General features: G+C 47.5%; 3 protein-coding genes and 1 long non-coding RNA gene across 7 annotated transcripts; 2 read left to right on the forward strand and 2 right to left on the reverse strand.

Annotated features, from left to right (window-relative positions):
• Positions 1-1,222: 1,222 nt before the first annotated feature.
• Positions 1,223-24,376, forward strand: CCDC61 (coiled-coil domain containing 61). Of its 3 annotated transcripts, XM_054466265.2 has the most exons (15): positions 1,235-1,272; positions 2,012-2,168; positions 8,755-8,913; positions 9,166-9,248; positions 12,265-12,422; positions 13,840-14,001; positions 20,732-20,942; positions 21,028-21,110; positions 21,766-21,935; positions 22,030-22,105; positions 22,421-22,560; positions 22,744-22,822; positions 23,000-23,057; positions 23,837-23,909; positions 24,050-24,376. In XM_054466265.2, exons 3-15 carry the CDS (start codon positions 8,766-8,768, stop codon positions 24,145-24,147), a joined length of 1,539 nt encoding a protein of 512 aa, XP_054322240.2. In that variant the 5' UTR covers positions 1,235-1,272; positions 2,012-2,168; positions 8,755-8,765; the 3' UTR covers positions 24,148-24,376. The 3 variants fall into 3 exon arrangements, with proteins under 3 accessions (XP_054322236.2, XP_054322240.2, XP_054322235.2); XM_054466261.2 differs by lacking the exon at positions 2,012-2,168 and having other exon boundaries at positions 1,223-1,272; XM_054466260.2 differs by lacking the exons at positions 1,235-1,272; positions 2,012-2,168 and adding an exon at positions 5,232-5,805.
• Positions 24,377-24,911: 535 nt separating this feature from the next.
• Positions 24,912-28,835, reverse strand: PGLYRP1 (peptidoglycan recognition protein 1). Its single transcript, XM_054466266.2, has 3 exons — positions 28,448-28,835; positions 25,285-25,406; positions 24,912-25,178 (listed from the first exon to the last, which is right to left on the reverse strand). The coding sequence occupies exons 1-3, from the start codon at positions 28,732-28,734 to the stop codon at positions 24,997-24,999; spliced, it is 591 nt and encodes a 196-aa protein (XP_054322241.2). The 5' UTR covers positions 28,735-28,835; the 3' UTR covers positions 24,912-24,996.
• A 314-nt stretch (positions 28,836-29,149) lies between these two features.
• LOC129021160 (uncharacterized) lies at positions 29,150-43,233 on the forward strand. Of its 2 annotated transcripts, XR_008495952.2 has the most exons (4): positions 29,150-32,243; positions 33,500-33,624; positions 33,728-33,839; positions 42,714-43,233. It is a non-coding gene; the product is annotated as an uncharacterized LOC129021160 (long non-coding RNA). The 2 variants fall into 2 exon arrangements; XR_008495951.2 differs by lacking the exon at positions 29,150-32,243 and having other exon boundaries at positions 33,201-33,624.
• Positions 43,234-43,306: 73 nt separating this feature from the next.
• On the reverse strand, positions 43,307-45,538 carry IGFL4 (IGF like family member 4). Its single transcript, XM_054466267.2, is given in 4 exon segments — positions 43,307-44,017; positions 44,235-44,494; positions 44,596-44,646; positions 45,021-45,538. Coding segments are annotated over 4 exon segments (375 nt in total). The 5' UTR covers positions 45,040-45,538; the 3' UTR covers positions 43,307-43,972.
• Positions 45,539-70,375: the final 24,837 nt, after the last annotated feature.

Below are 70,375 nucleotides of genomic sequence, written 5' to 3' on the forward strand. Positions count from 1 at the left end.
GGGATTACAGGCGTCCGCCACTGCGCCCAGCTAATTTTTTGTATTTTTAGTAGAGACAGGGTTTCACCAGGTTGGTCAGGCTGGTCTCGAACTCCTGACCTCGTGATTCACCTGCCTCGGCCTCCCAAAGTGCTGGGATTACAGGCGTGAGCCACCGCGCCTGGCCGGAAGTTTTTCTAGATTTCCAAGGTTTCGATAACATCACCAATACTGATTTGTGAAGCTGAAACTTGTTCTAAATTATAATGAATTTTTAAAAAGTTCCATCAACCACGCTAGAAGAAAGACAACTTACTTTTCTTTTCTCTTTGTAGACAAGGATATTGTGAAACATGCAGCTGAAAAAGTAGGAAACATCACAGAGGTGTGTCAGGCAGAACATTAATAAAAACATTACGTTATCCTTTGGGATTTTGCAATGTTTGTGGTATTTGGCTCTTTTAAACATGTAATTTGTTATTATTTCATAATCCAAGTAAACTTTCATGTTATAGTGTTTTTTTTTTTCTTTAAACTTTATTTTCCTTTCTTAAAGAGGTCCCTCCTCCCCTATCCCCGCGCTCAATTCCTTTAGCTGGATCCTTCCAGTTCATGACTGATTGTTTTAAAATACGGGTCGTTCAAAAGCCGTGTGATCCCGGGCTAGTGGCTATACCCCTCTGAGACTGTTTTCTTAGTGGTAAAATGGAAATCATAATAACTTTGCAGGGCTGTTATAAAGTTTAAATAAGCCAAGGCCTGCAAAATGGTTAGTGCAGGTTTGGAATGCACCGAGCGATGACAAATCTCAACCTGTCTTTATGCTGAGACCACTCCCCAGTTTCCGGAGCCGCGGCCACTATCTCCCCATGCGCATGCACACCCAGCTCTCCCTTCCAGGCCCTCCCCACCACGTGGGCGCGGCCTACTCTCCCGCAGGGGGTAATAGGTGGAGTCAAGGAGCTACTTCCGGGATTCTTTCCCTTCCACTCAGAGGAACAACCTTTTTGTATGACTGGCAGCAATATTAGCCAGTAGTGATTAGAGAAGAGCCCGACGTTAGGGGCTTCCCCCAACCCATTTGGGACCGCCTCTTCCGAGTCAGCCAATTGGAAGCTTTGGAGGGCGGGTTCTCCTCTGGGGGAGGGACAGAGTGATGGGCGTCTCTTTTGGCTAATGGAAACTTGGCTGCTGTTAAGCTGTGACCAATCGGAAGAGAGAACGCCGTATCCTGGGGCGGGGCTGGAGCTTCGTCAGTTGAACCGCTCGCGAGGAGGGTTGCCAGTGGAGAAGGTGAGAGGCCGCGGGAGTGGCGGGTGCGCGGGCCGTGGTGGAGGTCTTAGATAGAGGGGAGGGGGCTTCTCTCGGGGGAGAGTAGGCTGCGGTGGGCAGCTGACCTGGCCTTGTAGGAATCGGGAGGGAGGGTGCCCTTTAACAAGGGTAGGCGCTTGATTGAGGGGTTGTGAGGCTGAGCGCAGCATGTGAGTTGGGGGTGATCTGTATATCGCAGGAGGGTCTTCAATGGGGAAAGTTGTAAAGCAGGAGAAGCAGATGGTAAAATATAGAGATGTCCTTGGAATGCAGCGTGGCGATTTAGTAGGAGGTTTTAAGGCAGAGGGTCATTACAGCGCACTATGATTTACAAGCTTTGATTTGGGTGAAAGTCGTGGGAAGAAGCAATATTGAGGAGGGGAGGGAAGGAGACCTCCAGGGATGAGCATGTACTTTAAAGAGATGTGAAGCCCTATTATGCCTGTGGCGTTTACTATGTGCTGTGCACCTGCCAAGTGTTTTAGGTGAATTAACTCTTAAACTTACTTTACTGATGGTTAAGAATGTGGGCTCTGGCATCGGGTTGAATCCCGAATTTGAATCCTGGCTCTGCCACTGATCATTACTGTGGCTTTGAGCGAGTTGTTTAACCCTTCTGTGCCTCAGCTTCATCATCAGTAGAATGACATCATCTCTGTCTATACCATTGGCTAGCTTCACCCTCTTTATCTAATGAGAACTCCCGCGTGTGTATTTCCAGCCTGGATCTCTGCCCTGAACTCCAGACTCATATCGTGGCCGACTCTTCTCTCTTTGGAAGTTCATCTGACATTCAGACATAAACTTGTCCCAAACCAAACTTGCGATTTCTTCCTTTCAACCTCCAAACCCAGTTGATGGGATATTCATCCTGCCAGGTACTAAGATCCAGAAGCTTGGAGTGTTCTTTTTTTTTTTTTGAGACAGAGTTTCGCTCTTGTTGCCCAGGCTGGAGTGCAATGGCGCGATCTCGGCTCACTGAAACCTCTGCCTCCGAGATTCAAGGGAATTACAGGCGCCCGTCACCACACCCAGCTAATTGTTTGTATTTTTAGTAGAGAAGGGGTTTCACTATGTTGGCCAGGTTGGTCTCGAACTCCTGACCTCAGGTGATCCACCCGCCTCAGCCTCCCAAAGTGTTGGGATTACAGGCATGAGCCACCGTGCTCGGCTAGCTTGGAGTGTTCTTCACTTCTCCCTTTTGTCTTATATATGGTCTAGCAGATCGCATTAGCTCCGTCTTCAAAACACATCCAGAATCCAACCACGCCTCACCAGCTCCTTTGCTACCACTCTGGCCTCAGTTTGTCTCCTGTTCTTAACCTGGTTTGTTGCAGTGGTCTTCCAGGTGGGCTCTCTGCCTGTCACTGTTAGGGGGATACTAGTAGAACAGAAGTCAGGTCAGGTTGCTCCTCCTTTCAAACCCTCTCCTGGCTCCCACCTTACACTGCAAGTCTTCACCATATCCATGAGGCCCCAACCTACTGGGTTCCTCCTCCTCCCTCCCCTCAACTCCCATCACTTCTCTCCGTCCCCTGGCTCACTCTGCTGCAGCCACCCTGGCCTCCTCGCTGTCCTTTGAACATAGTGAACACATTGCCATCTCAGGGCCTTTGTACTCGCTGTCCCTGAACGCACTGCCACCTCAGGGCCTTTGTACTCGCTGTCCTGTCCTTCTGGATCAGGTCTTCTCAGGTGTCTGTGTGACTTCTTCCACACCTCTTTCAGGTCTCCGCTCAGATGTCAGCTTCACAACCAGGCACTTGCTAAAATACTACTCAAGCTAAAATAACTTCTGTCACCGTGTGGCCCCTCACTTGGCTTTATTTTTCTTCATAACACCACTACCTGATATAGATTATTATTATTATTATTTTTTGAGATGGACTCTTGCTCGGTCACCCAGGCTGGAGTGCAGTGGCGCGATCTCGGCTCACTGCAAGCTCCGCCTCCCGGGTTCGCACCATTCTCCTGCCTCAGCCTCCCCAGTAGCTGGGATTACAGGTGTATGCCAGCATGCCCAGCTAATTTTTACATTTTTAGTAGAGACGGGGTTTTGCCATGTTGGCCAGCGTGGTCTTGAACTCCTGACCTCAGGTGATCCACCCAGCTCAGCCTCCCAAAGTGCTGGGATTACAGGCGTGAGCCACTGTGCTGGGCCTATTATTATTTTTTGAGATGGAGTCTCGCTCTGTCACCCAGGCTGGAGTGCAGTGGCATCATCTCAGCTCACTACAATCTACGCCTCCCAAGTTCAAGTGATTCTCCTGTTTCAGCCTCCCAAGTAGCTGGAACTACAGGCATATGCCACCATGCCTGGCTAATTTTTGTAATTTTAGTAGAGATGGGGTTTCACCATCTTGGCCAGGCTGGTTTCGAACTCCTGACCTCAAGTGATCTGCCCACCTCAGCCTCCCAAAGTGCTGGGATTACAGGCATGAGTCACTGTGCCCGGCCCTCACATCAATTATTGTTGGTTTATATCCACTGGGCTTCTTGGACCTCCCCACTAGAGTGTTTGACTCCATGTGAATGTGGAACCCAGCACCTAGAAGAGCACATGGTGTTTAAAAAGTGTTGCTTCTCCTATACCATCCTCACCACCCTTCGGGGTCTCCCTGTGGTATGGGGCAGTGTTGCTGAACTAGGAAGGGTCATATGTGGGGTGGTGGGGTCAGAGATGGGGGAATAAACTGGGCAGATTGTGGCACCCAAGGGCAGAAGGAACCTTTAGTGTCTGAAGGAACTTGGAGGAAATGCAGATTCCTGGGCCCACCCCCAGAGTTTCTGCTTGTGTATAGCTGGGACCCGCCCTAGGAAGCTGCATTTTCATAAGCACTTGTGGTAAGGATTATGCCCCTTGGCCATCACTGTGAGAAACACTGTTAGGCTGGTTCAGAGTTTGCTGGGGCCACTGTGGAGATTGAGACAGCTCCTGACCCAGCCTGGGAGTCAGGGAGGGCTTCCTGTGGGAGAAGGGATTGGAGCTGAGACCTGGAGGATGACAGGGAATGAGCTGAGGGGAGAAAACCTTGGCTGTATCCCCAGTGTCTAGAACCCCATTCCCTGGCATCTCCCATTAAATTCACAAGCAGTCCCTGAAGATACAAGATTGATTAAAATGGCTCTGCCCTCACAGGCTCCTGGTCTGTCAAATAATCAACAGATCACACAGATGGTAACAGGGAGTGCCAGACACTGTTTGAAGCACCTTATATACATTAAATAGTTTAATTCAACAACAACCCTGTAAGGTAGGAGCTCTTATTATCCCACTTTACTGATGGGGGAAGGCCCAGAGAGGGCAAGTGCTTTGCCCAAGGATACACCAAGGATAAAGGCAGCTGGAATCTCAACCCAGAAGTACCCAGCCTGCAGCACATGCCATGCTTAAGGTGTGAGGCTGCATTTGGGAGGAAACAGGAGGTGGTCAGGGAAGTGCAGCTGGGTAAGGGGAAGGAGGACGAATGTTTCTGTCCTTCATAGTGGGATCCTAGACAAGCCTCAGTTTCATCCTCTGTATAATGGGGATGCTTATAATACCCACCAGAGAGCAGAATTTAGGGTGAGTCATTCGTTGTGTTAGTAAGTGTGCATGGTCCTTATCTAAGGCAAAATGCCTTTGAGAGACAGTGGGAGAGGGAGTCTGGATGCCCCAGGGGGAACTGGCCTGCCGCAGTGTGCACTGCAGAGATTTCATTGCTTGGTTCCCCAGAGGGCTTCTCTGCCTCTACATTCTATGGGAACAATGTGGAAGGCTTTGGTCTGTATTCTGGGGCAGTGAAGAGGGGGTTCTATCCAGCCTCAATTCACCCACCTGGTGGGGAGGTGAGGTCAGAATGGGGTCGGGAAGGGGATCATCCAGGCCAGGCCACGCGTGTGAATGTGGGGCGGAGGTCTGCTGCAGGAGAGAGCCCAGCTAGGGTATGGCTGGGCTGGAATATGTGTTGGTGGTGGTGGGGAGCTGCAGAGTGTGGGGAAACAGCCATCAGGTGTGGGCTGCCAAGGGCAGTGATTTGCCCATGTCTGGTATGGGAGGTAGTGATGTAGATTTGTCTTTGGTGAGCCCAGCTTGGAGAATTTTCAGCTCCGGCCCTGGGGTAAGAGCTGTGAAATCTGTGAGCTATCTGGGGAGAGCCATTTGGAAGGTGGAGCCAGGGGTGGTGATGTAACGCTGGAAAGGAAAGGGGTCATCCTAGTGAATGATGAGAGGGAGAGAGCTGGGGGCTGAAACACTGGGTGTAAGTGTGCCGGCGCCATGATGTCATGAGGCCCGAGAACTGGGTCAGGTGTGTGGGCCAGGATGGGGCCTGGGGGGCAGCCGCACAGTGCTTGCAGGGATGGGGTGGTGACGTCATGGGTTGGTGAGGGCGGGGCCTCGAAGGCACCGCTGGGATGCGTGAGGTCAGGAAGGAGACAGGCTGAGAAGAGGAGCTGGGAGAGGCTCAGGACTGAAATGAAATCAGCCACCAGGATGAGCCACTGGTCATTCCGAAGCAAGGATGGAGGATGCAGGTAGAGGGACAGGGTCAGTGGCGGGAGGGGAGCGGGGGCTCAGGGTCCGGGGAATCCTAGAAGCGGCGGTGGTGGTGGGGTCAGTGGGGAGGAAGGGTTGTTCAGAGAGGGCTCTCTAAAGGGAAGAGAGGTGGCAAATATGTGTGCGGGTGGAGTGGGGGTTGGGGGTGGGGTTACAAGCAATTTGGGAGGGAACAGAATCCAGGTGAAATATGGGAGTGATGGAATACAGGCTGAAAGTGGGGTGTGTGGAGCAGAACCTTGAGCAAATATGCGGGAAGAATGCAGGTGGAATAACGGGGTGCATTGAAGTTGAATATGCGGGAGCCCTAGGAGACCGTGGGTGGCTGGTGTGGGGAGGAGAGTGCGGCTGCCTCCCTGCCCCCAAATCTGGGAGAGCAGGATGGAATGAAGGGGCTTTGGACGGGAGAGACGGGGCTGGTTTCCGGGGAATGTAGCATGAGGGTTGGGCTGGAATATGTGGAGTGGGAGGTTCTGCAGAGAGGAGGGGAAGGGGAGCCCAGAATTCCGTGGCCATCTGGGGGACAAGTGACGGGCAGCTGGGGTCAGGGAGGCCGTGTGGAGCTGGCACGGGTGTGGGATTTATTCCATCAGCAGTTACTGAGCGCTTAGGACATGCCTAGAGGAGGGGCCGGGCAGCGGGTGAAGTTTGTGAAGGTGAGAGGGGTGTAAGTGTGCAAGAGGAGTTGAGTTTAGGCAGAGTATTCGGGGGTTCAGTGTCTGGGATGAGGGCGGGGTGGGGGCTAAGGACAAGGCAATGGGATGCCGAAAGGGGCTGCTCTTCGCGGGGTGGGTATGAGGGGTTTCTGCCGAGCAGCGGGGAAGGGGGAGTTGGCGGCGGGGATGCGGTGTGGCGGGCCCCCTTCCTCTGTGCGGTCTCCTCCCGGGAGTTGGGGACTACGAGTGGGGGCGGTGATGCTGTGCGGCTCCTCAGGTGTTCAGTTCCGTGAGTGCCTCCTACGCCTTGGTAACCCGGACGGAGTCGCCGCTGATAGGTTCTGGGAGCCGGAGGGGGTGGGGTTGATGGGCGGGGTTTAGAACACCCAGTGGGGCGGGGCCAGTGCTGCCACGCACTGCGTTGGGGTCAGGGGATGTGGGATATGCGGCAATTTGTTTGCAGCAAGATCGAGATTATTATTTTTTATTTATTTGTTTTTTCTGAGACAGAATCTTGCTCTGTTACCCAGGCTGGAGTGCAATGGCATGATCTTGGCTCACAGCAACCTCTGCCTCCCGGGTTCAAGCGATTCTCCTGTCTCAGCTTCCCGAGTAGCTGGGATTACAGGCGCCTGCCACCACGCCCAGCTAATTTTTGTATTTTTAGTAGAGAAGAGGTTTCACCATGTTGGCGAGGCCGGTCTCGAGCTGACCTCAAATGATCCTCCCGCCTCGGCCTCCCAAAGTGTTGGGATTACAGGCGTCAGCCACCACACACGGCCGAGATCGAGATTATTAACCTGGACTTATGAACCACTAGAGAATGAAAGCATAGTTGCCGGAGTGTGAATTTTCCAGGGGAAGGGGGTCCCCGAATTCATCAGCCCTTCCGAAGTACTCTTCTCTCAAATGAAGTTAAGAGCTGTGATCTAGAGAGAGGTGTCTGTCAGGATGTCTGGGGTGCAGGCCATTGCCCTTGGGCCTCTGAGAAAAGAGATCTGTGGATGGGCCTGCGGGGTGGTAATTTGGGAGCCCCTGAAATGAACTTGCAAAAGGTTGTGGGACTATTCATTTGTCTGCAGAAGGCTCAGAAATTTCATTAGATTCTCAAAGGCTCAGGGACTCTAAAAAGGTTAAAAAAATCCCTTACCTGGAGTTTCAAGGATCATCTTTTTTGCCTCACAATATTATATTTTCTGATGTTAGATTTTATTTTATTTTTTGAGATGGAGTCTCGCTCTGTCGCCAGGCTAGAGTACAGTGGCACGATCTCGGCTCACTGCAGCCTCTGCCTCCTGGCTTCAAGCAGTTCTCCTGCCTCAGCCTCCGGAGTAGCTGGGATTACAGGCACAGGGCACCACACCTGGCTAATTTTTTTATATTTTTAGTAGAGATGGGGTTTCACCATTGTTGGCCAGGCTGGTCTGGAACTCCTGACCTCATGATCCACCTGCCTCGCCTCCCAAAGTGCTGGGATTACAGGCATGAGCCACCGCACCTGGCCTGCTCTGACCCCCTTTTAAAAGCTCGGCTCATCCTACTCCAATACCCCCTGTCCTTCTTTCCAGCTTGACTTTTCTCCACAAATGTTTGCTGAATGAATGAATGAATAATAATAAATATATAATGAGTATGACTTAATAAATTAATACTAATATTAATCATGATTCTTTTGTTGGCCATCATGTATTTCTTTTCTTTCTTTTTTTTTTTTTAACTGAGTCAGGGTCTCACTCTATCACCCAGACTGGAGTGCAGTGGCAAGATCACAGCTCACTGCAAGCTCTGCCTCCAGCCTCCCGAGTAGCTGGGACTACAGGCATGCACCACCACACCTGGCAATTTTTTTGTATTTTTAGTAGAGATGGGGTTTCACCACATTGCCCAAGTTGGTCTTGAACTCTTGAACTCAAGCGATCCTCCTGTCTCAGCCTCCCAAAGTGCTGGGATAACAGTTGTCAGCCACCGTGCCTGGCTTGGCAATCATGAATTTCTAGTATCCAGCAAGTATTGGACACAGCAGCCTCCAGGTCACAGTACCAAGTACTTTTACACATATTGTCAAATATAATCCTCACAACAAGTCCACGAGGTTGGTGCCATTATTATACCCATTTTCCAGATGAGGAAACTAAGGCACAGAGAGGTGAACTCGCTTTCCCAGGATGCCACAGCTGGTAAATGATGGAGCCAGGATATGAGGCCTGGTCTTCCAAATCATGAGCCTGGGCTCTCAGCTCCCCTAGGTTTCTCTCTCATCTCCTTCTCCAGCAACCTTGGCCATGGACCAGCCGGCTGGCCTGCAGGTAGACTACGTCTTCCGGGGTGTGGAGCATGCCGTGCGGGTGATGGTTTCTGGGCAGGTGCTGGAGCTGGAGGTGGAGGACCGGATGACGGCTGACCAGTGGCGGGGCGAGTTTGATGCTGGCTGTGAGTGTGCCTGCCTGGGGTGGGCTCACCTTTCCTCTCCTGGGATTAGCTTCTTCCAGAATATCAGGCCACCCTGAATCCTGCCCACCTGCCTCTTCTTTGTCACCAGAAGCTCTCCAGTGTGGGGAGGGGTGTAGGTCTTGTTGCTCAAGCCAGAGACACTGGAGTCGGGTGGAATTGGAGAGCTTAGATGCATTACCCTGGGGCTGGGCAAGCGGTCAGACCTCAGGAGAGACTTTTCTCCCCACCCAGTCATTGAAGATTTGACTCACAAGACAGGGAACTTCAAACAGTTCAACATCTTCTGTCATATGCTGGAGTCAGCCCTCACTCAGGTAGGGCCTGGGTTGGTGGGTGGGGGTGGGAGGGGGGTTCTGTCTTCCAGCTTCCCGGGGGGTTGATGCCCATCTGATGTATGTAAGACCCTCTACCTTCTCTTTCATTGTGGGAAGAGGGCGATCATTTTCTTCTTTTGCCAAGTGTAAATGCTTCATTTTGAACTTAATGATAGTTATTCTCATGTAGAAAATTTAGGTCACAGAGAAATATAAAGAAGAAAGTAAAAATCACTCCATCCCTAATACTCGCTTCTGTTAATATTTTGGTGAAAATCACTCCGGTGAAAATCACTCCAGCCATTTCTCCATGTCTCTGTTTCCAAATACATGTGTGTGTATGTGCATTTGCAGATCTGTAATTATATATAGTTTATATATTTTCCAATGTACTCTGCAACCTGCTTTTTTTGTTTGTTTTTTTTTTTTTTTTTTTGAGACGGGGTCTCGCTCTGTCACCCAGGCTGGAGTGCAGTGGCGCCATCTCAGCTCACTGCAACCTCCGCCTCCCAGGTTCAAGCGATTCTCCTGCCTCAGCCTCCTGAGTAGCTGGGATTACAGGCACACGCCACCATGCCCGACTAATTTTTTGTATTTTTAGTAGAGATGGGGTTTCATCATGTTGACTAGGCTGGTGTGGAACTCCGGATATCAGGTGATCCACCCGCCTCGGCCTCCCAAAGTGCTGGGATTACAGGCGTGAACCACTGCGCCCGGCCTGCAACTTGATTTTAAAGGATTCAGCAATATTTCACAAAAATGTAGTCACATCAGTGAATATAGCCATTCATTCATTTCATTTGCTGAGCATTGACAGTGTTCCAGTCATTGTGGGGGACACTGGGGATACAGCAGTGAACAACAGACAAAACCCCTGTCCTCATGAGGCTGACATTTTGGAGAGACAGACAAATGAAAAAATACATAATGTCAGGTACTTAAAAGTTTTTGTTTGTTTGTTTGAAATGAAGTCTCACTCTGTCTCCCAGGCTGGAGTGCAGTGGCGTGATCTTAACTCACTGCAATCTCCGCCTCCTGGGTTCAAGCAATTCTGCCTCAGCCTCCTGAGTAGCTGGGACTACAGGCGTGTGCCGCCACACCTGGCTAATTTTTGTATTTTTAGTAGAGATGGGGTTTCACTGTGTTGGCCAGGCTGGTCTTGAACACCTGATCTCAAGTAATCCGCCCGTCTTGACTTCCCAAAGTGTTGCAATTACAGGCGTGAGCCACCGTGCCCAGCCTAAAAGTAATAATCGGGGGGAAAAAAGCAGGTTAGAACTTAGAGTGACAGGGATGGGTGGTATTTAGATATCTTTTTTTTTGAGACAAGAGTTTTGCTTGGTTGCCCAGGCCCAGTGGCATAGTCTCAGCTCACTGCAACCTCCGCGTCTTGGGTTCAAGTGATTCTCATGCCTCAGCCTCCCAATTAGCTGGGACTACAGGCCTGCCCACCATGCCTGGCTAATTTTTGTATTTATTTATTTATTTTTTGAGACACTGTCTCTGTAGCCCAGGCTGGAGTGCAGTGGCATGATATTGGCTCACTGCAACCTCTGCCTCCCGGGTTCAAGCAATTCTGTTTCAGCCTCCCGAGTAGCTGGAATTACAGGCATGTGCCATCATGCCCGGCTAATTTTGTATTTTTAGTAGAGACGGGGTTTTGCCATCTTGGCCAGGCTGGTCTTGAATTCCTGGCCTCAAGTGATCCACCTGCCTCGGCCTCCCAAAGTGCTGGGATTACAGGTGTGAGCCACCGCGCCTGGCCTGGACAAGCGATAGTTTCTTAAAGGTTAGTTACAATGTGGAATCTGCATCCTCATCAGTGAACTTTTTGTATTGTTACATTAAATTCCACTGACTTATCTTGCATTTTGCATGGATATTTTTTTACCTGTGGATGATTTTGTAACTTCATGCATTGGTCATTTGGAAAATATTGGTTCACTAAGTTGTGCGGATTTTCCAAATGTTGACACATTTCATTATATAATATCCAGAAGTCACATTTGTTAATATCCTCACCGATTTCCCCAGGAAATTCTGTGAACACCGAGAAGCTATCAGACACCCAGTGGAAGATACAAGTTTTCCAAAATTCTAATTTTAAGTGCAAAGCTTGAATTTTGTTATTGGCAAGACATCCTGTTAGCTGTTTTTCTTGAAGTGACAGGCTCACTTTGTTCATTTTTGAGAAAATGTCTGCCAGATAGCCCGAGTCTAAATAACCATAGTTTTGTCTGTCAGTCGTTTCTTTTTTTCAAGTAAAAAATAGTGTTCCATGAAAAGTGGCTAATTTAGCTCAAAACTCAGATGCAGAAGCGCTTTTTCCCAAGACCATCGTCATACTTTGGCGTGCACAGAAGTACTTGACGTGTACTTCCCATTTTCCTGCACAACATAATAAAGAGATGTGTCCCCTAGGGGCTGGATTCAATAAAATTAATAATTTTTACTGCTTCATCAAGAACATTCCGATGTTTCATTTCCTGTGTTTTATGGTTGATTTGCTTATTTACTTGTTTTGTTTATTTCTCTTCCCCAGCCCCCCACTGAGACTGGGAAGATACAATAACCTCCAGTACCATTCGGTGCCAGGGGCTTGATTTCTGCTAAGGCACCAGCAGTTTTTCCCACCATTGCTTTTGTACCATTCGCGCACATGTCAACACAGTGAAAAAGACAAATGACGTCTTTGTATTATTATGAAAGTAGCTTTGACCTCAGTGGAGATCCCTGAAAAGGTCTCGGGGACCCCCCAGGGATCTGGAGACAGCACTCGGAGACTCACAGGTCTAAGCTGTTCTCTGTGGTTGAGCATTTAGGTTCTTTCTGGTTTCTTCCTTCGATGAAGTCCTTGTGTCTGCCCTAGGACAGGGCCATGTTGATCACCAGCCTTCGCGTAGGAAAGCCTAGCCCGCCTGGAGAACGGGAAGGGCTGTGGCCCAGGTGTGTGCTAGGTGCCCTCAGTGTGGCAGTGGCGGGTGCAGTGGCAGCTCCTCCTGTCCTCTCCTGACAGAGTAGTGAGTCAGTCACCCTGGACCTGCTGACCTACACAGACCTGGAGTCCCTGCGGAACCGCAAGATGGGGGGCCGCCCAGGCTCCTTGGCCCCCAGATCGGCCCAGCTCAACTCCAAGCGCTACCTGATTCTCATCTACTCTGTGGAGTTTGACAGGTGGGGAGAAGGGGCTGGCTCCAGGGCCAGGCTGGTGGGCGGGTGGGAGAGGATGTGGGTAGGCCTTAGGAGCCCCTGGCACCCAGGCAAGGTGACATTGGTTAAGCCTTGCCTTGGGAATCTTCCCTGTTGGGGTTTGTATCATTTAGTATTATGTTTGGCTACAAGTAGCAGAATAACCATCACCAGTGCCCTAAACAAACAATACATCAAACAAACAATACATCACATAACAAGATGTCTAGGTAGGTGGTTGCCACCTGTTTAATAGTTCCACTAGGGACTCAAGCTCTTTCTTTTTAATTTTTTTCCCTTTACTGTCGTTAATGTGTTGGCTTTTTTTTTTGAGATGGAGTCTCACTGTGTCATCCAGGCTGGAGTGCAGTGGTGTGATCTTGGCTCACCGCAACCTCTGCCTCCCAGGTTCAAGCAATTCTTGTGCCTCAGCCTCCAGAGTAGCTGGGACTACAGGCACCCACAACCACGCCTGGCTAATTTTTGTATTTTTAGTAGAGACGGGGTTTTGTCATGTTGCCCAGGCTGGTCTCGAAGTCTTGGCCTCCAGTGATCCTCCCGCCTCAGCCTCTCAAAAGTACCGGGATTACAGGCATGAGCCACCGCACCCGGCTTGGCCTTTTGACTTCATCTTTATCTCTTCATGGTCACAAAATAGCTGCTGGATCCTCCAGACATTGCACCTATATCAAGGCAGGAAGAAGAGGGACAGGGCTGAGTTTGTTAATTGCATCTGCTGTTTTTATCAGGAAAAAAACAGTGTTCCCAGAAGACTCCCAACAGATTTCCTGTGATGTGTGGCCAGAAGTGGTCATATGCAAGGGATGCTGGGAAAATGAATATCTGGCTTTCTAGCCTTTATAGGGGGAGGCAGCAAGAGAGTTGGGAATGGCAGTTGTGTAGCTGGGTGACCGTGTCTGCCCCATGTGTTAGTAGCCACTGGATTTCTTAGTGGGAAGTTACCAATCCTCTGTGAATAGCATCTCATGGGGCCGTTAATCACAATAGCCCACCTTTCCCCAGCCAAGCCAGGGTCACCCAGGCCAGGCCAACCAGAATCCCCCGCTGTGGCATCTGAATTAGGATTGTGTTTGGCTGCAAGTAACATGATACCAGCGTTCCCTTCATCAGCAGTGTCCGCCAAGGAAGTTCCCCCAGACTACACCAGGGCTGCCAATCCCAGTAGTCCCCAAATTGTTATATAAGAGTCTTTCAGAGGTGGTGACTGGAACAAGGGGTCTGGGGACAGGGAGAGGCCTTAAGGATGTGCTCATAAGCCTCTAGGACGGTGCAGTTTTTGGAATTGTGTATTTTCGTACTCTGTGGCTCTCAGAGGCTGGTGTTTACCCTCAGGTGCATTCTTGGCCTCTGAGATGCCATGGTTCTAATCCTCCCTCCTCAGGATTCACTACCCGCTGCCCCTCCTATACCAGGGCAAGCCAGACCCCGTGGTTCTGCAGGGCATCATCCGGTCACTGAAGGAGGAACTGGGCCGCCTGCAAGGGCTGGATGGCCAGAACACTCGGGACACCCGGGAGAATGAGATCTGGCACCTGCGGGAGCAGTGAGTCTTGGAGGGGTGGGCAGCTGGGGTGGGTGGGGGCCTTCCCATCATGCACTGCGGGGCCCATGCTCGATCCTGTGGGGAGGATGACTGTCCTTCGCCCACCACATATTTATTCTTTTTTTTTTGAGACAGAGTCTCACTCTGTTGCCCAGGCTGGAGTGCAGTGGTGCGATCTTGGCTCACTGTAGCTTCCTCCTTCTGGGTTCAAGCAATTCTCCTGCCTCAGCCTCCCAAGTAGCTGAGATTACAGGCACGCGCCACCATGTCCGGCTAATTTTTCTATTTTTAGTAGAGAAGGGGTTTTGCCAGGTTGGCCAGGCTGATCTCAAACTCCTGGCCTCAAGTGATCTGCCCACGTTGGCCTCCCAAAGTGCTGGGATTACAGGCATGAGCCACTGTGCCCAGCCTCTGAGCCCCTCTTCTGTACCTTTGTGCTGGGTGGTGCTGGGGACATAGTGGTGACCAAGACTATCTTGGCACTGCCCTCCTGGGACTCAGTCCAGGGAGGGAGGCAGATGTGTTTGCAGACAGTGAAGGTACCTGACCCTGCCTGGTATGGGAGGGGTGTTCTCGGCAAAGGGAGCAGCATGTGCAAAGGTTGGGGGGAGGTCGAGCTCTATGTAGGTGAATCCACCTTCATGGGGTGCTCCTTTTGTGCTAGCCCCTCCCTGCCACTCACGTAGTGCCCAGCCCTGGGGGAGATGGGTGCTAAGTATATAACCACCTGAGTATATCATTACAGATGGAGATGGGTGGGGCAGGAAAAAGAGCCTGTGCTGTGGGAGGCTGTCACAGGACTCCACTGGGGTGTAGGGTGGGTCAGGCACAGGGGCTGGGGAAATGTTGTAGGCAGAGGGAACAGCCTGGGCAAAGCCCTTATGTTAGGTGGGAATGCGGTGAAAACAAGGGAATGAATGAAGTGAAAGAAGCAAAGGCCTTTGGCATATATATTCATGCCTGCCTTGTGCTTGGTTCTGTTGGGGAGACGAATCTGGGGCTTGATCGCTACCGGGAAGAGGCCTGGCTCATTGGGGAGGACTAATAATATTTTTAGTAATAATATTACCAGTAACTAATGTTTATTGAACATTTAACTGTATGCCAGGGCTGCTCTGTGCTTTATGATTAAATTCATTTTATCCTCACAGCCACCCTACAAGGTAGGCACTGCTATTATCACCATTTGACAGAGGCCCAGAGAAGTTAGGGCACTTGGCGCAGGTCACACAGTGGGTAATATGGCTAGGCTGGACCTTAGATCCACGCAGCCAGCGCCGAGCCTCTGTTGTTTCCCCAGCTGTTTGCACTGTTGGTGGCTGCAAGCCCAGGACAGAGCGCTAAGTGCTGACCCGGAGGCCCAGTCCTTATGGGAGCTCACCGGGCTGGGGAACCCCGCCGGTCTTCGGAGGATCTCGCCTGTGTACTGCTGGGCCGAGGAAGGCCGCAGTGGGGAGGCCAAAATTTATCCTCAGGATCTGCTCTCAGGCTGTGTGTGTGTATGTGTGTGTGTTTGTGTGTATGTGCGCTCTGTCTCAGGCTGTGTGTGTGTGTTTCTAGGTTTGTGTTTCTGGGTGTGTGTTTCCCAAGATGGCCACAAGGTGGCGCCCTCCACCCTTTGGAATCAACCACAGGAGCCTTGAGATCCCACCGCTGCTCAATGGCTTCTTATCTTCCTCTTCCCAGCCAGGAATTAGGAAGTTTGGGAAGGTTCTGAGATCTATTCATTCATTCAGCCAACATTTATGGAGTTCATACTGTGCCAGGCACACTGCCCGACGCTAGTTAATGTTTATTATGCTAGACATGGTCTAAGCACTGTGAATAGATTCTTACAGCCTAACAGGCGGGCATTCTTATTATCGTCCTTCTTCACAGATGAGAAAAGATGGCCTGAGGCTCAGAGATGTGAAGTGAAACTTCCCAGGGCCACCCAGCTTGTTAACAAGTGGAATAGAGTTGAATGCAGGGTGCCCGGCCATGCAGCCTGGGGTCCTGTGCAGTGAACCAGACAGGTGGAGGCTCTGCCCCCAGAAAGGTGGGATCCACATGGGAAACGGACACTCCTCTACATGCCAGGTCTGCTGGGGTTGGTGCTAGGACGGAAAGGTACAGAGGGCTGGGAGAGCGGAGAACATCAGGGGCAGGTAGGCTTCCCGGATGAGTGGAGTCGTTCTTGTCAGGAGAAGAAGGAGAGAAGGTTCTGGGAGGTGAGAACTGCATCTGGCTGGAGCCTGTGGGAGAGGGAGGCAGGAGGAGAGGAGGAGAGAAGTCAGAGGGGCAGAGGCTGAATAGAAAGGAAAGCTCCTTGTTGGAGAGTGTGGGGAACCACGGATTTTAAGAAGGATTTGTTAGGAAAAATTCCAGCACCACAAAAGTAAACAGTGGTATAATCTGCATGTACTTGTCCCCTAGCTTCAACAGTTACCCACGTTTGCCCATCTTGTTTGATGTACTGCCACCCCCTGCCCTGTAGCAAATCCCAGTCTTCGTATCTCCTCTGTAAAAGCTTCAGTGTGTATCTTTAACATATAAGGATATAAGTGCTGCTGTCACATCCAACAAAATTCACAAAAATTCCATCATGTCATCTGAAACCCACTGCGTATGCGTTCACACTTACACTACTCTGATCACCTCTCAAGTGTCTTTTTTGCAAGTGGTTTGAATTCGTCCTGTATCTAAATACGGCTGCACATTGCAGTTTGTCGAGGTCTTTCTTTTCTTTTCTTTCTTTCTTTTTTTTTTTTTTTTCAGTCTTGCTCTGTTGCCCAGGCTGGAGTGTGGTGGTACGATCTTGGCTCGCTGTGTCCTTGACCTCCTGGGCTCAAGCGATTCTCCCACCTCAGCCTCCTGAGTAGCTGGGACTACAGGCACATGCTATCATGCCCAGCCAATTTTCATATATTTTATAGAGACAGGGTTTGCCTGTGTTGCCCAGGCTGGTCTTGAACTCCTGAATCCAAGTCATCCACCTGCCTTGGCCCCCCAAAGTGCTGAGATTACAGGCACGAGCCACTGAGCTTGGCTGATGTATTTCTTAAATCTTTTTAAATTTATATCCCCCTCTCCACTTTTCATGCTACTTATTTATGGAAGAAATCAGGTTATTTGTCCTGTAGAGTTTTGCAGTCTAGATTTTGCTGAAATTTTCCCTAGCAAGCATACTCAGACGGAAAAATGAAAAATAGATTTTGCTGATTATATCGCCATGGTGTGTTTAATGTCCTCCTCTGTCCCCTGTACTTGCAATGAAGTGGTGGCTAACCCTATATAGGTTTAATCGCATGTGGGGTAGGTTTTGGCAAGATGCCTCCTTTGGTGGTGTTGAGACTGATGATTTCAGCTGTTGAGAGCTGGCTCCCTCTTTTATAAAGTTCTCTTCGGCTTTTCAACCAATGCAGTGTTTCACTCTGGATATGCACTCAAATTGCCTGGGAGCTTTGAAAAATCCCAGTGCCCTGGCTGCCCTGTACATTCACCATTTCTTTTTCTTTTTTTGAGACCGAGTCTCGCACTGTCACCCAGGCTGGAGTGCAATGGCGCGATCTCGGCTCACTGCAACCTCTGCCTCCTGGGTTCAAGCAATTCTCCTGCCTCAGCCTCCTGAGCAGCTGGGATTACAGGCGTGTGCTACCACACCCGGCTAATTTTTGCATTTTTAGTAGAGACGGGGTTTCACCGTGTTGGCCAGGCGGATCTCGAACTCCCGACCTGTCTCAAGTGATCCACCTGTCTCAGACTCCCAAAGTGTTGGAATTACAGGTGTGAGCCACCGCGCCTGGCCTATTTTTCTTTTTTTAAAAATTTTGTGAGCAGTGAGGAGTTCCAGGGCAGGCCCTGACTCCTCCAGACACACCATTTACACCTGAATCTCTGGGATGGGAGCCGTCCCTCCTGCCCAAGAGTCCCACTACTTCCACTACTTAACTTTCTTGTGAAAAATAATACACCCCAAAGAGTACAAAATATAAATGCAGTTTCACAAATTATCATAAAGCCAGCGTCCATGTAACAACTACCCAGGTTAAGAAATCGAGGCCGGGCGCAGTGGCTCAGGCCTGTAATCCCAGCACTTTGGGAGGCCGAGGCGGGCGGAACACCTGAGGTCAGGAGTTCAAGACCAGCCTGGCCAACATGGTGAAACCCTGTCTCTACTAAAAATACAAAAGTTTAGCTGGGCAGGGTGGCGCGTGCCTGTAGCCCCAGCTACTCGGGAGGCTGAGACGGGAGAATCACTTGAACCTAGGAGGCAGAGGTTGCGGTGAGCCGAGATCACACCACTGCACTCCAGCCTGGGTGACAGAGGGAGACTCTATGTGGAAAAAAAAAAAGGAGAACAAAATCAAAAGTAGTCATTTCCCCATAGCCTCCGTATGTCTTTTTCCGGGAGAGACCCTCCTGCCCCAACCATGCTCCCAAATGCACCAAATCTCACTCACTTGATTTGCTTATGGTTTTGCCAGCTGAACTATGCATCCCTAAAAATATAGTTTAGTTGTATCTCTTTTTGCACTTAATTTAATTTTTTTTTTTTTTTAAGAGACAGAGTCTTGCCCTGTCACCCAGGCTAGAGTGCAGTAGTGCAGTCATGGCTCACTGTCACCTCAGACTCCTGGGTTCAAACGACCTTCCTGCCTCAGCCTTCCCAGTAGCTGGGACTACAGGCACATGGCACCATGCCAAGCTAATTTTTTTTTTTTTTTTGAGACGAAGTCTTGTTCTGTCCCCCAAGCTGGAGTGCAGTGGCGCAATGTCAGCTCACTGCCCTCTGCCCTCTGCCTCCTGGGCTCAAGCGATTCTCCTGCCTCAGCCTCCTGAGTAGCTGGGATTACAGGTGCCTGCCACCAGACCCGGCTAATTTTTTTTTTGTATTTTTAGTAGAAAGGGGGTTTCACCATATTGGCCAGGCTGGTCTTGAACTTGTGACCTCAGGTGATCTGCCTGCCTCGGCCTCCCAAAGTGCTGGGATGACAGGCATGAGCCACTGTACCTGGCCGCAAGCTAATTTTTGTAGAGATGGGGATTTACCTTGTTGCCCAGGCAGGTCTCAAACTCTTGGGCTCAAGGTATCTGTCCACCTTGGCCTCCCAAAGTGCTGGGATTACAAGTGTGAGCCACCACACTTGACCTACTTATATGTCTTTTGTTGTGATGAAAATCTTAGTTTCTAGGGATAATAACATATTTATTTGCTTTATCTTAAACAATACCAGTGTAATTACTAATTGAATTTTGAATGAAGTTTAACATTTCCAGGGCCGGGTGTGGTGGCTCACGCCTGTAATCCCAGCACTTTGGGAGGCTGAGGCGGGCAGATCATGAGGTCAGGAGTTTGAGACCATCCTGGCCAACATGGTGAAACCCCATCTCTACTAAACATACAAAAATTAGCCAGGGGTGGTGGTGGGCGCCTGTAATCCCAGCTACTCGGGGGCTGAGGCAGGAGAATCGCTTCAACCCGGGAGACGGAGGTTGCAGTGAGCCAAGATTGTGCCACTGCACTCCAGCCTGGGTGACAGAGCAAGACTCTGTCTCAGAAAATAAAAAAGATTTCTTTGTAGTTCTTTTTGGCCTTAGGCTATATCCCACTTGCTCAAATGATGTGTTTTAGTCACCTCCTGTAATTCTCCAATGTGCCACCATCTTTGATATAGAGTTAGGTCTGTTTGGGCCAGTTTCTTTTAAAATTTTTGTGATGGCATCTGTTAAAATTTAATTAATTAATTTGCATAAAATATTTTTATAGTTCCAAAACTGAAAAAGAGGGTACATTCAGAGAGGTCCAATTTCTTAAATTTTAAAAAAAAATTATTTTTACTTCTGGTTTTCTTATTTTTTTGAGATGTGATCCACCTGCCTCGGCCTCCCAAAGTGCTGAGATTACAGGCATGAGCCACTTTGTCCAGCCAGAAAGGTCCAATTTCTGTTCATTTTCCCCTTCCCCATAAATAATCCTTTTTTTCCCCATAGATTTTGGTTTATTCTGTAATTATTCTGTAATTTTGAGAATATAAACATATAATTTATAATTCTCGTTTCTTTTATGAAAAGGGACATTCTGAACATACTGTCTGCACTGCACTGTGTCACAGCAGTCAGTCGGTGACAGGACATAGAGATCCTCTACTTTCCTCTTTATAGTTTTGTGGGACTCAATTGAGTAGATGTATTAGAAATTCAGTTAGTTCTCTTTTAACATACATTTTGGTTATTTCCACTCTTTTGCTATTACAGATTGTGCTGCAATGAATAGCCTTGTGTATACATTTTCTCAAGGAAGGGTTTTGAGCATGGTAGTTACCTGATCGAATTGGTATTGTAGAGGATTTCGTGACTGGGAGACTGGCCTGGCGAGGTGGGAGGAGGAGGGAGGCAGTGCTAGGCTTTCAGGGTGTGGACAGATTGATGAAATCGTTTAGAATTGGAACTCACATGGCTGTGTTCCCACTCCTTCACCCGCACCGGGGGGAGGAGTGTGTGTGTGTGTCCTGTGCGTAGTGGGGTCATGTCCTCTTCGTGAGGTGGATGGGGGTGATGTGACCACATCCCTCCTCACACGTCGCAGGAGAGATGATAGGACCCTGCCCCTCCCCATGGGGTCAGTTGAGAGTGATGGAGCCGTGTTCCCCCTTCCGGGGAGGTGAAATGATGAGGCGTCCCACCCCCATGGAGTAGTGGGAATGGGGCCATGCTTCTCTCTCCAGCGCTCTCTCCCCGGCTTCCCCAGGGTGTCGCGCCTGGCGTCCGAGAAGCGGGAGCTGGAGGCGCAGCTGGGCCGATCGCGCGAGGAGGCGCTGGCCGGGCGCGCGGCGCGCCAGGAGGCCGAGGCGCTGCGCGGGCTGGTGCGCGGGCTGGAGCTGGAGCTACGGCAGGAGCGCGGCCTCGGGCACAGGGTGGCCGGCCGTCGCGGCCAGGACTGCCGCCGTCTGGCCAAGGAGGTGAGCAGCGGGGGCCTAGGGCGGCCAGCGAGGCGCGGACCTCGGCCTCAGCCTGGACCTCCGCGCCTCTCTCCCCTCCCGGCAGCTCGAGGAGGCGAAGGCATCGGAGCGGACCTTGCGCGCCCGGCTGAAGACGCTGACCAGCGAGCTGGCATTGTACAAGAGAGGGTGAGAGGCGAGGCCTGCCGGGCGCTTGGGCGGGGCCTGAGATGGGGTGGAGCCTGGTGAGGCGGAGCCTAAGGGAGGCGGGTTGGGGCCAGGTAGGGTGGAGGGGGCGGGGCCAGGTAGGGTGGAGGGGGCGGGGCCAGGTAGGGTGGAGGGGGCGGGGATGGGGGCGGGGCTTAGCGGACCCCGCCCGGAGTCCAGACAGGATTCGGGTGCGGTAGTTAGAAGGTGGACCCGGGCTGTGCGGAGATGCGCAGGCTTGGGGCGGCGTTCAGGCGGGACTGGGAAAGGGATCGGGCCCTAGGGTCTCCTGGTGCGAAAAGGTGCGGCGCAGCGGGTGGGATCAGGGTGAGGTCTGCTGGCATTTATGGGGTGGGTGGTGGAAAATTGGGAAAGGTTTCCGGGGAGTTGTGGAAGACTCCGGAAAGAAGGGTCTGGTGAAGGGGATGTGTTGAAAGGATGTAGGGGAATGACAGAGGGGTGTTTTAGGGGTTTGGGTGGGGCCTGGGGGAGGATATCGAGAGGGTCGTGGGCCCAGGAGTGCACGTCTAGGAGCTGATGGGGTAGGCCTGAGGGTTCGGAGAAGGTGCGGTCGGGCAGGAGTCTGGAGATTGAGTTTGGGCGGGCGGGAAGCTGACAGCTGCCCCTGTGGTCTCAGGAGGCGGACTCCGCCGGTGCAGCCGCTCTCGGCGCGGGAGGACCGGGCCTCATCGTCCCGGGAGCGCTCCACGTCGCGAGGCCGCGGCGCCGCGCGCTCCTCATCCCGGGAGAGCGGCCGCGGGAGCCGGGGTCGGGGCCGCCCTGCGCGCCCCTCGCCCTCGCCCACAGGTCTGTGCCCCTGCCCTGCGGTGGGGAGGGGTCGCACTAGCGCTGCCAAGGCCCGTCTCGGGACCCAGCCGCTTCCTCTCCCACACCGTCCTAGGTGGTCGTGCGCTCCGCTTCGACCCCACGGCCTTTGTGAAAGCCAAGGAAAGGAAGAAGAGAGAGATCCAGATGAAGTCAGTGCCCCTTCCTCCCTCACCTGCCCCTGTCCCTGTCCCTGGCCCTTGCCCGCTCCCGGGCGCTCATCTCTCCACGCCACCATCAGTCCCCATCCCCTGCCACCTGCTCGCTTCTCGCCGGATACCCCGCCTGCTCCACCTGCTCTGCCTTCCGTCCGTCCCACCTCCTCGTCTGTGTTTCTGCATGCTTTCCGCTCCTAGGCCCGTCATCTCGGGCGGTCGCCGGCGTGGCTGTGACCTTTAGGGGCGCAGCGACCCCCTTGCCCGCAGGAGTTGGGCGTACAGGCCGGCGTCTCCTTTCTTTTTTCCCAGGCAGCAGCAGCGGAACCGATTAGGCAGTGGGGGAAGCGGGGACGGTCCGTCCGTTTCCTGGTCTCGCCAGACCCGGCCCCCTGCTGCCGTGACTGGCCGAGGGGACGCCCCTAATCGCTCCCGAAACCGCAGCTCCTCAGGTAACCGGCCTGGAGCTCGGGGCCGCCGGGCTAGGCGGGACTGGGCGGGGGTGGGAGGCACTGGACGGGGCGGGGCTTGGGCGGGCTGGGAGGCACTGGGCAGGGCCGGCGGGATGGGAGGGCCTGGGAAGCACTGGGCGGGGCCAGCGAGGGCCAGAGCTCACGCCCTCCGTCTCCCTCTAGTGGACAGTTTCCGCAGCCGCTGCTCGTCTGCCAGCTCCTGCAGCGATTTGGAGGATTTCTCTGAGTCGCTCTCCAGAGGGTAAAACTTGGACTTGGGAAAAGGATCACCTCCAAAGGGTTTCTGGGGAGACTAGAAACAGTCTTTTGCAGGGAAATTGGGTGATGGAGCCTGGGGGCCTTGAAACCACAAAGGTCGGGGAGGTGGGAAGTACCAGAGCCTCCCTACCGCTGGTCCTTGGTTACTCCTTTTTCTCAGGGGTCACCGCCGCCGTGGGAAGCCTCCTAGCCCAACACCCTGGAGTGGGTCCAATACGGTGAGTAGAAAGGGTAACATAAACCACTGGAACACAGCTGCCCCCATTTCCTGTGATTCCTTCCTGGGGATCGGGGCAGAGGCGACTCTGAATGCCTTTGGCAATAGGGCTTTTTTGTTTAAGAGTGGGTCTCGCTCTGTCCTTCAGGCTGGGGTGCAGTGGGGCAATTGTAGCTCACTGCAGCTTTCAACTCCTGGGCTCAAGAGACCCTCCCACCTCGGCCTATAGAGTAGCTGGGACTAGGCTTTTTTGGGGGGGAGGGTGGGATTGAGACAGGATAAGGGGGTGGTATTGTCTCTTTATGTTGCCCAGGCTGGTCTGGAACTCCTGGCCTCAAGCCATCCTCAGCTTCCTACAGCACTGGAGTTACAGGCTGGGCCAGCGCACCTGGCCTGGGAACAGCACGTTTTGAGGGCATTAGATTGGAGAAGGAATAATGAGGGGCACGTGATGCTCTTTAGGGCTTTGGCTTCTGACTGTCAGGTCTTAAAACCCGTCTCCTCCTCTTCCCAGCTGTATGATTCAAGGCAGTTCTTTAGCCTCTCTGTACCTTAGTTTTTGTTTATCAGTTAACCAGGGTTGGTAATGGCATCACCTCACATGTGAGGTGAGGGCTCTGTGAGGACATTAGGAGGTTATTTTGCATATAATGAATGGCCAGTAGGTGTCAGGCCTTATTTTTCCCCAAGGTCCTTAGGCTCAGGATTTCCAGTGGGATTTAGGGGGACAGGAATAGAGGGACGGTGGGCGACCCCCTTTCCTACCTTCCCCATCACCAGAAGTCTACCCCCGTGGAACACAGCCACCATCAGAAATCTCTGGCCAACTCCGGGGGCTGGGTCCCCATCAAAGGTGAGCCTGGGACTCCACATCCCCTCTCCCAGCCCAAGGACCCGTTGGAATGGTAGTGGGGGCAGTGGTATATTGGGCCCAGGAACTCCCTGGGGCTTCAGGCCCCTCACAGCCCCCCATACCCACACCTGCTCTCACAGAGTACAGCTCGGACCACCAGGCGGCTGACATGGCCGAAATAGACGCTCGCCTGAAGGCCTTGCAGGAGTACATGAACCGACTGGACATGCGGTCATGACGTGGAGAAGGGGTACTGCCCCTCCATCCCCCACCCACTTGCTGGGTATGGTGTGGGGGGTGGGGCCAGGGTGGCCTCCAGCCCTGCCCAGTCCCTGCCCTGGCCCCGTCCCTCCTGCTGCCCCTGGGGTCTCAGGTGTGTGAGGCCCTGACCCTGCCCTCTCCCCAGGCAGTGCATGCTGGGAGGGAGGATGTGTGCATTTTGTAAATAAACATATTTGCCCTGGGGACCCCTCAGCTTATGACTAAAGGGTGAGGGTGGAGTGGGGAGAAATGTGGAGGAAGAGAAATTGGGGGGTATAACTGGGACCTGTGTGTCTGTGCCTCGGAGGCAGATTGGGACTCAGGCCTAGGAAAAGCTTGTACACTCTCTAAACAGTGCAAGGCAGACCTGGGAGGAGTAGTGAGCAGCCCGTCCCCAAAGGAGTCCAAGCAAAGGTTCTGCCCAGGATGCCTTTGGCTGTGTGGTGGGAAGGGGGTGTCTTGCAGTGTGGTTCACTGCCCAGGAGGACCCCCAGGACCGCCTGTTGGTGACATCCAGGCCGCCTTGGTGCTGATTCCTGGGCTCTGACCTGAGACCTCTGGGTTCTGAGCTGTGATGTTGCTCTCGAGCTGGGATCTCCGGGGTCTTGGTTCAGGGCCGGGGCCTCTGGGTTCCAAGCACCAGTGAGGAGAGTGCTGGGAGGGGAAGGGTTGGGAGGGCTTTGGTCTTGTGGGAGGGAGACAAGGAGGGGAGGTGTGTGGTGGGACCTGCTGAGGAACACATTTTGAGCTGCATCTTTATTGGAGAAGGAGGCAGTGGGGTTTTTGGCCATAAGAGGAGAGGAATGGGGTGTGGATCAGCAGGGCCTCAGGGGGAGCGGTAGTGTGGCCAATTCTGGATGAGGTTGTAGAGCTGGTCGCCTGGAGAGAGTGTACGCTGCACATCCCGGTGTCCTTTGAGCACATAGTTGGACCTCAGGGCTCCCTGAGCCACGCCGCAGGCCAGTAGACCCTGGGCTGCCCGGATGGCCTGGGGTGCGGGCACCCGATCTGGAGGAGGCCGAGGTAGGAGTTAGGCAGGGGCTTCCCCGAAGGGGAAGTGATAGTGTAGGGCCCCGTGTCAGCCCCCATCCCGACTGGCTGGACAGTCACTCACCCATGTAGTTGCCCATGAAGCTGATGCCAATGGACATGGGGTTCCATAAGTGACCTGAGTGGGCACCCATGAAGTTCCAGCCACGGCCCTCGTATACGAGCCCATCTTCTCCAATCAGGAAGCTGCATGGGGAGGTGGGGGGGCTTGATGAGTGAGGGAGGGTTTCCCAAGGAGGACTCCTCCTCCTTCCTCCACTCACCCTGCCTCTGTTACTGCCATGGTGCACACAACTTCCCCAGCATCCTTCTCACCCATTAATTTCCCAGGATAGTAACAATGACTGTGGTTATTTATTGGGCCCCTGCCATGCGCCAAGCACAGCTCTGCATACACCTTTTTTTCATCCTCACAGCAACCCTGTGAGTCACTACCACCCCCGTTTTATATAGACAGAATCAGAGTGGTAGAGTCACCTGCCCCTGGGTCACACAGCCTGTCTGGGGCACAGCTGGGGTTTTTAACCAGGCCTCCGTGGTCCCCACCCATGTGATCTTGTGCCTTGCTCTCTCCTGCCTCCCTAGAGCATTTGTGGAAGTCCTGTTTTACTGAATCCTTGCAGGACAGCCCTCTGAGGCAGGGACTTTTTTTTTTTTTTTTTTGAGACGGAGCTTCACTCTTGTTGCCCAGGCTGGAGTGCAGTGGTGTGATTTCAGCTCACCGCAACCTCTGCCTCCTGGGTTCAAGCGATTCTCGTGCCTCAGCCTCCTGAGTACCTGGGATTACAAGCATGTGCCACCACACCCGGCTAATTTTTGTATTATTAGTAGAGATGGGGTTTCACCATGTTGGCCAGGCTGGTCTCAAACTCCCGACCTCAGGTGATCTGCCCGCCTTTGGCCTCCCAAAGTGCTGGGATTACAGGCATGAGTCACTGTGCCCGGCCGAGGCAGGGACTCTTATCGTCCTCATCTTAAGCAGAGAGAGCAGAGACTCAGAAAGCGACATAATTTGTACAAGCTCTTCAGAGCCCCCTGCCTCTCAGAACTCTGCCCTTGCCCCAGCTTGCTTCCTGCCCTTGGGGTCCACTGGGGGACAGGATCAGAGACTCAAAGTTGGGGTTGTAACCAGATACCGACCCTGGAGCCCCAGCACCTGCCTCTTTGAGGTTTCCAAGCCTGGCAGCAGATCCTTAAGGCTGATTGATTCAGCACATCTGACTGAGCGTGTCTGACTTGGCAAATGGGAAGATCATTTGCCTTGGAGCTGGAGTATGTGCCAACTCAGCCCTCGCACTCACAGCGTCATTAATGACGCACAGAATGTTGGAACTTCCGAATCCCGAGTCCTGAATCTGCTGCTTAGGAAGCCAGCTCCCAGAATCTGGCCCCGGTGATGCTGGCTGCTGGGACTGGCTGGTTATGGCCCTGCCATATTCCCGGAGCCTGGCATGATGGTGGTGGGGTCAGGGGTGGTTGGTTCTCCCTGGTCATTTGTTGCATGAATGCACCTCATTTAAACCTCAGCCACCATCGCCAAGCCACCATTGCCAAAAGCCCCATTTACAGGTGAAGAAACGAGGCTCAGAGAGAGAAGGTGACGTGACATGGAAAGGGGATTCAGAACGTTAGAACCAGACTCTGAATCCTAAAAGCTGAGGGCCAGACAGCGGCTGCTTCTGTATGTGGTGATGTGGACCCGAGGCTCGGGCCTTCGTGACCTCATGGGAACACTTAGAATCAGAGCGCCTGAGTCTTGGAAACAAAACATTGGAGTCTTTGATAAAATCTTGAACTGGAAGGGCTGGGAATACCTTTGGAAACTTCTAGACTTCTCTGGGTGGGTTTTGTGTGTGTGTGTGTGTGTGTGTGTGTGTGTGTGAGACACAGCCTTAGGAGGTCCTGAGAACATGTGCCCCCTGGGTGGGGTCTATTGAAGTGGGCTCTGGAGACCTGCGTGTTCCTCCAATAAGCTCTGCAGGAGATTCTGATGCTTACCTGGGTCTGAAAGCCTGCAGGATTCAAACGTTCCCTCCCTGTGGAAACCCTCAGGCTGGACTGCAGCCCATTATAAGGAGAAGGTAGCTGGTAGGCATGGCCCCGGACCTGCTTCAGCCTGCTTCGGCCGGCACCCCTTAGAGTCTGTTCTCCCCACGGCAGCCAGAGGGAGTCTCTCGTACCTGCACTAGCCCCGGTCCCTGCTCTGCAGGGGGATGCCTCCCGTGGCTCCCATCTCAGAGTAAAAGCTACAGTCCTCACTGTGGTCCACAAGGCGCTGCCTGGTCCGGCCCTTTCCTCATTTCATTCCGCTCGCCCGGCTGTGTTCAGCCACCCTGTCCTTCCCACGGGACCCGCCCACTCAACCCGGTTGGCTTTGCCCCCGGCACCCCCTGCCACCTGCACACCTCTGTCTGCTCCCCCATCCCAGAGCCAAGGCAGCCACTCTCAGGGAGGCCTTCCCTTGCCCCACCCTTCCAAGGAGCCTGTGTGGGTCTGGTCCCAGCCTGAGGTCTCCCTCCCTCACCTCTTTCCTTTTCTCCATCGCCTCTATCACCACCTGAATTCACCTGTGGCCTTGGCTTGTTTCTCCCTGCTGGTCTTTCAACCCCAGGAGGCTAGAGTGGCACCGTTCTCCATGCCACATCTGGCACGCTACCTGGCACATAGTAGGTGTCTAATGGCAATAGCCCGTGGCTTTGCGGGCCCCCGTGTGCCAGGCAGTTCCTAGGTGCTTTGCCTGTATTGGCTCATCTAAGGAGCAGATGGGCCGCGATCCCATTGACTTTGCCGAGGAGGAAGCTGAAGCCGGGAGGACCCGCCCCAGGCCTCAGCCAGCAATAAGCTGAGCTGACCCTAGAACCCAGCTCCGCACTGAGTCAGCTTGGTTTTCCGCCTCTTAACAAAGGCACCAGGCATCAGGAAGGGGCGCCTTCATAAGGTGTCGCGGACACCTTGGTGTGTATTAGGCAAAGCCTGCCCCTTCTTCCTGGGAGCGGAGCTTGGATTTCAGCCCATACCCCCTCCTCATGCATCTTTGTGCTGTGAGCACCTGCCCCGGCCCACGTGGTGACCTGAGGAAGAAATGACTTTGTGAGGTTCAGTAAGCTGATCAGGGTGTCAGCCAGGTGGCCTCAGCACCGGGCCTAGAACCGGTCCCGCTGGCGGGCACTTGCACACCTTTGCCTCTGGGGTCCCCAGTCCAGCCCGTGCCTCCCCGCCACACTCACTTGTAGCCCACGTCGCACCAGCCCTGTGTCTTCATGTGGTAGTGCTGCACATTCCGGGCCTGCTGCTGGCACGAGGCGGGGGTGTCGCAGCTGCTGCCCGCCGTGTGCGACACCACCACATAGCGTAAGGGCAGGCTCAGGCGCTGGGCGCACTCTGATGCCAGGGCCTTCCACTCGTTCCGGGGCACTATGGGGATGCAGCAGGCCGGGGCTTCTGTCTCCTGAGCCGCTCCGAGTCGAAGGAGGCCTAGGAGAGCCCAGGCAAGCAGCGCGCAGCGGCGGGACATAGTGGCAGGGCGGCAGGGGCGGGGAGACCGCTAGGAGCACCCGGTGGAGGGGCCACCTTTATCTGCTGGGGGATTCCGGGAGTGGCCCGGAAAGTCTTGCTTCACACCCTGCTGGGACTTCCTGCTGGCCCAGCAGACCCCAGACTCAGCTTCCTTCCCTGGCTGGGCCAGGGCGGGATGCACTGTGGTTGGGGTCTGGGTCACGCCCACGGCAATGACAGGCCCCCTCGCTCAGCAGGGAGGGACACACAGGCCCCTGGGCGCTTCGCCCCGCCGTTTCTGGAAGACCCGGGGCCGGGATCCCGGTCCTGCTTGTCTCTCCTCTCAGTGGAACATTGAACAACTCAACAGGAACTTACATCGCAGAGGCCTGGGGCATTGGCACATCTCCCCTCAAGGACTGAGGTAACAAAGCTGCCCATTGTAAAAACACTTCCTTCTCTCAGGTCCAAGCCTGATGCCATTTACCCTTGCAGCAAACTCAAGAGGTGAGTATCTGGAAGCCCATTTCACAGTGGAGTAAACTGAGGTTGGGAGCAGGGAAGTCACGGGCTGAGACACCAGAGGCACTGGAGCCCCACGTCTAGAGCCAGGCTGCCTGCGTGTGAATCCTGGATACACAGTGTGTGAGAGCCTGCAAGTGGTTTTTGAAAATGTGTATTTAAAAAAATTTTTTTAATTTTATATTTTATAAATAATATTTTACTTTTTTTTTTTTTTTTTTTTTTGAGATGGAGTTTTGCTCTTGTCACCCAGGCTGGAGTGCAATGGTGCGGTCTTGGGCCACTGCAACCTCTGCCTCCTGGCTTCAAGCGATTCTCCTGCCTCAGCCTCCTGAGTAGCTGGGATTACAAGCACACACCACCACGCCCAGCTAATTTTTATATTTTTGGTAGAGACGGGGTTTTGCCATGTTGGCCTGGCTGATCTCGAACTCCTGACCTCAGGTGAGCCACCTGCCAGTGTTCCAGAGTGCTGGGATTACTATAGGCATGAGCCACCGCACCTGACCTGTGTGTTGTGTTTTCATCTTCCGTGTCCTGCATTCTCACATACATTGTACTCATGCTGTTACTGAATTGTGTACCAGGCATCTGTAGCACTTTTCAGAAATTATCATATACTCATGACAAGCTTGCAAGATGCATGTTATTATTAACCCCTCTTACAGCTGATGGAACTGAGGCCCGGGGGGATGATCACATACAGGAGGTGGTGAAGCCAGGGTTTGGCTACAGGCTTTCTGCCTGCAGAGTTATAAACCATATTCTCCTCCCTACAAACTTATATAAGGACATTAAAAAATAATAATAAAATCAAAACCATGTGCATCAATTTACCTTTTGTCACCTAATATTTCATGGGCATCTTGCCAGGGCAGTACATCTAATTCTAATTTATTCTTTATAATAGTTGCACAGTATGCTATAGTATCAGTTCAGCATTGTAGATCTTTTAGTTTTTGAAGGTTTTCCAGTATTTTCCCCACACTATGCAAAATATTTTCAGACATATATCCCTATGCACTGGTGCATTTATAAGTAAATTATAAACACAGAGTTATTAGGTCAATGAGTATACATATTTAATTAATATTACCAGATTGTTTTCCCCAAAAAGCTATTAATAATTCATATTTTTCACCAGTAATGTTTTGGAGCCTCCTCACCCCGACCCCAGAAGTGGGTGTTATCACTTCTTTTTTTTTTTTTTTTTGAGTCAGAGTCTCGCTCTGTCACTCAGGCTGGAGTGCAGTGGCATGATCTTGTCTCACTGCAACCTCCACCTCCTGGGTTCAAGCCATTCTCCTGCCTCAGCCTCCCAAGTAGCTGGGATTACAGGCGTGTGCCACCACACCCGGCTAATTTTTGTATTTGTAGTAGAGATGGGGTTTCGCCATGTTGGCCAAGCTGATCTCGAACTCCGAGCTCAGGTGATCCACCCACCTCAGCCTCCCAAAGTGCTGGGATTATAGGCATGAGCCACCTTGCCTGGCCAGTGTTATCACTTCTTAAATTTATAAGTATAAAGTGACAGCTCCTTTGGCATTTTTATACCCACTCAGGAGACTGGGTATTTTTCTGTATTTGCTGTCTATATTTGGGCTTGCTCTTTTGTCAATTACCTATTCATATCCATTGCCCATTAAAAAAAAATTGGGTTGTTTGCCTTTTTGTTATTATTTGCAAAATGAATAAAAGAATCCCATAATTGGGATTATTGAGTTCTTGGGTGTGTACATTTTGTGTATTTCAGTTTTTTTTAGAAGCATTAAAGAATAATGTAATATAAAAAGTGTATAAACACATTTTTTATAGAGTTGATAGACTTAATAGAGTAGTGAGCTTATGAATTTTCACGAAGTGAATCCACCTGTGTATCCAGTGCCTGGATTAAGAAGTAGAGCTACACTTAAAATTTTAATAGCAATTGGTAAATACAATACCAAAAAGATTTTAGTATTTATTTTTCCCACAATGTGATCAGTTTTTAAATGTTTTACTAATCCAAAGAACAAGATCTCATTATTGCTTTATTTGCATTTCCTTGAACATTAGAGAGGTGATTATCTTTTTACATATTTATGGCTATCAGCATCCATCTTCAAACGGTCTGTTCATCTCTTCTGATCATTTTCTTGTTGAGTTGTATATGGGGGATATTAACCCTATGTCTTATCGAATGTGCTGCAAACCTTTTCCTCTAATATGTTAAAAAATATCTAGGTTTTTCTTTTATGGTTTCTGTGTTTCCTGTCTTGCCTTAAGAGGGACTTTTCACATTAAGATTGTAAAACTTTTTCTATTTAAAAAAGATTATTTTGTGTTTTACTTTTATCTTTACCTCGGCTAAAATGTATACTTGCATGTGGTGTGAGGTAAGGGTCTGACCTTGTTTCCAGGTGGCTAGCCGTTTGCCCAGGTTCTGTTTATTATATAGGTAGACCTGGTTTTAAATTTCCATTCTGCCCCTTATTAGCTGCATGATCTTGGGCAATTGGATAGCAATTGACACAGTCGACCACTTCCTCCTTCTCAAAATACTTATTTCCCTTAGCTTTTGTGATGTAAGACTGCCTTGATTTTCCTTCTGCTTCTCTGGCTGGTCTTTTTTTTTCTCTCTCTTTTTTTCAGAGTAATTCTTCCCTCCTGGACCCTCACACCATATGTTTTGTGCTGAGTGATCTTATCCACATAATTGCTTCAGCCACAGTGAAAATGCAGAGGATTCCTGTATTTCAGTGTCTAGTCTGGAGCTCTCAGTTGAGTTCTGGATCTGTGTATCCACCTGGCCACTTGACGCCTCCACTTGGATGTCCCACAGGCACCTCCAATGCAAAATGACTCATGACCTTCTCCTCCACATCAGCACTCTCACAGGAGTTCCTGTCTAAGGGAATGGTATCACCATCTTCCCATTACAAAAGCCATACATTTGAGCACCATCCTTGACTAGTTCCTGTTCCTTCCTCTGTTGTACCCAGCACCCAAAAGAATGCCCAGCACATGGTAGGTGCTCACTAAATAGCTACTTGATTGAATGGATATGCAACCCACCACCAAGGAATGCCACTGTGATGAATTAGAACTCTTCTAATTCCATTCTCTGCACCCTGGTCCAGACACCACCTCCTTTCACCTGGATTTTGCCCTGCCTCTTCAGTGACCTCCCAGGATGCACTCTGGCCTCTGTGAGGCCAAAGCTCTGCTCAGATCTTTTCTGAAGGTCACCCTCAAAAATGAGTCACATTTTTCAGTGGCATTTCATGATTCCTAGAATGAGGCCCAAGCTCCTCCCCATGGCCAACAGCATGGGCTGCCTACAGCGTGGGCTGCCCCCATCCCAGACTCACCTTGCTTACTCCCAAAAGTCTCTTTCTGACTCCTGCAGCCACTGTCCCCTTCTTGCTGCCCTTGGACATGCTTTGACTACCCTGTTCCCTTGGGGACTTCAGACACACCGGGTATAAGTTTTAAATAGAGGAACCTGGAACTAATTCAGGAACTTTGTACCTTAGCTTTAAGACAACAAAACACCAAGCCAGCCTTTTGTAAAAAGACAGGACTATCTACACATCAGATTCCTTTTTTTTAATTTTTATTTTCTTTTTTTCGTTTCTTTTGCCTGTTCTTTCGTTTGAGGCACAGATTCCTTAAAGACACTAAGAATATAAACATTAGCCAGCTGGAGTGAAGCCTTCCATTGTGAGAGTTTTATTTAGTCTGTATCTTTAAAAAAATGTATTTACTTATTTATTTTTTGAGGCAGTTTCACTCTGTTGCCCAGGCTGGAGTGCAGTGGCACAATCTTGGCTCACCGCAACCTCCGCCTCTTGGGTTCAAGCAATTCTCTTGCCTCAGATTCCTGAGTAGCTGGGATGACAGGTGCCCACCACCATGCTCAGCTAGTTTTTGTATTTTTTTTTTTTTTTTTTTAGTAGAGATGGGGTTTCACTATGTTGGCCAGGCTGGTCTCGAACTCCTGACCTCAGGTGATCTGCCTGCCTCGGCCTCCCAAAGTGCTGGGATTACAGGTGTGAGCCATATTTACTTACTTATTCTTACTTATTTTTACATACAGGTGTGAGCCATATTTACTTACTTATTTTTACATACAATACAAACACTTTAAATAAAGTTGAAGATCATCTCCATGGACCAAGTGGTCAAGCCGAACACCCAGGATCCAGCTGTCAAGTTCAGGGTAGTCTCTGAGCTTCTCGCTGTGACTACAACAGGGTGAGCTTGCTATCCTTGTGGCACAGGGCCTTTTGCATTGTGGATGATGGAGCGGCTCATATAGTCCATAAGTTTTGTGCGTAGCTGTGTACCCTGTCCCTGTGAGCTGGTTCTGCCCGGCACCTCGGTGACCTCGAGGAAAGAAGCTGAGGTAAGACCTGGCCTGCCTGGCTCCTTGACTTCCTTCCTCAGCCCTCAAATTCTGGCCCCTACCTCACTCTCTAAATTTATTTTTATTTTAAATTTCATTTTAGAGACAGAGTCTTGCTTTGTCACCCAGGCTGGAGGGCAGTGGCACCATCATAGCTCACTGCAGACTCGAACTCCTGGGCTCAAGGGATCCTCCTGCCTCGGCTTCCCAAAATGGTGAGATTATGGACATGAGACACTGCACTGTGCCTATTGTGTATCTTGTCGGCCTAAAATTGAAACATGCCTTGTGAGCATTTACTGCAACTTCAATGAGTGATTATTATGTTGCCTTTAATCCTGAGAGACTGTATTACTTGTGCACTTTTTTTTTTTTTTGGATGGGGGAAATTAGATTTACTCCCTATATGTTTTAGAAAATTGAAGTTTTAAATATCAGACTCACTAGCTGCCCTGATTTAATCTGTTACAATTAAGTCAGTTAAAAAAACTCCTCCTTGGCCAGGCGTGGTGGCTCACACCTGTAATCCCAGCACTTTGGAAGGCCGAGGTGGGCAAATCACTTGAGATCAGGAGTTCGAGACCAGCCTGGCCAACATGATGAAACCCTGTCTCCCCTAAAAATACAAAAATTAGCCAGGCGTGGTGGCGGGCGCCTGTAATCCCAGCTACTTGGGAGGCTGAGGCAGGAGAATCGCTTGAGCCCGGGAGGCAGAGGTTGTAGTGAGCTGAGATCGCGCTACTGCACTCCAGCCTGGGCAACAGAGCCAGACCCTGTCTAAAACAAAACAAAACAAAACAACAACAAAACCCCCAGGAGTTCCTGTACCCACATTCTAGTGGGGAAGACAGGAAGAAAATTAACAAACATCTAATAACTATTTTTAAAAGCCAGATATACGATATTTCACGTGGATGACCCGATTGGCCTGCTGCGGGTCAGGGAAACAGGCTCCCAGGTCGCATCCTCAGCTTGTTCTTGGCGCTGGAGAAAAGATGCTACACGGTTCCCTCCTTCAGCCACCAGAGGGCGCGTCCTCCCCGTTTGTCCTCTTTCGCGCACTTTTTCTCCCGCACCTGTCAGTCACAGGGCAGCCCTTTAGCAGAACAGGGATCCTGTTCAGTGATTTTCCTGAGGGCCTGCCTCTCCCAGGGGGTAGCGGGCTCCTATGAACAGTAATAGCAACCATAATGTAGAGACCAAGAGCAAAGAGTTACTGAGTTTTATGCTGATGTCCAAAGTCATAGGGCATTTCATTTTTCTTCTTTTTTCCTTTCCTTTAAAAAAATTGGCTGGGCATGGTGGCTCACACCTATAATCCCAGCTCTTTGGAAGGCCGAGGCGGGTGGATCACCCGAGGTCAGGAGTTCGAGACCTGACCAACATGATGAAACCCCGTCTCTCCTAAAAGTACAAAAAATTAGCTGGCTGTGGTGGTGGGCGCCCATAATCCCAGCTACTCGGGAGGCTGAGGCAGGAGAATCACTTGAACCCGTGAGGTGGAGGTTGCAATGAGCCGAGATTGAACCATTGCACTCCAGGCTGGGCAACAAGAGCAAAACTCTATCTCAAAAAAAAAAAAGAAAAAAAAAGTGATTGGGTCGTGAGAGTTCTGTTTTCATAAATGAATTAATACATTCATGAATTAATGAGTTAATAGATTAATGGGTTATCATGGTAATAGGACTGGTGGCTTTATAAGAAGAGGAAGAGAGACTTTAGCTAGCATCCTCAGCCCCCTCGCCATGGGATACCCCGTGCTGCCTCAACACCCTGTAGAGTCCCCACTAGCAAGAAGGCTCTCATCAGAAGCACCCCACAGTCTCAGCCTCAGAACTGTAAGAAATAAATTTTGTTTCTTTATAAATTACCCAGTTTCAGGTATTCTGTTATAAGCAACAAAAAATGGACTAAGACAGGAATATTACTGGGTTAAGAAATAAAAGGAAAAAAGAACTACTATTGATACATGCAATAATCTGGATAAATCTCAAGGGCATTATGCTAAGTGAAAAAAAGTCAATCTCAAAAGATTTCATACTGTACAATTCCAATTATATAACTTTTTTTTTTAGACGGAGTCTTACTGTGTCACCCAGACTGGAGTGCAGTGGTACAATCTTGGCTTACTCTCACTGCAACCTCTGCCTCCCAGATTCAAGCAATTCTCCTTGCCTCAGCCTCCCAAGTAGCTGGGATTACAGGAGTGCACTACCACGCCTGGCTAATTTTTGTATTTTTAGTAGAGATGGGGTTTCACCATGTTGGCCAGGCTGGTCTTGAACTCCTGACCTCAGGTGATCCACCCGCCTTGGCCTCCCAAAGTGCTGTGATTACAAGTATGAGCCACAGCACCCAGCCTATATAACATTCTTACAATGAGAACACAACAGAGATGGAGAACAGATTGGTATTTGCAAAGGGACAGATACAGTGTGTTTGTGTGTGTGCATGCCACTATAGTGGTAACACAAGGGGATTCCTTTGTGGGTCTCTATCTTGATTGTGGTGGTAGGTATACAAATATTTACATGGATCAGATTGCATAGAAACACACATGCACACGCACACACACACACACACAGGAATGCATGTAAAACTGGTGAATACTGAATAAGGTCCTCTGTAATCTAGTTAACAGTAATGTACCCATGTCACTTTCCTGGTTTTGATATCATACTATGGTTATATAAGATGTTCCCACTGTGGGAATACTGGATGAATGTTACGTGGGACTGTATGTACTATTCAATTTCCTGTGAGTCTGTAAGAGTTCTACACAAAAAGTAATTACAAAAGAAGAAAAGGTGCTGGTGATGGCAAGGTTGTTGGGAAAAAGGCTTGTGCGGTGCCTGCATAAACTGGCCATAAAAAATATGGGACAATAAGTTGTGGAAAGCCACAGGAGGCCTCTGATGAGGAAAGCCTTCTAATTGCCATCACGTTCCCATGACCAGAGCGTGACCTGCTCTCTTATTTACAAGCACTGTGCTCAAGGAGAAAGACACTCCTTTGAAGCATTGGCACGTGGCCAGATATGCCAGCTCCTAGTTATGCCCACTCCCCACAGCTGCTCTCCAATAAGTTAAAGAATAAATCAGTAGTTAAGTTTATGCTGCTTCAGCACAAAGAAAATTTACCTAAACCGCCATTGCTATAGATTAGGTGTATGACACACCGCCCCCCTTTCACTGTTTCACCCCTGAATATATGCTTCTTAGATCTAAGTGATTGTACTCAATAAATAGTGGGGAGACCAGAGTTTGGCACCTTTTGCAGCCTCCAAAAGTGCAGTTGGCCCCCTGGCACCCCACCCTTTATGCACTCTTAACCTGTCTCTTCTCATTCCTTCGTCGCCACCGGACTTTGGGTACCCTACGGGTGGTGTTGAGGCTGGTCCCCAACACAAGGTGACAGCAGCCATCCCACTCCATTAGCAACTGTGGTGATAAGCACTGGTTTAAAATGGGCTGAATTGAAAGCTGTTACTCTTGCCTTAGTCCAGGGATTGGCAAACTTTTTCTATAAGCCCCAGGTAGTAAATATTTTAGGCTTTATGGACCACATATAGTCTCTGTTGCATGTTCGCTTCTCTCTCTGTGTGTCTGTGTGTCTATGTGCACTTTAAAGTGTTTTATAAATGTAAAAACCATTATTAACTCATTGGCTGTTTAAAATAGGCCACGTATAGTGTGTGTGTGCGTGCACATAGGTCAGATTTGGTCTGTGGGTTATAGTTTACCAATCCCTGCTTTATACAATATTTCTAAAGGCTGGACATGCTACGTCTTCTGACTCTGGAGTTGTTGACAATGTCTTAGCCACCTGTTCTGCCACTTGGAAGACTATAGACCAGCAGACTAAAGATATCTCTTTATAAGGCTGTGAACTCTGGAAATTCAATCACAGCTGCTAATGGAAACGTCTAAGTCCATTAGCAGCTGTGATTCATTATTCATGTAGATGCTCATAGTAATGATGGCAGCAGTGGCCTGTCTGGAGCTGCCACTGCCATCACGTTGGCTGCAGTGGGGGGCAGGTGGCACAGCTGGGGTTGCACACTCCACTAGATGGTCGGAGCTGGGGACAAGTGGAAGCCCTGTCCCTTCCAAGTTGGTGGGGCAGGAGCTCCCTGGGTACAGCTGCAGCCACCCAAGTCATGGCTATGGACCCAGGCCCCCCGCTCCATGGAGCAGGCAGAAACCCCACCCTCCCTGGTGCAGCTGCAGCTGCCCAAGTTGTGGCCTCCCTGTGCTCTTGGAGGTGATGGGAGCAGGCAGGAGCCCCACCTTCCTGGGCACAGCTGTAGATGCCCAAGTCATGGCTGCAGACCTGGGGCTCCCACTGCATGGAGGAGGCCAGAGCCCCACCCCACCAGGCATAGCTGCAGCTGCCCAAGCCATGGCTGCAGACCCAGGCATCTCTGCACTCTTCAGGGCCTGGGAAGGCACTCCCTGCCCTCACAGGCTTAGAAGTGCCTCCTCCTGCTGCCTGGCTTCTCCCTGCTGTCAGCACCCACCGCAATCTTAGAGCAAAGTTGGGGCTGAGCCTAGGCACTGTCACAGCCTGGCTCGGTGTGCACATACCTGGGGCGGTGCTGACACACCAGCCCCCTGCCACAGCCCCCTCCGGACTTTGGGCACTGATGAGCATAGGAGGAAAGCTGAGGGGGTGCTGAGGGCAGCTTGGTACTGGCCTGCAGGTGCCCTTTGGCATAAGCAGCCTGGGCACCATGGATGGCAGCAGGAGGCAGACAGGCTCCTGGGCAGAAGGGGGCAGGTCCTGGTGAGGCCCCACCTTGAGGTCAGGGAGGGCCTGAAGGCTGGGGGCTGGGCTGCCAGTCCCAGGACCAGAGGAGGAACCTGTGGTGCCTTTTCGGGGCCTATTCATGGCCACCTGTGGAGCAATCAGCATGCACTTCCTCCTCTCTGTGGCCCATAAAAGCCCCAGGCTCAACCAGCACAGGGCAGATGATGGGACAACCAGCTGCAGAGCGGAGCTATACTTTCTGCTGAGAGCTGGAGCAGATGATGGGATGACCAGCTCCAGAGAGGAGCTACCCTCTCTGTTGAGAGCTGGACACTTGTTGGGATGACCTGCATGCAGAGAGGAGCTGCCTGCTGCAGGAGACTGAGCTGGTCTATTGCTCAGTAAAGCTCCTCTTCATCTTGCTCACCCTTCACTTGTCTGTCTACCTCATTCTTCCTGGTCACAGGACAAGAACTTGGGACCCACTAAATGATGAGGCTAAAAGAGCTATAACACAAACAGGGCTGAAACGTGCCCCTTGCTCACCACATTGCAGGCAAAGAGAAGGAGAGAAGAGCTGTGGCCCTTCAGGGAGCCCAGACTTGGGAGCTCCCTGAGCCAGGGCTATGACTCCCTCTTGGGGCCCTGCAGCTCCTGGTGTCTCCAAGCATCTGGATGCTACCACATTCCCCAGCTCCAGCCAGGGAAGCTGAAGTGAGGCACCGGGTCCAGCTGCAGCCTCGCAGACAGCCGGCACCATGCTGGCACTGGGAGCTGCCCACCCCGTGGCAGCAACTGGCATGTCTGACTGTGCAGTGGCTGGACCCCATGCTCGCTCACACACCCCTCGCAGTCTCCCTTGGAGGCACGGGATCAAGGCCAGTAGTATGAGCTGAGTGCAGCATGCCAGGCCCAGTGCGCAGAACGAGCACAGAGGGTCCAAGCAAAACTCGGGCAAAGGTGCCACCAGCCACGGGTTTCTGGCCAGAAAAGCAGCACTCCAAAGATCCTGTAACAGTAAGGACCCATTCTCTGATGAGACTGACTGGAATCAAGCTACTGGTCAAATTTGCACAACCTTCATTGCCGTCATTGCCATCCGGATCCATCATTGCAACACACTGACTTGATGGGCATGCAAGGAGGGCAACCCTCGCACCCGGGGAGAGAATACCACATGCTCACGAGGCACGGGGAGGGGAAACAGTGCTGTGTTCGCCCCCCAGATTCAGCACTGCAGCCCGAATCAAGCAACAGCTGCTGCTGGGTTTGCCATCCCCCCACCTACATGCTATGAAAACAGAGAAACTCATGTTTTTCTTTTACTTTTCTTTTTTTTTTTTTGAGACGGAGTCTCACTCTGTCTTCCACACTGGAGTGTAATGGCACAATCTCGGCTCACTGCAACCTCCAGCTCCCAGATTTAAGCAATTCTCTTGTCTCAGCCAACAGAGTAGCTGGGATTACAGGTTCCTGCCACCACATCCAGCTAATTTTTGTATTTTTAGTAGAGAAGGTGTTTCACCATGTTGGTCAGGCTGGTCTGGAACTCCTGACCTTGTGATCTGCCCGCCTCAGCCTCCCAAAGTGCTGGGATCACAGGTGTGAGACACTGTGCCCGGCTGAAATATGTTTTTCTGACATGGCTGGTCCTGAACCACTTTGCTCTGCCTTATGCCATCAATAGCGCGTTCCAAACATGGATCTTCCTCATATGTGCACAAACACATAGACTGATAGACATCTTGCTTTAATCGGACATAGAAATTTATGGCTGGGCACGGTGGCTCACACCTGTAATCCCAGCACTTTGGGAAGCTGAGGTGGGTGGATCACTTGAGCCCGGGAGCTCAAGACCAGCCTGGGCAACATGGTGAAGCCATGCATTTTCTTTACAAAAAAAAAAAAAAAAAAAAAAATATATATATATATATATATATATATATATATATATATAAATTAGCAGGGCATGGTAGTGCGTGCCTGTAGCCCCAGCTACTTCGGAGGCTGAGGTAGGAGAATTGCTTGGGCCCGGGAGGTGTGTTGAGATGAGCCAGCATCACATCACTGCACTCTAGCCTGGGTGATAGAGCAAGACCCTGTCTCAAAAAAAAAAAAAAAAAAAAAAAAAAAAAAAGCTGGACATGTTGTACTTTAGGTTATGAGACGCTGGATATAATTTAAATCTTGTTTTAGTTGGCTCTGTTTGACACCACTATAGCAGGAGAAGGAATTTGAGGTGCTGTCTCTACTGCCAGGTCGGGGTAGAAGTCCAGGGTTTTGACAGCCTTCATTGATACCTGGAGGGGAGAGGGTGAAGAGTGCTTGACACTGATGGGTTTTGAAATTCAGGCTCCCTTTGTGGTTCCCACTGATACTATGACTCTATTCTTGGCACTCTCTAACCTTAACCTGGTGGGATAATTAGGATTCCTTACAGCCCACAAAAAGACTGAAAAAAACAAAAGTAGAATATCCAAGGATGTTGGGACAACTATAAAACCGGTAACAGGCTGGGCATGATGGCTCATGTCTGTAATCCCAGCATTTTGGGAGGCCGAGGAGGGCGGATCACCTGAGGTCAGGAGTTTGAGACAGGCTGGCCAACATGGTGAAACTAAAAATACAAGTTAGCTAGGCATGGTGGCACCTGCCTGTAGTTCCAGATACTCGGGAGGCTGAGGCAGGAGAATCGCTTGAACCTGGGAGGCAGAGGTTGCAGTGAGCCGAGATCACGCCACTGCACTCCAGCCTGGGTGACAGAGTGAGACTGTCTCAAAAAACAAAAACAAACAAACAAAACCTGTAACATACACTTAATGGTAATACTGATGATAGCAGTGGGCTGTCTGGTGTGACCGCTGCCATCACGCTGGCCACTGCAGGGAGGGTGCAGGGAGGAGGTGGACAGCACCCTCCACAGCTGCAGTCTTGGGGGCCGGCGCCATGGGGTTGGGCTGGGTCGCCTGTCAGCCGAGGAGCAGCGCAGTGGGAGAGCAGTGCCTTCAGGCACATCACAAAGCATTTTCACAGATAGCTTGTTTCTAGTTTTTATGGCAGGATAAAGAGGCCTGATGCAGATCTGGGGCCATGTTTTGGGGGCCCGGGGTGGGAAGTGGGAGTGGTGCTCTCTTCAGGGACCCATCCACTGGCACAGCCACTGTGCTGAGCTTGCTGAGGGTGCTAGGTTTCTGGGGCTCAGGAGGAGGATCTGCGCTGGGCTGCTGGGGTCTCCTCCCTGGCGTCCACCTGGGCATCGGAGTGATTGCCAAACCTGTCACTCCAAATGGCTTGGCCCAGGGCCTGTGATCCACTCTGCCCCGGGCCACCCCTGAGTGCCGGGGTAATGAGGCAGCTCGTGGCAATGTCGCCCCACCCCAGATGCCAGCCCAGGCCCAGCGAGGATCAGGAGTCCCCTCCCCAGGCTGTGAGGGGGCACAGCCAGGGCTGCATGCTCTACAGAGCAGCCAGGAGCCCTGCCCAAGTTGTGGCTGCAGATCTGAGCCTCTCTGCTCTTGGGGGGCCAGGAGCAGGCAGGAGCCCTGCCTTCCCGGGTGCTGCTGCACCTGCCCAAAGTGTGGCTGCAGACCCAGGCCTCCTGCTCCACGGAGCAGGCATGAGCCTCCTCCTGCCCCCACAGCTGCAGCTGCCCAAATCAGTAGCTGCCCAAATCAGCAGCTGCAGCCTCAGGCATTCCTGCACTCTTGGGAGCTTGAGAAGTGCCCCCCTGCCTTTGCAGGCTTGGAAGTGCCTGCCCCTGCTGCCTGGCTTCTCCCTATTGTTGTCACCTACCATAATCTTGGAGCAAAGCTGGGGCTGAGCCCAGGGGGCCATGAACGCAGCAGGAGGCAAACAAATTCCTGGGTGGAAAGGGCCACGTCCCTGGTAAGGCCTCACCTTCAGGCCAGGGAGGGCCTCACGGCTGGGTGCCGGGCTGCCAGAGTCACAGGCCAGGAGCGGGGACTTGTGGTGCCTTTCCTGGGTGCCCATGGTCACCCATGGACCAACTGGTATGCACTTCCTCCCTTCTGAGGTCCATAAAAACTATGGGCTCAGCCAGAGGAGGGCAGAGGATGGAGAGATGACTGAGTGACCAGCTGAAAAGAGGAGCTACCCTCTCTGCTGAGAGCTGGGAAGATGACAGGATGAACAGCTGCAGGGAGGAGCTATCCTCTCCAGGGCCTCCTCTCTGCTGAGGGCTAAACACTTGATAGGATGACCTGCCTACAGAGAGGAGCTACCCACTGTGGGGCTCTTCTGAGCTATTCTATCACTTAACAAAGCTCCTCTTTGTCTTGCTCACCCTCCGTTTGTCTGTGTACCTTTCTTCCTGGATGCAGGATGAGAACTCAAGCAAAAAGTGCCAGCAGCCACAGAGGTTTCCAGCCAGAAAGAGCAACACCCCAAAGATTCCATAACAATACCAGAAGGAAAAAAAAAATAGAGAAATGAATGGAAGAAATGTTTGAAACAATAATGACTGAGAATTTCCCCAAGTTAATGTCAGACACCAAACCACAGATCCAGGAAGCTCAGAGAACACCAAGCAAGATAAATGCCAACAAAGCAAGACCTCATCTCCTGAAAGGTACTCACTTTCTGGGAGACACAGATCCCCTCCTGGAAGAGGCTCATGACCACATGGCAGGAGTTCCTTTCCGAGACTGCCAAGCACCTGTAGCAGTGCAGACCCTGAGCTCTCTTCATGCACAGCAGGGCCACCAGCAGGACCAGGGCAAAGGTCTTCATGGCATAGGAACTGCTCATTCTTCCTCTCTTGCCAGTCATTTAGTTTCAATAAACTAAAATTTGTTCTTAGTTTTGTAGCTTAAAAAATCCTACAAATAAGCCAGTGCAATTTCAGCAAACATGTTGTCGTAGTACATTTTCTGATGCTATAACAGAAGTGGATTGGATAACTTAAAAAGAACAGAGATTTGTTTCTTATGGTTCTGGAGGCTGGGAAGTCCAAGGTCCAGGGGTCCGCATCTGGCAAGGGCCTTCTTGCTGTGTCACCCCGTGGCAGAATGCAGAAAGACGAGAGCCCATGCACATGAGAGGGGAAAGGGGTCTGAACTCATCCTTTATAAGGATGTCACTCTGGCGATAAGGAACCCACTCCTGCAATAACAGCATTAATCCATGTATGAGGGCAGAGGCCTCATGACATAATCACTTTTTAAGGATCTCACCTCCCAACACTGTTGCATTGGAGATTAAGTTTCTACTACATGAATGAACATGATACATTCAAACCATAGCACATGTGTTTTCTGCTTTCAGTTTACGGGAAGTTTAATAAGTAATATTTATAGTTAAAAACATCAAACACAGTGAAACCCCGTTTGTACTAAAAATACAAAAATTAGCCAGGCGTGGTGATGCATGCCTGTAATCCCAGCTACTCAGGAGGCTGAGGCAGGAGAATTGCTTGAACCCGGAGGCAGAGGTTGCAGTGAGCTGAGATCGTGTCACTGCACTCCAGCCTGGGCAACAGAGCAAGACTCTGTCTCAACAACAACAACAACAAAATCAATGCAGTATAATTACCAAATATTAGATTCTAGAGTGATCTGTGACTCTGCTACCCCAGAACAGTCTAGATGAGGTCAGATCTTGACAGAGGGCTTTTTAGGTGGTATTCCTGCAGAAGGAGAGAAGGGGGAGAGGGAAATAAGAGGGAGGGTGGTAGCAGCAGCGGGGAAGGAACAGAGACATGGAGAAAGACAGAGTTACATAGTTACTGGGAGATGGGAAGGTATGGAATCCAGCAGAGACTGCACATCTGGGTGGGACATGGACCACCAAACTCCATTCCCTACTCCCCCCTCCCACAGGCTGGACTGGAATCAGATCCTTACCTGGGCACAGATCCTGGTGATAGGGGAGGACTTGCAATCTGGCTTCATGCCTGGGACCTTGAACCTCACAACTGTCTGGTTCTGAGAGCCCGAAGACTCCAGGCAGCAGTGCTGGAAGCAGGGCCAGAAGGTGCAGCTGGAGCCACAGAGCCGGGTCTGGTTCAAGTCTAGGATGACACCGTCATCACATCACTGCTCCAAGGGGTTGTAGGTCCACTCCTCACACCTGGGCGCTGGCTGGCATAGCCACAATCTAGGATCTGGAAGAGTCGGGGCTGGATGGGCTGCAAGGACCAGCCTAGGACCACCTCCCCACCAACCTTAATGCTGTTGTCTCCTCCCTCACTGCATCTGTTCTCACCTGTGACTCCTTGTGAGTTTGAACCCAGAAGTTCAAAAATGAAGATGGCAGCTGAGAAGCAGAAGGGGAGCGAGAATGATTCTGAGGTCACTAGGTCTTGACCACGGGGCACAAGATGATGTCTCTAAGCTTCTCTGGTTGCTGTAACAGCTCAGAGTGGATTTTGGGACTGGCTGTGGGTGCAGGTCCTGGGGACCGGGCTTGGCAGGTGAGGAAAGGCAGGGAGGGCTCTGGGAAGAGTTAAGCTTCCGGAATTTGCAGTTCAGGAGACAGATTACAATGCAGTCACAGTTGAGATAGCAGTGATTATGAGGTGGGACACCAATAATTTAATAGGGAAGAGAGAATTAACTTTGAAGTTCAGAAATAATTAGGGATGCGATATCATTAGGGATTAGTTTAGCCTAGGGCTGGGGTCTCCTTACCAAAAATTCTGGGCACCATGGTTTAGGCTTCAGAGCAGCGGATGAGATAGCAGCAGTGGAAATAGGTCAGTGACTTTACATAGGAGCTTATATAGGATATTAACTTATCAACATTTAGGGAGGTGTGCAGGAGTGGCTTCTTGGGAAGAGTCAGGCATGAAGAGCTTCAGGAACATAAATAATTCATCAAAAGCTTAATGAGATGCTTCTGGACCTGATCCAAGTGGTTGCTGCCTCCTCAGACCCTTCAGATCCTCAGGGTAAAGGCTACCCAGGAACTTATCTAAGCTTTGACTCTGCTGAGTGTCTTTTCTTTGAACACCGCCCAAGGGAAAACCACTTGGAAGATATTCCTTAACTCTTGCTTATCTAAGAGCAAATTACTCACCAAACACCGGCTGTCTCTAGGTTCCCCATATTCCTCCACCCTGAAGTTTCAAGGAGTCCCTCTACGCCCCGTCTCAGTTCACCTCCAGACCTGCACTGTCTATAATTTTTCAGAGTCACGTAGGAGAATTTGTGAAGTTGCAGCATAATCTAGAAGAACAGCAGGGGCTGCAAAACTGTGCCAGGGAGAACAACAACAACAAAAATAGGTGGTGGTAGGATGGATCTCTGGGATTCATAGAACAGATAGGAAAGCAGCACCTTTTTTTTTTTTTTTTTTTTTTGGTTTGTGGAGTGCCTTGTCCAAGCAAATGCTCCTGTGTGTCTCACTGTGTGACGGGATTACATGTGGGGTATTATTAGAGCATGCCCCTCCATTTTCCACTGGTTTCTTCCCTGTGTCACAGTGAGAAGTGTGGGAGGGTGAAAGAAGGATAAGGCACAGGTGTTAGAGCTTCGTAAAAGTGCATTGTTAGTATAGAGTCTCTTCCTCCTCCCTCCTCTCTCTCTCTCTCTTTTTTGTTTTTTGAGACACCGTATCTCTCTGTCTCCCAGGCTGGAGGGCAGTGGTGCTATCTTGACTCACTGTAATCTTTGCCCCCCAGGCTGAAGCCATCCTCCCACCTCAGCCTCTTGAGTAGCTGGGACCACAGGCAGGCACCTCCTGGCCTGGCTAATTTTTTTGTATTTTTTATAGAGTCAGGGTCCTACAGTGTTCTGGTCTTGGAATCCTGCGCTCAAGCAATCCACCTGCCCCAGCCTCCCAAAGTGCTAGGATTACAAGTGTGAACCATCGTGCCTGGCCTCTCTCTCCTCTCTTAACTGGATGTCCAATTCTTCGGTATTGATTTCATGCAATAAACTAGCTCTCCTCGCGTATTTCTGCAGTTGCATATTTGCATAGATATGTCTGTTTGTCTACTTATCAGTATGACTTCTCCTTTCCCACACATCCAAACAGAAATCCCACCTGTAAAGACACATTCTCTCACCTACACAGAACAGCTGCTGAGGAAACAGACCTATAAGAACTACATTCCTGTTTTATCAAGTTAAGTAGTGTGAATACTGCATTATAACTCCGAGCCAGCAATCAAGAAATTTATGACCACTTGAAAGGGAAAGCCGCAATGAAGAGTACAAGTGACTAAGGAGGGAAATCCCAAAGCTGATTACTAGAATTGATCTCTGTATAATTGAACTATCTATGTAGAAAATCCCACGGAACCCACTGTCAAGCAAGAGGTGAGTCTGATAGATTCTGCTAGTGACAAAAACAAGCTCTTTTTAGATTCAGACACTTTATTACTCACACAGACAGGGAAAGGAAGAGTAGCCCCAGGTGCCAGCACCATGTCCCTTGTACAGGGTGACACTGAAACAAAAGGGCCAGATGACTGAACAAGAATAATAGGATGGCTGTTGCTGAGTAGAGAATCCAGCCTGTGGCTCCATGGTATAGGGAGGTAGAAAGCCTCATCCCTCCCCAGAAGCCAGAGGCAGTGAGAAGCTGTGTCATGGCGGCCTCCCTTATCCATAGGGAAGTGAGTGACAAGTGATGCTGTAGCAGCTCCCTACAAGCCTCCCATGAGGGTTCTGGGAAGACCAGAGAGTGGTCTGCCATGACATACGTCAGCTACAGTTAATTTCACCAATGTGGCCCACGTGGAGATGTTTGAGGTCACCAGGGCACTAGGGCAGAGCCATTACCGTAAACCTACCCCAAAAGCTCCTGGAACTAATAAGTAAATTTAGATGGTTGTAGAATACAAAGTCGACACACAAAAATCAATTGTATTTCTCGCTCCTGGAAAGAGTAAGTGGAAACAAAAACTTAGAGGGGAATAATGCCATTTATAGTGCCCCCCCACTCAAATTGAATACTTAGGTATACTGTAAATCTAGGAGAACATGTAGAGGATATATATGCTTAAAAGTATAAACTAGTGATTAAAGTAATCAAGGAAAACCTAAATATAGAGTGGTATATCATGTCGTGGTTTAGAATATGGGGCTTTTTAGCTAAGATGTCAATTCTCTCCAAATTGTCTACAGATTTAACACAATTCCAATGAAAACCCAAGCAGGATTTGTCTCAGATAGAAGCAAAATAATTCTAGAATTTACCTGGAAAGGCAGTGGAAAACAAGAATGGCCCAGACAATTTTGGTTGATGAAAAATGTTAGAGGACTCACACTACCCAATTTCACAATTACTCAAGCTACACTAATGAAGACAGTATAGTATTGGCAAGTGGACAGACACATAGATCAATGGAGCAGAATAGATTTCAGAAATAAACCCAAACAAATATGGCAAATTGACTTTTGACAAAGATGCAAAAGCAATTCAATGTGGGAAAAGATAGTCATTTCAACAAATGGTGTGGGACAATGGGTACGCATATGAAAAAAAAAATCTTCTACCAAAGCTTACACTTCCTACAAAATTTAACTCCAAAATGATCTAGATATAAAAAGTTAAACTATACATTTTCTAGAAGAAAACATAAAAAAAATCCTATGACTTAGGGAAAAGATACAAAAAACATTGTCCATTTAAAAAATTGATAGATCAGGAGGGGGGCAAGATGGCTGACTAGAAGCAGCTGTGGTCCACGGCACTCACAGAGAGGAATGAAAGGAGTGAGTGATTTCAGCACCTTCAACTGAAACACACAGGTTCTCACTCTCAACCCATGGAGAACGAAGAAATGCAGGCAGGGTAGGGTAATGGCCCACCCAGGAGCAGTGTGGAGTCATGGGGACCCCTGCCCCCAGCTAAGTGAAGCAGTGAGTGATTGTGCAACCCTGCCTGAGAAACCATGCTTCTCCCATGGATATTTGCAACCTTAGGATCAAGAGATCCCCACATAAGCCCACGCCCAGGGCTTTGGGTCCAATACACAGAGCTGTGTGGAGTCTTGGCAGAGTGGCCACAGGGGCACTCACAGAGACTCAGGAGTTTTACATACTCTGGTCCTGGGATCTGCAGCAAGGGAGGACATCCCTCCATACATATTTCTATGAAGGGGGCTGAATCCAGAAAGCCAAGCAGTGTCATTCTGTGGACCCCACTTCCACATCACCTCACAAGTTAAGACCCAGTGGCTTGGAATTCCAGCCAGCCAACAGCAACAGGCTGGAGTCTGCCTGGGTCAGGACCAAGTTCCTGGGGTGGGGGTGTCGTGGGGGCAGTCACCATCTCTGTGGTTCAGTAGACTCAGCCATTCTAGCCTGCTGGCTTTGGAGAATACAAATGGTCCAGATGAGGAAGGGTCCCCCACAACACAGCACATCTGCCTTGCCAGATTGTAGCTAGATTGCTTCTTTAAGTGGGTCCCTGATCCCATTTCTCCTGACTGGGTGAGACCTCCTAACAAGGGTCTCCAGCCACCTCCTACAGGGACATTTGGGTCAACAACTGGTCAGAGGAAGGAGCAGGCTGCCATCTTTGCTGTTTTGCAGCCTTCACTGGTGACACCTCCAGGTACGGGAAAAACGGAGGCAACTAGGGTCTTGAACAAACCCCCAGCACACCACAGCAGCCCTGTGGAATAGTGGCCTGACTGTTAAAAGAAAAACAAACAGAAAACACCAACAACATCAGCAAAAAAGACCCCACAGAAACCTCATCCAAAGGTCAGCAACTTCAAAAATCAAAGGTAAACCCACACAGATGAGAAAGAATCGATGCAAAAATGCTGAAAACTCAAAAAGCCAGAGTGCTTCTTCTCCTCCAAATGACCACAGTACCTCTCCAGCAAGGGCACAGAACTGGGCTGAGACTGAGATGGCTGAATCAACAGAAGTAGTTTTAAGAAGGTGGGTAATAGGCCAGGCGCGGTGGCTCACACCTTTAATCCCAGCACTTTGGGAGGCCGAGGCAGGTGGATCACGAGGTCAGGAGTTTGAAACCAGCCTGACCGACATGGTGAAACCCCCTCTCTACTAAAAATACAAAAGTTAGCCGGGCATGGTGGCACATGCCTATAATCTCAGATACTGAGGAGTCTGAGGCAGGAGAATCACTTGAACCTGGGAGGCAGAGGTTGCAGTGAGCTGAGATCGCGCCACTGCACTCCAGCCTGGGTGACAAGAGTGAAACTCTGTCTCAAAAAAAAAAAAAAAAAAAAAGATGGGTAATAATGAACTTCACTGAGCTAAAGGAGGATGTTGTAACCCATTGTAAATAAGCTAAGAATCATGATAAATTATACAGGAGCTGACAGAATAGCCAGTTTAGAGAGGAACATAACTGACCCAATGGAACTGAAAAACACAACACAAGAACTTCACAATGCAATCACAAGTATCAGTTACAGAAGAGTTCAAGCAGAGGAAAGAATTTCAGAGCTTAAAGACCATCCTTCTGAAATTATACAGGCAGACAAGAATAGAGAAAAAAGAACAACAAGAACTGAACAAAACCTCTGAGAAATATGTGATTACGTAAAGAGACAGAACCTACGACTGATTGGGGTAACTGAAAGAGACAGGGAAATTGGAACCAAGTTGGAAAACATACTCCAGGATATCATCCAGGAGAACTTCCCCAAACTTGCAAGACAGGCCAACATTCAAATTCAGTAAATACAGAGAAGCCCAGTAAGATACTCCATAAGAAGATTTACCCCAAGACATATAATCAGCAGATTCTTCATTGTCAAAATGAAAGAAAAAATGTTAAGGGCAGCCAGAGAGAAAGGCCAGGTAACCTACAAAGAAAAGCCCATCAGACTACCAGCGGACCTCTCAGTGGAAACCCTACAAGCCAGAAGAGATTGGGGGCCAATATTCAACATTCTTAAAAGAATTTCCAACCCAGGATTTCGTATCCAGCCAAATTAAGCTTCATAAGTGGAGAAATAAGGTCCTTTTCAGACAAGCAAATGCTGTGGGAATTCGTCACCACCTAGCCTGCCTTGCAAGAGCTCCTGAAGGAAGCAATGAATATGGAAAGGGAAAACCTTTACCAGCCACTACAAAAACACACTGAAATACACAGACCAGTAACACTATGAAGCAACTAACAAAACAAGTCTGTAAAATAACCAGCTAGCATCATGATGACAGGAACAAATTCACACATAACAATACTAACCTTAAATGTAAGTGGGCTAAATTCCTGAATTAAAAGACACAGAATGGCAAGTTGGATAAAGAGCCAAGACCCATTGATATACTGTCTTCAAGAGACCCATCTCACATGTGGGACACACATAGGCTCAAAATAAAGGGATGGAGGAAAAATTTATCAAGGAAATGGAAAACAGAAAAAAGCATGGGTTGCAACCCTAGTTTCTGACCAAACAGACTTTAAACCAACAAAAATCCAGAAAGACAAAGAAGGGCGTTACATAATGGTAAAGGGATCAATTGGACAAGAAGAGCTAAGTATCCTAAATATATATGCATCCAATACAGGAGCACCCAGATTCATAAAGCAAGTTCTTACAGATCTACAAGAGACTTAAGACTCCCACACAACAATGGTGGAATACTTTAACACCCACTGTCAATATTAGATCATCGAGACAGAAAATTAACAAAGATATTCAGGACCTGAACTCAGCTCTGGATCAAGTGGACCTGATAGATATCTACAGAACTCTCTATCCCAAACAACAGAATATACATTCTTCTCATTGCCACATGGCACTTACTCTAAAATTGATCACAAAATCAGAAGTAAAACACTCTTTGCAAAAGCAAAAGAACTGAAGTCATAACAAACAGTCTTTCAGACCACAGCACAACAAATTAGAAATCAAGATTTAAAAATTCACTCAAAACCACACAACTACATGGAAACTGAACAATCTGCTCCTGAATAACTCTTGGGTAAATAATGAAATCAAGGCAGAAAGCAAGAAATCCTTGAAACTAATGAGAACTAAGAGACAATGTACCAGATTCTCTGGGACACATCTTAAGTGGTGTTAAGAGGGAAATTTATAGCAATAAATACCACATCAGAAAGCTAGAAAGATCTCAAGTTAACAACCTAACATCTCAACTAAAAGAACTAGAGAACCAAGAGCAAACAAACCCCAAAGCTAGCCGAAAACAAGAAATAACCAAGATAAGTTATTGGTTAACAGAAATAATCAATAACTAAAGGAGATAGAAACACAAAAATCCCTTCAAAAAATTAATGAATCCAGGAGCTGTTTTTTTGAAAAAATTTATAAAATAGATAGACTGCTAGCTAGACTAATGAAGAAGAAAAGAGAGAATAATCAAATAAACATAATCAGAAATGACAAGGGAGATATTACCACTGACCCCACAGAAACACAAACAAACATCAGAGAATACTATAAACACCTTTATGCACATAAACTAGAAAATCTAGAAGAAATGGATACATCCCTAGACACGTACACCCTCCCAAGACTGAACCAAGAAGAAACTGAATCCCTGAATAGACCAATTATGATTTCTGAAATTGGGGAGTAATAAATAGCCTACCAACCAAAAAAAGCCCAAAGTTGGAAGGATTCACAGCTGAATTCTACCAGAAGTACAAAGATCTGGTACAATTTCTACTGAAACTATTCCAAAAAATTGAAAGTGAGGGATTCCTCCCTAATTCATCCTATGAGCCCAGCATCATCCTGATACCAAAACCTGGCAGAGATACAACAAAATAAGAAAACTTCAGGCCAATATCCTTGATGAACATCAATGCAAAAAACCTCAGTAAAATACTGGCAAACCAAATCCAGCAGCACAGCAAAAAGCTTATCCACCATGACCACATTGGCTTCATCCCTGGGATGCAAGGTTTGCTCAACATACGCAAAGCAATAAATGTGATTCATCGTATAAACAGAACTAAAAACAAAACACACATGATTATCTCAATAGATGCAGAAAAGGCCTTTGATAAAATTTAAACATCCCTTTATGTTAAAAACTCTCAATAAACTAAGTATTGAAGGAACATACCTCAAAATAATAGAAGCCATATATGACGAACTCACAGCCAATATCATACTGAATGGGTAAAAACTTGAAGCATTCCCCTTGAAAACTGGCACAAGACAAAAATGCCCTCTCTCACCACTCCTATTCAACATAGTATTGGAAGTTCTGGCCAGGGCAATTAGGCTAGAGAAAGAAATAAATCATATTCAAATAGGAAGAGAGGAAGTCAAATTATCTTGTTTGCAGATACATAATCCTGTATCTAGAAAACCTCATCATCTCAGCCCAAAAGCTTCTTAAGGTGTAAGCAACCTCAGCAGTCTCAGGATACCAAATCAATGAGCAAAAATTGCTAGCATTCCTATACACCAACAACAGGCAAGCAGAGAGCCAAATCACGAATGAACTCTCATTCACAATTGCTACAAAAAGAATAAAATACCTAAGAATACAGCTAACAAGGAAAGTGAAGGACCTCTTCAAAGAGAACTACAAATCACTGCTCAAAAAAATAAGATAGGACAGAAATAAATGGAAAAACACTCTATGCTCATGGATATGAAGAATGAATACTGTGAATACGGCTATACTGCTCAAAGTAACTTATAGATTCAATGCTATTCCCATTAAACTACTATTGACATTCTTCACATAATTAGAAAAAACTATTTTAAAATTCATATGGAACCAAAAAAGAGCCCAAATAGCCAAGACAATCCTAAGCAAAAAAGAACAAAGCCGGAGGCATCACATTACCTCACTACAAACTATACTACAAGGCTACAGTAACCAAAACAGCATGGTACTGGTACAAGAACAGACACATAGGTTGATCAATGCCTCCTGGTCTCTGATGGCCATGGCTGGGAATCTCTCTGTACAAAAAGATGACAGATAGGAGGCAGGACTAACTTGCAGCTCCCACTTAGAGGGACAGAGAAGCATGTGGAGACCCACATCATGAAATTTTTCTCCAAGAACAACCACAGGAACATACCAGGAAAGCTGAGAGAATCCAGAGACCCTTTAAAGGAGGTGGATTGCCGCTGCAGATTATGTGGGACAATCAAGAAACTGTGAGTTTGCTTGCTTTCTCAGCTGGGAGGCTTGTAGCCTGGGGCAAGTTCTCAGCCCTGCTCACTGGCTGCCTGGAAAAACACTTGGTGCTGTTAGGGAGGCATAGTGGGAGTGAGACTGGCCTTTTGGGTTGTAGGCTGCACGGGAGCTGGGTGAGGTCTGTGATTGCTGGCTTTCCCCCACTTCCCTGGTGACCTATGTGATGCAGCAGAGATAGCCATAATTCCCCTGGGAACATAACTCCATTGTCCTGGGAACCACACCTCCATCCCCTATAGCAGCCACAGCAAGTCCCCCCCAAGGAGATTCTGAGCTCAGACACGCCTAATGCTGCCACCACCTGATTTTCTCTATCGGCCTTGGGAGCACAAGACAAAGGACACAATCTCTTGGGAGCTCTATAGCTCTGCCCATCACCTGAGAAACCTGAATACTTATTCAAAGGTGACCCTAGGGCAAGTTTGTATCCTCCCCACGCAACCACAGCTGATGTGCTCTTAAAAGTGCCACCTCCTGGCTGGAGGCCAACCAACACAAAACCAGTGCACTTAACAAAAATACAACCAAGGACCCTCACAGAGTCCACTTCACTCCCCTGCTACCTCCACCAGGGTAGGTGCTGGTATCCATGGTTGACAGACCTAAAGACGGATCACATCATGGGACTCTTCGCAGACACTCCCCAGTACCAGCCCGGAGTCCTGTAGCTCCACTGAGTGGCTAGATCCAGAAGAGAAATAACAATCACTGCAGTTCAGCTCTCAAGAAGCCCCATCCCTAGGGGAAAGGGGAGAGGACCACATCAAGGAAGCACCCCTCTGGGACAAAAGAATCTGAACACCAGCCCTTGAGCCTCAGATCTTCCCTCTGACATAGTCTGCCCAAACGAGAAAGGAACAGAAAAATAATTCTGGTAAATATGATAAAACAAGCTTCTTTAACACCCCCAAAAGATCACACTAGCTCACTAGCAATGGATCCAAACCAAGACGAAATCTCTGAATTGCCACAAAAAGAATTCAGAAGATCTATTATTAAGCCAATCAAGGAGGCACCAGAGAAAGGTGAAGTCCAACTTAAAGAAATAAAAAAAGATACAGGATATGAATGGAAAAATCTCCAGTGAAATAGATATCATAAATAAAAAACAATCACAGCTTCTTGAAATCCAGGACACACTTAGAGAAATGCAAAATGCACTGGAAAGTCTCAGCGATAGAATCAAACAGGTAGAAGAAAGAACCTCAGAGCTTGAAGACAAGGCTTTCAAATTAACCCAATCCAACAGAGACAAAGAAAAAATAATTTTAAGAAATGAACAAAGTCTCCTAGAAGTTTGGGATTGTATTAAACGTCCCAACCTAAGAATAATTGGTGGTCCGGAGGAAGAAGAGAAACCTAAAAGTTTTGAAAACATATCTGAGGGAATAATTGAGAAAAACTTCCCTGGCCTTGCTAGAGATTTAGACGTTCAAATGCAAGACGCTCAAAGGACACCTGGGAAACTCATCACAAAAAGATCATCACCCAGGCGCATAGTCACCAGGTTATCTAAAGAAAAGATGAAGGAAAGAATCTTAAGTCCTGTGAGGCAAAAGCATCAGGTAACCTATAAAGGAAAACCTGTCAGATTAATAGCAGATTTCTCAGCAGAAACCCTACACATTAGAAGGGATTGAGGTCCTATCTTTAGTCTCCTTAAACAAAACAATTAACAGCCAAGAATTTTTCATCCAGTGAAGCTAAGCCTCACAAATGAAGAAAGGTACAGGCTTTTTCAGGCAATGCTGAAAGAATTCACCACTACCAAGCCAGCACTACAAGAACTGCTAAAAGGAGATCTAAATCTTGAAACAAATCCTCAAAATAGAATAGAATCTCCTTAAAATAGAAATAGAATCTCCTTAAAGCATAAATCTTACAGGACCTATAAAACAATAACACAATGAGCTGGGCACAGCGGCTCACACCTGTAATCCCAGCATTTTGGGAGGCCAAGGCGGGTGGATCACCTGAGGTCAGGAGTTTGAGACCAGCCTGGCCAACATGGTGAAACCCTGTCTCTACTAAAATACAAAAATCAGCTGGGTGTGGTGGCAGGCACCTGTAATCCCAGCTACTCAGGAGGCTGAGACAGGAGAATCACTTGCACCCGGGAGGCAGAGGTTGCAGTGAGCCGAGATCGTGCCACTGCACTCCAGCCTGGGCGACAGAGTGAGACTTTTTCTCAAAAAACAAAACAAAACGAAATAAAACAAAACAAAACAACCAAAAAATAATAACACATGATGAACATGTAGTATTGAGATGTGAGAACAGTACCTCACATCTCAATACTAATGTTAAATGTAAGTGGCCTAAATGCTCCATTTAAAAGACACAGAATGGCAGAGTGCATAAGAGCTCACCAACCAAGTGTGTGGCTGTCTTCAAGTGACTCACCTGACACACAAGGACTCACATAAACTTAAGGTAAATGGGTGGAAAAAGATATCCCATGCAAATGGACACCAAAAGGGAGCAGGAGTAGCTATTCTTAAATTAGACAAAACAAACTTCAAAGCCACAGCAGTTAAAAAAGACAAAAAGGGATATTATATAATGATAAAAGAACTAGCCTAACAAAAAAAATCACAGTTCTAAATATATATGCACCTAACACTGGAGCTCCCAAATTTATAAAACAATTAGTACTAGATCTAAATACTGAGATAGACAGCAACACAATAATAGTGCAGGACTTCAATAATCCATTGACAGCACTAGACAGGTCATCAAGGCAGAAAGTCAACAAAGAAACAATGGACTTAAGCTATACCCTAGAACAAATGGACTTAACAGATATTTACACAACATTCTATGCAACGACTGCAGGGTATACATTCTATTCAGCACAGGGAACGTTCAGAATTAGCTTAGACCATAAGATAGGCCACAAAACAGGTATAATAGATCTCAACAAATTTTAAAAAATCAAAATTATATCAAATACTCTCTCAGACCACAGTGGAATAAAATTGGAAATCAACTCCAAAAGGAACCTTCAAAACCATGCAAATGCATGGAAATTAAATAACCTGCTCCTGAATGATCATTGGGTCAACAATTAAAGATAGAAATTAAAAAATTCTTTGACCTGAATGATAATTGTGACACAACCTGTCAAAACCTCTGGGATACAACAAAAGCAGTGTAGCATTAAATACCTACATCAAAAAAGTCTGAGCCTGGCCAACATGGTGAAACCCCATCTCTGCTAAAAATACAAAAATTAGCTGGGTGTGGTGGCATGTGCCTGTAATCCCAGCTACTCAGGAGACTGAGGCAGGAGAATCACTTGAACCCAGGAGACGGAGGTTGCAGAGAGCCGAGATTGCGCCCTTGCACTCCAGCCTGGGCAACAAGAGTGAAACTTTGTCTCAAGGAAAAAAAAAGTCTGAAAGAGCACAAATAGACAATCTAAGGTCACACCTCAGGGAACTAGAGAAACAAGAACAAACTAAACCCAAACCCAATAGAAGAAAAGAAATAACAAAGATCAGAGCAAAACTAAATGAAATAGAAACAAAAAAATACAAAAGACAAATGAAATAAAAAGCAGGTTTTTTTAAAAGATAAATCAAATTCATAAACCATTAGCAAGATTAACCAAGAAAAGAAGAGAGAAGATCCAAATAAGCTCAATTAGAAATGAAATGGGAGATATTACAACCAATACCACAGAAATACAAAAGATCATTCAAGGCTACTATGAACATCTTTACACACATAAACTAGAAAGCCTAGAGGAGATGGATAAATTCCTGGAAATATACAACCCCTCTAGATTAAACCAGGAGGAAATAGAAACTCTGAACAGACCAATAACAAGCAGTGAGATTGAAATGGTAATTGAAAAGTTGCCAACAAACAAAAGTCCAGGACCAGACAGGTTCACAGCTGAATTCTATCAGACGTTCAAAGAAGAATCGGTGCCAATCCTATTGACACTATTCCAAAAGACAAAGAGGGAATCCTCCCTAAATCATTCTATGAAACCAGTGTTACCCTAATACCAAAACCAGGAAAGGACCTAACAAAAAAAGAAAACTACAGACCAATATCCTTGATGAACATAGATGCAAAAATCCTCAACAAAATACTAACAGAATCCAACAGCATATCAAAAAGATAATCCACCGTGATCAAGCGGGTTTTATACCAGGGATGCAGGGATGGGTTGACATACACCAAGTCAATAAATGTGATACACCATATAAACAGAATTAAAAACAAAAATCACATGATCGTCTCAATAGATACAGAAAAAGTATTTGGCAAAATCCAGCACTGCTCTATGACTAAAACCCTCAGCAAAATCAGCATAGAAAGGATATACCCTGAGGTAATAAAAGTTATCCATGACAAACCCACAGCCAACATGATACTGAATGGAAAAAAGGTAAAAGCATTCCCCCTGAGAACTGGAACAAGGAAAGGATGTCCACTTTCACAACTTCTTTTCAACATAGTACTGGGAGTCCTAGCCACAGCAATCAGACAAGAGAAAGAAATAAAGGGCATCCACATTGGTAACGAGGAAGTCAAACTGTTGCTGTTTGCTGATAACATGATCGTATACCTAGAAAACCCTAAAGACTCATCCAAAAAGCTCCTAGTAAATTCAGCAACATTTCAGGATACAAAATTAATATACACAAATCAGTAGCTCTGCTATACACCAACAGCAACCAAGCCAAGAATCAAACAAAGAACTCAACTGCTTTTACAGCAGCTGCAAAAAAAAAAAGGAATATACTTAACCAAGTAGGTGAAAGACCTCTTCAAGGACAACTACAAAAACACTGCTGAAAGAAATCATGGATGACACAAACAAATGGAAACACATCCCATGCTCATGGATGGGTAGAATCAATATTGTGAAAATGACAATACTGCCAAAAGGAATCTACAAATTCAATGCAATTCCCATTAAAATACCACCATCGTTCTTCACAGAACTAGAAATAACAATCTTAAATTTATACAGAGCCTGTAGAGCCAAAGCAGGACTAGCAAAAAGAACAAATCTGGAGGCATTACATTACCCGACTTCAAACTATACTATAAGGCCATAAACACCAAAACAGCATGGTACTTGTATAAAGATTGGCATATAGACCAATGGAATAGAAAAGAGAACTCAGAAATAAAGCCAAATACTTACAGTCAACTGATCTTTGACAAAGCAAACAAAAACAAAAAGTGGGGAAAGAACACCCTATTCAACAAATGGTGCTGGGGTAATTGGCAAGCCACATGTAGAAGAATGAAACTGGATCCTCATCTCTCACCCTATACAAAAATCAACTCAAAATGGATCAAGGACTTAAATCTAAAACCTGAAACCATAAAAATTCTAGAAGATAACACTGGAAAAAACCTTCTAGACATTGGCTTAGGCAAAGACTCCATGACCAAGAACCCAAAGCAAATGCAATAAAAACAAAGATAAATAGATGGGAGTTAATTAAACTAAAAAGCTTCTGCACAGCAAAAGAAACAATCAGCAGAGTAAACAGAGAACCCACAGAGTGGGAGAAAATCCTCACAATCTATACATCTGACAAAGGACTAATATCCAGAGTCTACAAGGAACTCAAACAAATCAGCAAGGAGAAAACAAACAATTCCATCAAAAAAGAGGCTAAGGAAATGCATAGACAATTCTCAAAAGAAAATACACAAGTGGCCAACAAACATATGAAAAATGCTCAACATCACTAATTATCAGGGAAACACAAATCCAAATCACAATGCAATACCACTTTACTCTTGCAAGAATAGCCATAATAAAAAAAAATAGATATCGACATGGATGTGGTGAAAAGGGAACACTTTTTCACTGTTGGTGGGAGTGTAAAATAGTACAACCACTATGGAAAACAGTGTGGAGAGTCCCTAAAGAGCTAAAAGTAAATCTACCATTTGTTTCAGTAATCCCACTCCTGGGTATCTACCCAGAGGGAAAGAAGTCATTATATGAAAAAGATACTTGCACTCGCACGTTTATAGCAGCACAATTTGCAATTTGCAATTGCAAAAATATGAAACCAGCCCAAATGCCCATCAATAAATGAGTGGATAAATAAAATGGTGGATAAAGTGGTATACACACACACACACACACACACACACACACACTACTCAGTCAGAAAAAGAAATGAAATAAAGGCATTTGCATTTGCAGCAACCTGGATGGAATTGGAGACCATTATTCTAAGTGAAGTAACACAGGAATGGAAAACCAAACATCATATCATTATATGTTCTCACTCATAAGTGGGAGCTAAGCTATGAGGACACAAAGGCGTAAGAATGACAAAATGGATTTGGGGACTTGGGGAAAGGATGGGAGGGTGAAAAATAGATAAAAGTATATAAAAAGACTACATATAGGGTACAGTGTACACTGCTTGGGTGATGGGTACACCAAAATCTCAGAAATTACCACTAGAGAACTTATTCTTGTAACCAAACGCCACTTGTTCCCCCCAAACCTATAGAAATAAAAATAATAATAATACTAATAATACTAATACTACTACTACTAATAATAAAGAAAAGACACATAGACCAATGGAACGGAATAGAAAACTCAGAAATAAGACTGCACACCTACAACCATCTGGTCTTGGACAAACCTGACAGAAACAAGCAAAGGAGAAAGAATTACTTATTTAATAAGTGGTGGTGGGAGAACTGGCTAGCCATATTCAGAAAATTGAAACCGGACCCCTTCCTTACATCATAAGCAAAAATTAACTTAAGATGGGTTAAAGACTTAAATGTAGAAAACCAAAACTATAAAAAACTAGAAGAAAATCTAGGCAATACCATTCAGGACATAGGCACAGGCAAAGATTTTAGGATGAAGATGCCAAAAGCAATTGTAGCAAAAGCAAAAACTGACAAATGGGATCTAATTAAAGAGCTCTGCGCAGCAAAAGAAACTATGATCAGAGTGAACAGACAACCTATAGAATGGGAAAAAAGTTTTGTAATCTATCCATCTGGCAAAGGTCTAATATCCAGAGTCCACAAGGAACTGAAACTAATTTGCGGGAGATCAGTCAGAGTGGCAGAAGACAGAGCAAGACTCCATCTCGAAAAAAACAGCAAAATAGTTCCTTGCTTTTTACTGCTCAAAAATTTCTGTTGTAGGCATGCACAAGGAACTATTTTGGTTTTTTTTTCCGAGATGGAGTCTTGCTCTGTCGCCCAGCCTGGAGTGCAGTGGCGCGATCTCGACTCACTGCAACCTCTGCCTCCCGGATTCAAGCGATTCTCCTGCCTCAGCATCTCAGGTAGCTGGGATTACAAGTGCCCACCACCACACCCAGCTGATTTTTATATTTTTTAAAAAACATTTTTAGTAGAGACAGGGTTTCGCCATGTTGGCCAGGTTTGTCTCAAACTCCTGACCTCAGGTGATCCGCCCTCCTCAGCCTCCCAAAGTGCTGGGATTACAGGAGTGACCCACCGTACCCAGCCGGCAAGGAACTATTTATACACATAATGACTTGGCTGGATCTCAAAGGCATCGTGTCAGATACAAGAAGTCAGTTTCAACAATTACGTAGGTAAGAATCCACTTGGCCAGTGCGCGGTGGCTCACGCCTGTAATCCCAGCACTTTGTGAGGCCGAGGCAGGCGGATCACGAGGTCAGGAGATCGACACCATCTTGGCCAACAAGGTGAAACCCGGTCTCTACTAAAATACAAAAATTAGCCGGGCATGGTGGTACGTGCCTGTAATCCCAGCTACTCGGGAAGCTGAGGCAAGGGAATCGCTTGAACCTGGGGAGGTTGCAGTGAGCCGAGATCGCGCCACTGCACTCCAGCCTGGGTGTTGGAGTGAGACTCTGTCTCAAAAAAAAAAAAAAAAAGAAAAAGAAAAAAAAAGAAATCCATGTATGTGATACTCAGCAAAGAAATGCACAACTGTAGGAAAGAGTGGATGCTGGGTGAGCACGGGAAAAGGTGTGACCATAAGGCATATTATGAGGCTGTTGTTTGGAGTGAATGAACTGTTCTATAACCTGATTGTGACCATGATTACATGAATCTATATGTGTGTTAAAATTCATTAAACTGTGCACAAAAAAAGAGTCAATTTACTGTATGTTACTTCAAAAAAAATTAAAATCAGAGCATGAAAATTAACCATTTTTTCACTTATTTATTCAGAAATCATTTTGGCGCTTTTTTTTTTTTAGACAGGATCTCACTTTGTCACCCAGGCTGGAGTGCAGTGGTGCAACCACAGCTCACAGCAGCCTCAACTTCCCAGGTTCAAGCCATCCTCCCACATCAGCCTCCCAAGTAGGTGGAACTATAGGCACACGCCACCACACTGGCGAATTTCTTGTATGGTTTTGTAGAGACAGGGTTTCACCATGTTGCCCAGGCTGGTCTTGAACTCCTGGGCTCAGTAGGTGTCAGCTTTATTTTACCCAAACCCTACTCAAGGTGGAGTTGCTCTGGTTCAAATGCCTCTGTCAGAGGCACAAATGCTGCTAGTCTGGTTACTCTCTATTGCTCTGAATAAGAAACTGTCTTTTGTCTCTCTTTTTGCCAGCCTGGCAGTGAAGCTTTCACTGTCCTTTTGTTCTGCCCTCTTTTCAAGGATGTTTGTGTAGTGAAAAGCCTTCAAAGAAAAAAAAAATCACTCAGACATGGCCTCTCCCTGTGCCTTGGGCTACTTATAGACTGGTGGCTGGGTTCTCAGTGGAAGCATCTGAGGACACTATGTGACCTATCTTGACCTAGCCTGGGAAGACACACAGTATCACCTCTGAAACCTTCTTACACAAAAGAAGAGCCAACCCAGATTCAATGGAGGGTAATTAGACTCCATGTCTGACAGGGGACTTGGCAAGGTCACATTGCAGAAGAGAAGGTGGGGTAGTAAATATTGTTGTGATCATCTTTACAAATACAATCCCATGCGCTAAAATAGCACTTTCCTCTCCCTGGCCTTACCCTGGGGTTCTCTCAGGATGTTTCTGCCAACAATTTTTTTTTTTTTTTGAGACGAAGTCTTGCTCTGTCACCCAGGCTAGAGTGCAATGGCATGATCGGCTCAGTGCAACCTCTGCCTCCCGGGTTCAAGCGATTCTCCCACCTCAGCCTCCCTAATAGCTGGGATTACAGGTACCCGCTATCAATGTCCAGCTAATTTTTGTATTTTTGTAGAGACAGAGGTTTCACCATGTTGGCCAGGCTGGTCTTGAACTCCTGACCTCAGGTGATCTGCCTGCCTTGGCCTCTCAAAGTGCTGGGATTACAGGCATGAGCCACCGTGCCTGGCCGTTTCTGCCATCTTTAACTTCCATTTAGATTTGCCTATGTGTTTCACAGGGTGAATTTTTCATCCCATGCAAGGTTTTGATGGTTCTGATATTGCAAGTATGATTTCCTTAATGGTGACAAGAGCTGAGCCTCCTTCATATTTATTATATTAGATCCTATGCACAGGGAGTAGTTGTGCCATCAAAGTTTGTAGGAGGCTGAAATCTCAGGTCAGCAGAGTGGGCACATGGGCAGCAGCTGGCATCTGCATGTTCATCAGGGTAAACTGGCTTCATTACACCATTGTGCTCTGCAAAATTGCCACATGTTATCATACCCCATGCCAGGCACAACTTTTTGAAGGGATGGACACATCCCAGGTGGTAGAAACATAAGTCTTGCTTTAGTTTGCCCAAGGGTCAGTCCAATTGGCAGAGCTACCCACTCACCACTTAGACCAATGCCCAGATCCATTAATCACAGCAGAAATGGCACATAGAAGAAGGAAGCCTCAGCTGTATGATGAGCAGTCACAGTGCATATTCTAAGGGGGAGGAGGTAAAGGCTGGAAGATGCAGTACAATTTGGTCTACTTCACACAGGCATGAGCTGGCAACTCAGATCTGTCCAAAAGCTGCACCCAGGGCCTCTTTTCCATTTTCTGAGGCTCCTCTGTATTGAAAAATAAAGAAAGGCAAACCAGGGTTACTAAAATCATGGTTTATTTTAAATGCCCACATTAAAATAATTGATGTAATTAGCACAAAAATACACTGCAATATTTTGGAGTTGTTTAAAGGATTTACAGAATTATGAATTAGTGATGTCCTGCAGGGAGGGTTGAGTGGCAATGAGACAAGCATATTGTCATAGAATGGACTCTGCCCCAGCCCACTGGGATCTTTCCACAATGGCAGTATTTACCTCATTCAGAGAAGGATAATTTACCTCATTCAGAGAAGGATAACACTTGGAGGGTGTGAGTCTGAACCAGGTGATCCTCACTGCTCGGATCACCTGTGACAGAGTCAGCTGCAGCTTGGAAATAACAAACCCAGGAGGATCCAGAGAGATTGGAACCAAGATGGCGTTTCTGGAACCCGGAGCTCTCCCAGGACCTGCTGACCTCAGGTAATATTTCAGAAATGTTTTCCAGGGGAGCAGATATTGGAGAACCTTGGGGCATGATCAGGAATCCCAAGGGTCTGTCCTAAAGCTGCAGCATTGTTATTTTCTAGAACTGTGCTGTCCAGTATTGAAGCCACTAGGCACATGTGGCTATTTAGATTAGTTAAAATTAAAGACAATTTAAGACTTAGTTCCTCATTTTCACTAACCACAGCCACTTTCAGCCTTCACTTCTTTCCAGTGGAGGCCCCAGGAATAACGGAACAGAAACACATCATTTCCACTGTGCCCTGTCCCAACTGCTGACCCACAGAATCCATGAAAATAACAAAATAGTTGTTTATGCCACTGCATTTGTAGTGGTTTCTAATGAGGCAACATATCATTAGCATAGAAATGGGTATGTGGCCATGACAAGCTGCTATAACAAAGAGACCTCAGACGTATGGTTTCAGCTTGGGTCTGGGTGGTAGTCAGACACCAAAAGATCCTTGTGGAGAAAGTTCATGAAGGCTGGAAGGGTCTCAATTGACTCTTGGTGAAAGCTGGGAGGATGGGAGAAATTGTCATTAGGATCTGAGAAAAAATGGATTTCTTATTATATACTAGCAGAATTTTTGGTAACAATGACACTTGTGATAACATTGAAAATAGTAAATATTCCAAATGAACCTATGGATTTGGCTAAGGATACTGCTAGGCAGAATCACATGTGTAACAACTGCTTTCTTTCAGCCACACATAAGAACAGAGATATAAGGTACAAAAAATAGAGAAAATGTCCAGTTTTTGAGCAAATTTTAGAGGGTATATAAAGAAGTACCAGGATTTGCTGGGTTCAAGAATGAAAGAGCTTGTAATTCCTGTCTCTCCAAGTGGCAAGATCTCAAATTTTAAAAAGCCCCTTGGGAAAGCTCAAATTCAAGGTGAGGCTGTTTATTTGTTTTGCCGTGTGTGTGTGTTTTTAAAGCTCTGAGATACATCCAAGTTTATATGTCATAGAGTCTCTCAGCCAAAACAAAATTAAATCCAATTATCTTAAGGGCATGTCTCCCAGGCCCTCCCTGTCAAACAATGGGGCTTCTCAAAATCTTAAGATAATTGTCCTCACAGGAGGCTCAAATTAGAGAGGTGGTCTTGGTAGTGACCTATGTAGAAAAACATTTGAAGAGATCACTGTTGATAATTTTCCAACATCTAGGAAACACATCAATCCAAAGATTTGAGGAGCTCTGTTTCTGAAAATAGGATTATTTTGCAAGTAGGACTTATTATTTGTAACATAATGTTATGATGTTTATCCTCACCATTGTATTTTACTACATTGGATTTTATTTAATTTCAGCCATGTGTGGATACGGCCAGATGTAGTTCAATCCATCTTGGTTGGTTGAAAGAAATACAAAATGCGTAGATACTGGCTTAGAATGAAATAATAGCATTAGATCTTGCCATGCATCTTTATGGGGAATAGGTGAGTGGTTTTTGTCGTTGTCATTGGTGTAGACAAATTATAAAAAGCAGGGGAGCTTTGACTTGACAAGAGCCTCCTGACGTGGGACGTTTCAACAAATTCATAGATGTGTAAATTGTTTTAAAAAATATAAAGAAGAAAGTCACTTGCCTTCCTGGAGTTTGGCTTCATGTCTCTCCTTCAAGTATACCAAATCAGATTTGGTAGAATTTTCAAATAAATTTTCTAACTTTTTGGGTTTATGCATCTTACATTTAAACTGCTCTTAAAAATAAAGTTGGATCAATGTAAACATCTTTAGAAGAAAATAATTGGTAAACATGAAGACATTTCTTTTTTGTTGTTGTTGAGACAAGGTCTCTGTCACCCAGGCTGGAGTGCAGTGGTGCGATTTCAGCTCACTGCAACCTCCGCCTCCCAGGATCAACCGATCCTCCCACCTCAGCCTCCCCAGTAGCTGGGACTACAGACATGTGCCACCACATTCAGCTAATTTTTGTATTTTTTGTAGAGATGGGGTTTTGGCATGTTTCCCAGGCTGGTCTCGAACTCCTGGGCTCCAGCAATCTGCTGGCCTCAGCCTCCTAAAGTGCATGAGCTACTGTGCCCAGCCAAGACATTTCTAAACACATGGAAATAGCACATATGCTCAAAAGACTGAACAGTCATTAAAACCATTACCTCTTTATCTCTCTCACTGCATTTGTTGTAAAAGAAAAGATCTTGGTTTATCCATCCACCCTCCAAAATTCAAATTTGCTTTATTTATGATATTCTCTTGACAAGAAACTCTTCTGACAAGAAAACTGATGCGCATATATGTCCAAACCCTGATGCCCTGATGTTGAAATAATACTGCCTTGAATAGTAAATGTTTTCATGGGATTGGGGTGAAACAGGAAGTGAATACTCCCCTCCCGCCCCCCAAAAAAGGAGAAAACTTTCATCAAAAAATAGCGCAACTTGTAAAGGGAGATTCTGGTAAAATGTCACAAACTGAAACCACTACATGAGGTAAGTCCATATGTGCATTTAAGACTGTATATTTCCCTCTAAGCTCCTCCTTTAGTTGTATCACACAGGTTGTGTTCTAGTGTATATTCATCATGATTTAGTTTAATTGGCTTTCTAATTTCCATCATTTCTTTTTTGGTGCATGCGTCATTTTATAAGTAAAGTACTTCATTTCCAAAACTTTGAAATTTCCTAGGTATCTTTTTTTGTAATAGGTTTCTAGCATGATTCCACTTTGTCCAGAGAATTTTATGTTCTTTATTTTTTACAGCAGTTTTAGGGGCTGGGTGCGGTGGCTCACGCCTGTAATCTCAGCACTTTGGGAGTCCGAGATGGGTGGATCACTTGAGATCAGGAGTTGGAGACCAGCCTGGCCAACATGGTGAAACCCTGTCTCTACTAAAAATACAAAATTAGCCGGGCATGGTGGTGCAGGCCTGTAGTCCCAGCTACTTGGGAGGCTGAGGCAGAAGGATCGCTTGAACCCGGGAGGTGGAGGCTGCAGTGAGCCAAGATCACACCATTGCACTCCAGCCTGTGCAACAGAGTGAGACCCTGTCTCAAAAAAAAAAAAAAAAAAGAAAAGAAAAGAAAAGAAAAAAGAATCGTTTTAGGTTCACAGCAAAATAGAGCAGAAGGTACAGAGATTTCCCAAATGCCCCCTTCCCCCACACACTCATGCATCCCATTATCAATATCTCTGCACCAAAGTGGTACATTTGTTCCAGTTACTGAATCTGCGTTTACACATCATTATCACTTAAAGTCTACAGTTTAGATTAGGATTTACTCCTGGTGTTGTACATCCTATGGCATGTGACAAATGTAGAATGATATGTGTTCCCATCTATATCCTATAACTGTTATATTCTATAACTCTGATATAGTTATATCCTATAACTCTGATATAGGAGTTAAAAAGAAATGACTCAGGCAGATAGTGAGGGTATGGAAGTCCTCAGTAAGGTTTTCCTTTTAATGAAAATCAGCCCCAAATCATTTTCCCTCCTAACAAAGTTCAGCCTGAAAAGTCGAGCTGCAGACATAGATGCCGGCAGTTGTGCCAATCATGTTCAAGATGGCGGCTCCATCTTCCCTTCTCTTTGCCAGCCATGTGTATTGTAAGGAGCAGACAAGATGGTGCTGGCCAAGAGGAAAGCCCATTTGCATAATAAGATTAGGGTGGGGTGGCCAGCCTTCCCTGTGCGCGATGTAAATGTCACACCTGATTGAAGCAATCCGTGGGCCGTATGTACATGAGACACCGCCTTCTCAAGTCAGCCTAGAAAATCTGGTGCACTCCCCGCTAGCTGGTCTTTCCCTTCAGAAGCCCCTCTCTCTCACTAGAAAGAGAGCTGTTCTCCTTTCTCTCTCCTTCCTTCCTTCCTTCCTTCCCTCCCTTCCTTCCTCTTTCTCTTTCCCTCTCTCTCTTTCTCTTACTTTTTAAGACAGAATTTCACTGTTTTGCCCAGATTGGAGTGCAGTGGCACAACCTTGGCTCACTGCAGCCTCTGCCTCCTGGGTTCAAGCGGTTCTTGAACCCAGCCTCAGCCTCCCACGTAGCTGGGATTACAGGCACCCACCACCAAGCCTGGCTAATTTTTGTATTTTTTAGTAGAGATGGGGTTTTGCCATGTTGGCCAGGCTGGACTTGAACTCCTGACCTCAGGTGATCCCCCTGCCTCGGCCTCCCAAAGTGCTGAGATTACAGGTATGAACCACCACGCCCGGCCATTTTCTCTTTCTTTTGCCTATTAAACCTCCGTTCCTGAACTCCTCATATGTGTCTGTGTCCTAAATCTTCTCGACATGAGATGACAAACCCCAGATATTTATCCCAGACAATGATGCTGCTTCACCTCCATAGTACCATAGAGAGTAGTGTCACTACCCTAAAAATCCTCTGTGCTTTGCCTGTTCTTCACTCTGTTCCCCCCGTCTGGCACCCACTGATTTTTTACTGTCTCCATAGATTTCCCTTTTCCAGAATGTCATATACTTGGAATCATTCTCCATCCCTTTACTTTTAATCTATATGTATCCTTACATTTAAAGTAGATTTCTTATTGACAATGTATAATTGGGTCTATTTTTTAATCCACTTTGACAATCCTTGCCTTTTAACTGCTGTATTTAGATTATTGAATTTTTAAATAATTATTAGATTAACATCCACTATATTTGTTACTGTTTTCTATTTACTGCCCTTGTCCTTTGTTTCTATTTTTGTCTTTTCTTTTCTTGCTCTATGTGGTTTTAATTGAGCATTTTATTTTATATCATTTCATCTTCTCTGCTTTTTAAGAATATCAATTATACTTCCTTTATTTTTTGAGTGGCTGCCAAGAGTATACTTCATGGATAGTTCAAGTATCTTTTTTTGTCCTTTTAATTTAGTTTATTAAATTTCCTCATCTAATCAAGTACCTTATAATAATAAAACATTCTTAATTTTCCCTCCCATCTGTTGTGTCATCACTGTCATTCATTTCACTTATAAAAGCTATAGTCCCAGAACTTTGGGAGGCCGAGGTGGGAGGATAACAAGGTCAGGAGATTGAGACCATCCTGGCCAACATGGTGAAACCCCATCTCTACTAAAAATAGAAAAATTAGCCAGGCGTGGTGGCCCGCACCTGTAGTCCCAGCTACCCAGGAGGCTGAGGCACAAGAATCGCTTGAACCCGGGGGGTGGAAGCTGCTGAGCCAAGATTGCGCCACCGCACTCCAGCCTGGGTGACAGAGGGAGACTCTGTCTCAAAAATAAAATAAAATAATAATAATAAAAAAGCTATAGTTATCGGCTGGGCATGGTGGCTCACACCTGTAATCCCAGCACTTTGGGAGGCTGAGTAGGGCAGATCACCTGAGGTCAGAAGTTCGAGACCAGCCTGACCAACATGGAGAAACCCCGTCTCTACTAAAAATACAAAACTAACCAGGCGTGATGGTGCATGCGTGTAATCCCAGCTACTCAGGAGGCTGAGGCAGGAGAATCACTTTAACCCAGGAGGTGGAGGTTGCAGTGAGCTGAGATCGTGCCATTGCACTCCAGCCTGGGCAACAAGAGCAAAACTCCATCTCAAACAAAACAAAACAAACAAAACAAAAGCTATAGTTATCAAATACATTGTTGCTATTATTATTTTGGTCATAGTGTTTTATATCAATTAAGAATAAGAAAAATAAGTTTTTATTTACCCTCACTGATTCTTTCTATAATATTCTTTCTTTCCTTATGTTCATCAGAATTTCTGACCCATATCACATTTCTTCTTTCTGAACAATGACTTTTAATATTTCTTGCCAGGCAGATCTACTGGCAACAAATTCCCTCAATTTTTGTTCATTCAAAAAAGACTCTATTTCTCCTTCACTTTTGAAGGATAATTTCCCAGTATACAGAATTGTAGGTTGGTGGTTTTTCTCTCTAAATCCTTTAAATATTTTACCCTACTATCTTCTTGCTAGCATGGTTTCTGAGGAGTTAGATATAATTCTTATCTTTGCTCTGCTATAGGTAAGAGGTTTTTCCTTCTGGCTTCTTTTAAGACTTTATCTTTCATTTTCTGCAGTTTGAAAATAATGTGCCTAGGTATAGGATTTTAAAAAATCTTGCTTAGCGTTCTTTGTCTGAACTTCTTGGATCTGTAGTTTAGTGTCTGACATTAATTTGGGGAGATTCTCAGTCATGATTGTTTCTTCCATTCCTTTCTATCTTTTTTCTCCTTCTGGAATTTCAATTACATGCCTGTTACATGTTTTGTAGTTGTCTCACAGTTCTCAGACATTCTGTTCCATTTTTTTCAGTATTTTTTAACTTTGCTTTTTTAGTTTTAGGGGTTTCTATTGATGTATTCTCAGGCTGAAAGATTATTTGTTCAGCTGTGTGCAGTCTACTAATGAGCCCATCAGACATTCTTAATTTCTGTTACAGTTTGTGTTAGTCACAGTTCTCCAGAGAAACACAGAAAAAACATATATATGTATCTTTATAAATATATATAAT

Source organism: Pongo pygmaeus, chromosome 20 (genome assembly GCF_028885625.2).
Source record: "Pongo pygmaeus isolate AG05252 chromosome 20, NHGRI_mPonPyg2-v2.0_pri, whole genome shotgun sequence".
Taxonomy (NCBI): domain Eukaryota; kingdom Metazoa; phylum Chordata; class Mammalia; order Primates; family Hominidae; genus Pongo; species Pongo pygmaeus.

What these genes read in the sequence shown, in the direction of transcription:
- PGLYRP1 (XM_054466266.2), bottom strand. Translation starts at nt 28,734, where the DNA reads ATGTCCCGCCGCTGCGCGCTGCTTGCCTGGGCTCTCCTAGGCCTCCTT. An exon ending in TGGTGCGACGTGGGCTACAA is followed by an intron (nt 25,407 to 28,447) that starts GTGAGTGTGGCG and finishes CTCCCCATGCAG; the next exon opens with CTTCCTGATTGGAGAAGATG. An exon ending in CTTCATGGGCAACTACATGG is followed by an intron (nt 25,179 to 25,284) that starts GTGAGTGACTGT and finishes GGCCTCCTCCAG; the next exon opens with ATCGGGTGCCCGCACCCCAG.
- CCDC61 (XM_054466260.2), top strand. An exon ending in CCCCTCGCCCTCGCCCACAG is followed by an intron (nt 21,936 to 22,029) that starts GTCTGTGCCCCT and finishes ACACCGTCCTAG; the next exon opens with GTGGTCGTGCGCTCCGCTTC. An exon ending in CCTGGAGTGGGTCCAATACG is followed by an intron (nt 23,058 to 23,836) that starts GTGAGTAGAAAG and finishes CCCCATCACCAG; the next exon opens with AAGTCTACCCCCGTGGAACA.